The 72,089-nt window shown below is 36.1% G+C and overlaps 1 long non-coding RNA gene across 1 annotated transcript; it reads right to left on the bottom strand.

The window, feature by feature from the left end:
- Window positions 1-32,326: 32,326 nt before the first annotated feature.
- LOC106149152 lies at window positions 32,327-35,027 on the bottom strand. The gene is made up of 4 exons (XR_001235132.1): window positions 34,946-35,027; window positions 34,109-34,205; window positions 33,321-33,369; window positions 32,327-32,582 (listed from the first exon to the last, which is right to left on the bottom strand). It is a non-coding gene; the product is annotated as an uncharacterized LOC106149152 (long non-coding RNA).
- Window positions 35,028-72,089: the final 37,062 nt, after the last annotated feature.

Raw genomic sequence — 72,089 nt, 5'->3', positions numbered from 1 at the left:
CATAAACTATAATACTGATAAAGGAATGGTACTCAGAATATATTAAGAACTTGTGCCACTAAAACATAAAAAGACAAACAATACAATAAAAATATGGGCCAAGAATTTGAGTGGACATTGCTTCAAAAGTTATTAACACAAGAAAAGATACTGAATATAAGTAGCTATTTAGAAAATTTAAACAAAACCACAATAATATACCACTTCACTTAAGATTCCACCAGGAAAAGAAAGTTTAAAAAGACAAAATATATCAAGTACTGATAAGGATTAGAGAAATTAGAACCCTCATACATCATTGGTGAGAATGTACAAATGAAACAAACACTATAGAAAACTATTTTGCAGTTCTTCAAAAAGTTAAAAATCAAGTTGCTACACAATCCCACAATTGTACACACAGGCACTTATCTAAGAGATTGAAAACATGTTTGTACAAAACTTGTACTCCAGTATTCTGTATTAGTCATACTTCTGTTACTGGGGGAAAATATCAAGAAAATTGACCTCAGGAAAAGGTGTCAGAGGTATCAATCTATAATCACTTGGTCCTCCTGCTTTGGACCTCAGTATATCACAGAAGGAGTGTCTGGCAAAAGAATCTGCTCACAGCACGGCAGCCAGGAATCAAAAAGAGACAGAAAGGAATAGAAGGGCCTATGTTCATGCCTGTGATCAGGCCTTCAATGACCCAGTTCCTTTCATGAGGCTCCGCCCCCCAAATGTTCTACTATTTCCCAATATTGCCAACCTTAGGGATCAGAACTGCTAACACATAGTCTTATGGAGGACACACCAGGTCTAAACAATGTCCTATTCATAGCACCATTATATGTAATCACCAAAAGGAGAGATAATTAAAATATACCTAACCTGATGAATGGAAAAGCAAAAGTTGCTATATCTATACAAGGGGATAGTATTCAGCCATGAAAATACACGAAGTACAGTTATTTGCTACAATGTGGGTGGATCTTAAAACCATTATACTAAATCAAAGAAGCGAGTTACAAAAGCCCACTTACTGCATGATTACACTTGTATGAATTGCCCAGAATAAAAAATCTGAAGAGAAATAAAAAATGTTAGTAGTTCCCAGGAATTTGTGAAGTGAAGAAATGGGTGTTGAATGATAGTTTGGCAGAATGAAAAAATTCTGGAATTAGATTGGTATATTGGTTACAAAACCCAGACTAATAATTTAAAATGTACTGAACTATACCCTAAAAGTGGGAACTTTATGGTATGTTAATTATAAATCAACTAAAAATATTGGGGGCTATTCTGGCTTACACTCCTTAGCAGTATCTTACCAGTCCTCCTCAAAACTATGAAGATATTTAAAAATAAGGAAATACTGAAGTAGTACTGCAGCCAAGAGAAAACTAAGGAAGCATGGCAGTTAAATCTAACGTACAGCCTGATGAGATCCAGGAATATTAAAAAAGACAAGATTAAAAACTAAAGAAATCAGATTAAGGCGTGGGCTTTCATTTAATGCACCAATATTGGTTCATTAATTATGATGAATATACCACAGTCGTGGAAGATGTTAGTAACAGAAGAAACTGGATATGGGGTAAATGAGTTCTGAGCCTTCGTGCCAGCCTTTCCTGTAAATCTAAAACTCTTCTCAAATAAAAAGTTTATGAAAAGAAATTTAATTAGGAAGTACTGGTATTAGTTTCCATTATAAAAATAAATAAGTGACTGCAACAAAAGCACAAATAACTTGACTAAGATTGTGACTAATATGTGGTGAGGCTGGTATTTTAAAGTCAGCAGCCTGGCTTTAGATTTCGAGCTTTTGATCATTATGTAGACTGGTTTTTGATCCACTCTCTCCTATTCAACTTTTTCCATATTCCTGAAGGCTTACTTGTATATTTCCAATGCCCTGCTTCAGGATGCATTTAACTAACATGGAATACTAGCAACAGATTGGAGGGAGTGCAGACACACATCTTGTCAATTAGTCCTCTATGCTTCTTCACAAATTGTCCACATACCTGGCCCATCAACTCGTGATAACACTTCCGGTCTGGAGGGCTTTTCTTTGCAACTTTCCTCAGGTTTCAGTGACAGCCCATATGCCAGCCTTTTATAGCCTAAAAGTCTTTGTCATTTCCTTACATCTTACTATAATTACATCTTATCTATATCTTTGTAAACAGCCCACACACCAACCTTTTCACACAATGCAGCATTCAATTTGAGTAGATCATCTTTTTGTTACTGTATCAATTCCTGATATCACCACTAAATTAATTCTTAGCATGTTGTCTAGACTATCATATTGGTTAACATTATTAAGGGAACAATTTTTAGCTTCCTCTTCTTTGTTCATTCATTTCAAGTACACATGGAGATTTTTAAAAATTCACATAGTATGTGTTTATGTTCACAGTTCCATCTCAGCATTTGTGTTTAGGATATAAATGGAAGGTTTCGTGTTGTGATTGTGTGATATAGACATGTTTGAAGTAGCTCTTGTAATTCTAACTTCTCTGGCGAGTAAAGATTTAATCAGCAGCTTCAAATGTACACATGAAAAGCTAAGTTGTCAAATATACAAATATATATATATATCTAAAGTTAAAATCATTTCTTATTTAAAATTTAATGAGCATTTGAAATTAAGCAGTTTATTAAACATCTCTGTATAATCAGATTAAAATCTTCATACCTTTGTAGGTGCTGAGCAGGCCCTGCCAATTCTTTTCATATTTTTCAAAGGAAACAAAATTTATAGATTTTTAAAATTGAAAATAAAATCTAGTAGTAATCATGTCAAATGTCAAAAAAATCACATTATACTATACTTTTTATGGCACAGATTTCTTTTCTTTTTCTGACTGCAAAAGAATATTTGTTTAACTTTGCACTTTCCACAGTATCTAAAATATGTCAGAACTAAGGCTTAAAAAAGGGCACAGAAAAAGTTGTTTTCAATTATATCAATTTCCACAGCAGTTTGAAAAGGGCATTGTGCATATTTTGATGTAATCTGTCCTCAACAATATGGTAGACGAGTTTAAAGATTTCTTGGGATCATTCTGTTCTTCAAAACATGTAATTTCTTAGAATATTCATCTTATATGCTTTGCCAAAAAAATTATGACTTGCTCACTCAAAAATGAAAGATTTCCTTTTATTCTCACTTTTTAAACTGCTAAATACCAGGGCAACAACTTCTACCTATATATCCAAAATTAAGCTACAAATGAAATATTTAAATGTCTCCATCTAGCTGAGCTAATTAAGGCCTGTCAATAGCTTCCTTTATCCAGCAATAATATGGGGGAGCTACCTTCAGAACTTTCCAGTACTTATTTCTAATGTTCTTTCCATTTTAATCCAACAAAATAAACTGACAATTTAGTCAAACCAGCTCCATTTCCTTCAGAGAATATCTAATGTCCTCCTAAAGAGGTTGTTGACAATTTCCCTGACAGCATTTCTTTTTCTAACCATTAATTTCACCTGCAGAATATTTCAGTTGTCTGTTAGTATCCCTGACTAGCAGCAAACACTTGGGGAAAGGACTCCAGGTAAGTATGCTGTTGTGCAATCTGCTGTGCATTTTCTCCTCCCATTTGAGCCTGGGACAGGGCAGGGGCTGCTCAGCAGAAGGCCACTTTACCTGGTAGGTGGCACCATTAAGAAGATCTAAAGTAAATGGAAAACCACATTCTCCTGATGCAGCCTCAGCCAGCTTCTGGTTCACGGAAATTACAGAAGATTTTCTAAGGCAGGCTGAGCAAATTCATTTTTATGAAAATCTACCTTGAATACTCGATTGGTTCAGATGACCTCTAAAGTCTTTGGTCAACCTAAGATTCTGGAGTTCTGACACCCACCTAAAACTTTACTGTAGAAAATGAGAATATTAGAGTTGTGTGTCATATCTCCTGGTTAGGGATGACTGACAGCAGCAATAAGAAGAGAAGAACAAAGCCAGAATTTTGACATGAACCATCAGAAGGTCTTCCAGGTAGACACTCCTGGTTGCCTAGTCCTATCAATATCTCAAATGCATTTCCCTGGCCATCTTTCTGTTAAGGTTGGCCATTTGACATATATGCAAACAAAGATACAGGCTTGAGAGCTTTAATTCTGAATAAAACAGTGAGGTTTTCCTATGAGAAAATCCATTTCCTCTTTCCTACCTGAAATTTACACTAGATATCTAATGGTACATCTGGCATCTTGACATGATGTACAGAAGTGTTCCTAGATTACCCCAGGAAGACAGAAAAGCTAAGTCAATAATCACGCCTTTAAGCAGCCATTTTACTTTTTGAGTGGCTCCCTGTGGACATCTTGGCAAGTGAAGAAAAAGAACTTGCATGTCTTTTAAAGAACCGCTGTTATGTTTTCTGTCATGTTTTGCTGAACGCTTTGAAACTGATACAATCACCACATCATCACAGTATGTCAATGAAAGTACTTACCAAAACTCACTCATTTAGTGAATAGAAAAGAGATGACAAGTCTGTAAAACAGTTGAAATTAGTGACTTTGAAGATATCATCTGAGATTAGAGCAGAGTTTGAGGATAGAGAAATGAGGAGTTTCTGAATCGGTATCCATGAATGTGCCCAGTGTTCTACTTTTGAAAATGCATGCCACTGTCTCCACCTATTCGTTCTCACCAATATGCTTGGTTCTTTACATCTTAATGCCAAAGTCAGGGTAACCAGCACCTAATAATCTAGATTCTAGAATGAAGCTCTAATGACAGGGTGTCAAAATCCTAGATTCTGTCTCAAGGTCATGAATTCATTTCTTCAATCACGAAGAACATTTCTTTCAGGCTGGAAAGAGTGCAGCCAATTAAAAGTTATACTTTGTATTTCAGTTTGAGGAATGAAGAATGAGTCAAGAACTGAGATACAAATTTATAAAATCTATCATTAAATTTTCAATTTCCTTTACAGTAATAACCATTAAGAAGAGGTAATTATCTAATTCTCCATAAAATTAAGGTAATTATCTTACAAATTTTAAATTCTATTAGTTTTTGCCTTTTCTGATAAGAACAGCTTGTCGTGATAAAGTGTAATAAGAAGGATTCTTAGCCTAAAAAAAGAAAAAGGCCAGGTGTCAATCATGAATGTAACATTTACGAATTATTTTGCTTTGGATATAACTCCCATATCCTTAGTTTGTCTCTATGTGAAAGAAAACACTATGCATTTATCTATACAATTTCATTTGAGAATGAAATTATTTATTAGACAAATGTTTGTTTATCCTGAACTATGAATCAGACATTGTATTTGGCTCTGAGAACAGAGTTATACAAAATGAACAAAATTCCTCCACACAGAATCTCTCCTAAAATAAACACACAGCCATGCAACTAAACTTCAATGGTTTATGATGAGTGATTTGTGGACAACGCATTATGGCACAGAGGAAGCAACCTGATCTAAGAGCTGAGCAGGGCATGAAAGGGAAGTGACTTTTTTAAAGAGTAAAAATTCATTTAATCAAGTGGCATATTGTTCTGAGCTATTCTAATTGTTTTAACAATTATAATAAAAATCTACTGAGTATATATGTTTGCCAGTCTGGGTAGTGGTGTCTAATCCAGATGTCAGATGGATTTCCTACGCCAAATGAACTTATCTGAAATTCCTCTTCCACACCCAAATGTAAATTGGATCTCTCCAAAGTATCTGTGGTTTTTCTAGTAGGCTTACATTTTCACTGCCCTACTGTGACAAAGTGTTTGTTTTCAAAGGTGCCCTTTAATATAACAGATTTAGACATGAAACAGCTCTCTTCACCAAAAATGAAATATTCACATAACCACCCATGTGACTGGTAGAGATTATTGAGAATCCATGAAAGTTGGAGAGGTCACATTAACACCAAAGAGTAACTATTTTAAAAAGTGTGTTAAGTAGATGCATTGAATACTCAAAGTATTATAAACCTAGTCACTCACTGTTGAAGGTATTTGAGCCCTCTTACTTCCAGCCTTCTGAAGTTTCCTTAATTCTTCTCCTCTACATACCAGAATCTCACCTTCTACCCCCACACTTCTCATGATGTTTTCATAAGCAAGTTCATTCTCACAACAACACTCAGAAGTGTAATATTTTTCACCCAAAATTTCCTTGGAAACAAAATCTAGACTATATATCTAAAGTCATCTGCCCAAGGTCATGTAGTTAGTAAAAGGCAGGCCTGAAATTTAAACCTGGGTCTCCTAACATAAAAAATCTCCATGTCATTCTCTTTATCCCTAATCTACCCTGGCCGTCCTTTCTGTGTTTTATCCAGACTTTCTTTTTTGAAAGAAATTTGAATATACCCCAAAGTTTTGAGAAAATATTCCCTTCCCCAAGATGTAAAATGAGCTTTAATTAAGGCAGAATTGCACCAAATGAAATATTTTCCAATTATGCTGATATAATTGTTTCCACAGCATGATGTCTCCTGGTATCAGCTTTAGCAGGCAGTACAGACGCAGTGATATTGGGCTATTACCACTGCAGGCCTGCTCTTAAATTAGACATGGCATTTGGAAAGCAGGCTCTACTTCAACATTCTTAAACAAATATAGATGAAAACTTTTGTCTCTATTTAGGCTTCCCACAGAGCTTCATTAATTCATTGCTGTCTGGCCCTTTTGGTCCTCCCTGGAAAGCCATAGCTGTAACGATGAGATACAAACCCAACTGAATATTCAACTTCACAGCCTGGCAAGATGCCTGGAGCAAGGCAGTGACAGCTCCACATTCACGTTCCTATGTAAGTTTTGACACTTCCCAAGCCTGCCAGTAGATCATCTGATCATTGCTTCCAAGAGCAAGCCGAGGGAAGGCAGAGATTCTCATAGAGATAAGGCTTTTTGTTGGGGTGCAAAACAAGGTCAGGGAGCTACACTTGAGTCTTGGCCAAATCTACTAATGAAGAAAAAAGAAACCCTGTAATTCTCTTTAAAGGTTTTTGTTTGAATTATAATTTGAGGCTGCATTTTAAGCTGTCACTTCTTATTCTTTTCTTTTTATTCACTATTATCAAGAGCCAGGAGACAGTTATGCTAAAAGTTCCCTTTAATAAATTCTAAGGACCTCACATATATGACTAAAAGATAATACCAGTTTAGGCTTCTGTAGCTCTCACTGTTCTAAAGTTTGTAATTATATTAATTCTTTTGATACTATTTTAAAATAAATACTGCTCTTATTCCTGAAGTTCAGCGAGGATAAGTATCTTGCACATCAAATAACTAGAAATCATGTGTGTGTCTGTGCATATTATGTTTGTGTCAGGAAAGAAAAGAAGGAACTGTTAGCAATCTCCCATTTACTTCTAAGGAAGGTGGATCATCAAAACAAATGGGTTGCATCACTCTTGCCTCAAGGGAGTGGTTTTGGGAAATAGAGTGGGTAAGGACCACCACCATCATAAATTATTCATATATAAACATTATGGAAGTAATATGTAGAATGATTCAGAGGGAAGATATTTGGCTTCGTGACCCATAACATGGGAAAACAGAGAATCTATACTGAAAATGTCAATAGAGAACTCAAGACCTGGTGATTGAAAGTCAAACAAGATGTTAAGAAAACAATAAAAATTACAAGTAGAAATTTATGTTGATTTTTTTGCAGTGTAACATTCAATGAAAGCCCCTTCAATTTTATAAAAGAAATCTTCAGTGAAATACATATCTCTCATTGCATCACCAAAGACTCTGTATTTTTGTTTTGGTTTGTTTGTTTTTGTTCGTTTTTTGTTTTTTGTGCTGTTACCCTAGATGCTAGAACGTCTTAACCCAGAACAAGGTGTGAGCAACACAGACAACTTTATAAAGTCAATTTTGTTGAAGTGGAAAAATTAATAATATAGTAACAGAAGGCAATCAACTTCTCAACTAGTCTTATGGTATTCTTTCCTAGCAATTTATGGTAGACTTTTAACATCACTTTTGCCTCTGCATCCAGATGTCAGAGCATCAGGTTTGCTGTCAGACCACATGAAAGACCCAGAGCTGATCCTGAATTGGAGAAAAGTTTTGATTACTTCACTGCAACATATAAACCAAGACACTGGATTTCCTTTGTGATAGATAAGAATTCTTCAGTAATCTCCCAGAAACCAACACCATCAAAATACCTGTAGTACAAGCAGCAAACACTGCACATCCTGAGAAAAGGGCAGAGTAAATAAATAGGGCTCTGGTCATAGATGAGAAATGGAAAATGTGAAAAGCAGAGGAAAAGTGAGGAGGCAAAGAACTAAGATCTACAGTGGCTGAAACAAATAAGGAAGAAAAAAGAAGAATATAAAGTGAACCAAGCCAAAATGTTGTACAACCTTACATCTCCTGCAACAATGAAATGCACCCTCGCCTGGCCTTCCAGAAAGGTCTATGGTAATATTGTTGTAGTTGGAGTCTCTGTTATTGAAAAAAATCATCTGGACTTGTGGAAAGACAGTCATCTTAACAATGTTATAATATTTTAGCATTCATTAAGAAGCACAAGAAAAGATATTTATTTCAAACTCAGATTAGTAGTCCCTACCCCAGATATTCTGATTCTAGTGATTTAGACTGGGGTCCAAAATTTGCATATTTGATAAGGTAACCATGTGATTTATCTTAACAGAAAAGGAAACAGTAGCCTACAAATCTATAAAATATGAAATAAAAAATAAAAAAAAAACACAAGAAGCAGGCTAAAGATCTCAACAGATATCTTAGCACCTGCTTTGAAAGACACTGGAAGATTCCTACAAAAATGACACTATTATTATATACTACATCAGTCAGTCTTTGATGTTCATACAAAGGAGCTGAAAATTGTTTGTAAACACCTACACAACATGTCAATAGCAGCTTTATTCACAACTCTTCTATTTGGAAGCCACCATCAAGTTCTGCAGTGGATGAATGGGTACATATACTATGGTGCATTCAGATAGTGGCATATTTTTCAATATTAAAAATAGTTATAAGACCATGAAAAGAGCAAGAGGAAACTTTCATTGCATATAATTAATGAAAAAGACACATTGAACATGCTAACTATTGATAACTCCATCCATATGACATTTTGTAATAGACAAAATTATGGAGTTGGTGAAATGGTGCTTTGCAAGAGGTTAGGGAAGAGGTTGTGATGCGTAAGCAAATCATACAGGAATTTGGAGCAGAGAAAGTACTTGCATAATACAATATTTGTATAATACAATAATTGTGGATTACAGCATCATGCATTTATCCAAACCCACGGGTTGTAAAACTCCAAACAAAACTGTGAACATAAGCTATGGAGTTTTGATCATAACGACAGATGGAAATAAATCCTAACATGAAGAGTATCATAAAATTTCAAGATAGAAAATACAATGAGGTCTGCAACAGATTGGACTTCATGTTCTTTTGATAACATGGACACTGAGTTCATGGACACAGAACTGTGCCAATGCTTTGCCATAGAAGCCTTGTAGTCAAAACTGTGAAAATAAGATGAAAATCTCAGTTAATGGTCCAATTTGTACCTAGGTAATGCTTGAGTGAAATGTTAGGACATTATGGATTTGTGATGATAAATTACCTGGCAAATTATGCAGGCAACAACCTTAAAATGGATACCATCATGTCTGATATTTATTCTCTAGATTCTCAGCAACAATTAAAAAGTGAATTTATAGGATGAAGTTTTTTACCAATAATCTAAAGTTATTATTCTTTGTATGCAGGGTCTAGAGATGTCTTGTGACTGGTTGTTTCATAACTGAGATTTCTTCCTAAGAGTACCCAGATCCTTCTCGCAGAAGCCAAAGATGAAATCAAATTGGATGTGATCATAGCCCCTGTCAAGACAAAAAAGCATTTTCCACTTTACTCTTCAGGCCTTGCTAATAATACACTCCTTCTACCAAGCCTGCATTATTCTCTCTCAATGAAAGATAAATACAAATCCACTTAGAATAGAATTATACTGTTCTCTGCAGCTATGCCATTGAGGATCTTTGACAAGCTTTCTTATAGGTCTTTAAATGTGTTAGCTAGTCCCAAACCATACTGCAAAGTAAAGAAATTTAAAGAAAATTTTAAATATAACAGTGTGTGTATGCAAGTATTTATGTACATGTGTAGCAGCAAATACCCGCCCCCCAGGCAGTATACTTCACTGTCTATTAGTTGCCCAGGTAACAGTCCCTGCTGCAGTTCCTGTTACCGTCCCTCGTATTTCTGTTTCTTAGAAACGACTGGCCACTGTGATGCATAGCTGGTCACTGAGATGCATACTGTAAGAACCAATTAAAGACAGCCAAGGACACCGCCACTATAATTCCCTTTTGCAACTTCATAAAAATCTCCCTCTTTGGGCCTTTGAGGCCTGATATTTTGGGAAAGATCGTAATCAGTGCCCATCAGTGTAAAATAAATCTGCCTCCAATCCTGAGTGACATTTTTGATGTTTCTGTTTGCCATTGCACATGTATGTGTTTCTGTAAGCTATGTATGCATTGATATCTGTATTTAAATAATACATTAATATACATTCTTTTTGTATATAATTTGCAATTTTATATTACATTTTCCTGTGAATTGAAATACTTTTTAAGAGAAAACTTACTGGGCGATATATGAATTACAATGGAGAACATCATATTGGGTCTTTATTTTAAAAAGAAAAAATCTTCAATTTAGCTGCTATTTCTCTAAACACGCAGAACCATGAAATTACATAGCATTACCTTGCAAATTTTATATTAAATATAAAGATACAGAATATATGTCAAAAATGTGTTATGTTTCATATTTGGATATCCCTCCAAAATTTCCTGTGGTTATGAAGTATGGGCCATTCAAGGTGGCTGAATCTAGATTTTGTGACTGAGTCATGGTTTAATGCTGGAATTAAAGGTGTTGGGATTAAGGCTTGGTGATTGCTGGGTGAGTCCATTGATTGGATTGTCATTGTCCTAATCCCAGCAGTCTGGATAAGATGAAAGGGGAAAGAAAGGTTTGTTTCCTCTTTTTTGCTGTTGTTGACTTTGCTGTCTTCTTCCGCCCTGAATGCCCCTCTACCATGAGCCACCCTGCTTTGGAGCCAGCCGATTATGGACTGAAACTTTCATAAAATGTGAGATAAATAAACCTTCCCTCCTTTAACTTTTAGTGTTCGGTATTTTGTCTCAGCAACATGAGAAGAAACTAAGACAATATCTTTGAAATAAGATAGAGGCAAACCAAAATACTGACAAAAGACATAAAACATATTTCCAAGTGAAGTATAATTCTTAATAAAGCAAAGGATCTGATTTCAAATGAGAAATATAGTCTGTTTCCTTTCTACTTTTGAAAAAGAACTTGATCGTAACTCTGAATCTGGTCAGAGTATCTTGACAGGAACACTAATATGGCTCTTCACTGTAAAATTTTACTTGTTCCATTGGAACTCATGGGGCAAAGCAGCCTGTAGACAGTTGTGCATGCACAACTTCTGTAGTATCTTTCTGTGTTTAACAGGTGTTCACAGTGAAGTTTTATAGTGCTTTAGATTTACTACTTATTCCACAAATTCATTCTGAAGCTACCACAAAAGCATGACCCATATCAAATTGTGCCACACATACAGATACTCATTTATTAAACATACATGACCAGTTAAACACAAAAAGCAGCTTAGAAAAGCTACCTTGTCTACTAAGCATCTTCCAACCTTCCACTGGGCAAGCATAAAAGCCAGGACTGCAGATGTAGTACTACTAAGTGTCACTAGTACCAGGCTACTAGCACCCTGCAGAGTCAGCAGCTGAAGCCAGGACAGTTTGTAAAGTTGCTCCAAAATATTATCCCCGTAGATAAAAGGTAAAGCCCTTGCTAGATCATTATAACAACATCCTCAGGAAAATGAGAGAAAAGTCTTTAATATATGTTTAATCAGTCCCTAAATCTTGAATACATTTACTTTTTTGCATTTAGAGCCTATCACTATCATTCCTTAAGTTAACTAACAAGCAAGTCTCTTAATGAAAATTATTTTCTTACATATATCATGCATATAAAGGAAAAATTTATACTCCTGTGCCTGGATAATAATCTTTCTCCTATTACATTTATTATGATTTCAGGTGGAGGTATAGGGTCTAGGTTTCCAGAATTAAAGCTTCTTTTTTAAAAACAGAATAGCATGAGTCTAATATCTCAGTGTTAATATTGAAGTATTTTATAGTAAATTACATGTCTAACTATGACCTTGAAAAAGGTCTGACACATTGCTATCTCAATAGTAATATGTGGAAGATGTGAGGAAGAACTCTATAGCTCTGCCTCCCTAGGCTGCTGTTGAAGCTGCTTTGGAGCTCATCAGCAAGGCTAAGAGGACTCCACTGATTAAAGACCAAGGAAGACTGATGCTAACAGTGGAGCCTCCAAAGTGGAGGTGCTTCTGGGGTATGTGGCAAAGAGTTCCACATGTGATGTTAATATATCACAGAGGTTTTTCTTTCTTCCTTCCCTCACCCTTCTTATTCTGGGTCATCTTGGTACCAGTCTCCTGTGGTTCAACAGGACAGGGGAGAAGGTCTGGGAACCTTGTTCAGTCCCTACAAGTGGCTAAGAGATTGATATGGAGATGGGAAATAAGAGGAAGAAGCTGGGAGTCAGCTCCATTTTTGCTAACTGAGGAAGTGGGTGCGCCATTTATTCATTAAAAGTAGAATGCAAAAGAATGAAGTTAGACAAAATATTATTTGTAACATGTCAGTTCTGTGGTCCATAAATTCAGAATGACAGTTTGTATGTCACTTTTCCGACTCCCTTCTAAATCAGCATAATTTCCCTTTGATTTTATTACTTTAGATTGTCATCTCAGAGAATTAAGTAGAAAAGCAGACTAAGCTATTGGACTAATGCCTGCATATGGGTAACAGTGTATTTTTTATGTCTTTACTCCCAAGAAGCTCTTTCTATGATTTGCTTATTTAAAAGATAGACAAATTTCTGTCTAGAAATATCATTGCTTTTTAAGTTGGTTAGTTCTGGCTATTAGAACAAATTACTATAGACTATGTTGCTTAAATAAGAGAAGTTCATTTCTCAAAGTTCTAAAGGTTTGAAAGTCCAAGATCCGTGTGGTGGTAGACCTGGTGTCTGGGAGAGCTCTCTCCCGCCATTGCAGATTGCAGTCCTGCCAGCAGAGAGGAGGAAAGCTTTCCCCTGTCTCTTTTTTATCAGGGCACTGATCTCATCAGTAAGGGTCTATACTCATGACTTAATCTTTTCTGAAGGGCCTCATATCAAAATACTATCACATCGGGAATTAGAGTTTTAACGGTACAATTTTGAGAGGATACAGACACTCTGAGTACACCAATAGTATTAGAAGACACACATCCCAGATTTTAAGCTTTGACCCTAGCTTTCACTGATTTTGCTAACTTTCATCAACTACCTCAACCTCTGTGTGTAATAAGACTTTCATCTGCTATATCAGAAAATTAGCAAATATGCCTTCTTTGCAGAACTATGAACTTATGGAGTCAAAAGACAGTACACATTTAAGAACTATAATTTATCATATAAATTATATTATCATAATCATTATTAAAGTAAGTAACCATTGCTGTTTTCTAAAAACATAACTATTTCTAAGATCAAACACTGAAAGCTGCTGAACGATCTATTCAAAGTATTTTAAAATAAATGATCTGCAATCTACGGGCAATTTGTTGCTGTAGGAGGCCAGTACTCCAGTTGAGCAATGTATGTATGTGTCTATGTCTGTCTGTTGCACAGATATGCTGTATATTCTAGAATATTTAGAAACTGAAAAGGTCATTCTGACTTTGGCACTTTTACGATCTCATTAATACACCATTACAGGATATATTGATTATAGCATTCTTGATTCAAACATTTTGGAATAAATATCAAGTATCAGATAGCTTTTGGTAATGATATAAGTCAAGTCATCCAAAGGATACCTTTTACTAAAATATACTCTTTATCATTAGTGTCAGTGTGACCCTATACAATATTTCATCTACATTTCATTGCCTTAAGAACTGCTATCTACTTTAAGCATATATTTTGCTGTATTTTCTGAGAGGTAACCACTATACTAAAACATAGTTCATAGTTCTTTTGTATATCAATATTAGTATAAAATTTCACTTAATTGGGCCTAATTCTTATAAATCACAATCAGAAATCTTGCACCTCAGTAGGATAAACCAATTTCAGATCTCCAGGTTTTCCACTTTTTCTAAACCTTCCAGCTTCTCTACTTGTATCCACACTCGCTCATGTATAGTTAGTAGAAAACAAACATTAATTTAGCAATGCCAACTTTGTACTATTCATCTATGAAAGTCAAACGTTGAATAACACATACTTCTACAAACAATAACAGTCTTTTCCTTGTACAGTATAGGATGTAGTCAATCATTTGGCAATTTAATTTTGGCACAAAATAAACTATTTATTTATTAAATCGTGCACTCTGGGCTGCAAAACCTTAGGGGTTTCTTTCTTCTGGGAAATAGTAAGTCTGTAGAACCTAATGGTTATTTCTCAGTCAAACTGATACTATTGGATTGATAAATATTTAGTGGCAGTGAGATCAGTGGCATTGTCTTATACATTTCACTTAAACGATGTTTCATTATGACTTTAAATATATACTGTGATCCACTGAGGAAGAAAAGGAGGAGGAAAATCTTTCCAACCAGAGATGACATAGAAATCATTTTCAACTTAGAGCAAAGCGAGGAAGAAAAACAAGCAACCAAATCTTTTTTGAGGTCTCACCAGACTGTGGTTTAATGAAGTTTCCATTAACAGCAAAAAATAAAAATCTGGAAAACTCTATGAAAATCTTACAATTGTTTGAGCTGGAAGACTATAACAATGCCACAGCCTCAGAAACATTTTGAGAGAGAAAGATAGACAAATGACGATGTAAATTTTGACATCTTCATAGATTGCACTACCTTACCTGACTCAGTGAGAAACAGGGGGGTCAGAGTCGCAATGATATCTAATAAGAAATGATTTCTGGAACAGGAAAAGTGGAAAATTGGCTGAAAGATAAAGTGAAATAAAATGCAGTCTGTGAATGAAGAAGATACTGGTTGAAATTATAAAATGAGATTAAGCTTATCAATAAAAAATACATTACACAGCAAAAATCAAACAGATTTTGCTTTCACAGATGGCATTTTTAAGTTTAATATTGTAGTTTTCAAATTTTCATGTATATGAATCAATCGCTTGGATGTTAAAGAGTTTTTCAGAGCTACACATTATACACAGTTAATGAAGTATATTTGAGAAAGTGATTAAAATTATTTTAAATGTACTTATGCTGCAAAAAGTAACACAAAAAACTTTATCACAACAGTGTAGGAAAACAAAAGCTGTTAGATGTTAAAATCAGACAGGTTAAAGAATGGACTTGCCAGGTATCTGGATAATTTATAAAGGTCATTAAAATGCCACTGAAATTAGGACAGATAGTTTACTTATTAACTCTAGTTAACTCGTCTTCTTAAATCTCATTGAATTCTAAGTTCTATTTCTGCTTGCATTGAATAGAGTCATCAAATGTAAATTGTATCACCTCTTATCAAGGGTCCCAGGCTTGGCTTCTACTCTGTCTATATTGAACAATTCAAAAATATAAGCTGAGCCATGTACTAAATTCTAGACTTGTCTAGAAATAAAGAATCTTATGTCTCTAAGTGGAAGAGCACACATGCTTTGAATACAGTAATTTTTCAGGTTTGCAGTCTATATATTGCATGCATATTAATTATAATGCCCATTGCATTATAATTAATGAACCTGACCTACTCTTAATGAACCTGAAGTCCCCAGGGCAGAAATAACTGCATCAACCAAAAAGCTTTCATAGTTGCTATAACTTTCAATGTTTCAACCACACATCTTGGCCTTGATGTCATGACTCTCTTAAATTCTGTTTGTCACAGGCTTAGTCATACCCTAGTTTTCATACTTATATCCCCAACAACTCTGAATTGGCATTTTGCAATAAATCACCACTCTATGGGCTAGTCTGAGTGCAACTTGATTCTAATTTAAAGAGTCCTAACTACATGAATCTCTTTGGTCCTTCATATGAGCTACATGGAGCTACTTAACTAGTAGACAGACAGTACTGTTAGTCCTGTACTCACATGCAGTTGTGTAGACTGTGTTTAGGATAATGATTTGGATCTCATCATTGAATTGCCTCCAGGGATCACTGCTTGTCTTTAATACCAATTACATTTTGACCTAATTTGGCCTTTTGTCTGTCCTCAGAATCATGTGGATTCACTTTTACCTATCCCTGGTTCCTGAAAAGTGAAAGTAAACACCCTAAATTATTTCCACTTAAAAGTAGATATATTACTTTAAATGAAAGTGTTATATTTAATAGGACTATCACAAACATTTAAAAAGATAGCCTTCTGGTTTGGGAAATTCAGCAAATTATCAGTCTCTTCCTAAGGGCTCTCATCTTCTGGCTCTTGTTACATAGACTTTGATGGTCCAGGAAAAGCTATGTAGCTAAGGTAGCTGATGCTAATGATGGTGTGAAGATGATGAAACCTCAGAGATCAACATTCACTGGCTCCTCCATTTGCTCTGGCTATATTTTATAGTCCTTGGTAAGCAGGACTTTTGCCACAAACTGTTAGCTGGACCTTTCATAGGACAGTTGCAACGAGGTAAAATAAATTTTCTCCCAATCTCAAGAAAGTAGAATTAAGTGGATTTAATCATTCTAAATGTTTATTCATAGAAAAAAAGTTAATGACACCAAGAGGAAGACAAATTCGTACACATCCCAGGAATTTTAACATTCTCTCAGTAACTGAAATAAGGCCTAGAAAACAGAATGGATATAGAAGCAAAACTTGTACAGATTGGAATAACAACATCAACCAACCTGAACTATCTGATAATTCTAAAATGTTAAATCCAATAATTAATGAATAAAGTCCTTATTGAGTTACACATAGAACATTTACAAAGATCAGATGCTTCTGCCTTAAAGTCTCAATATACTTTAGAAGATTAAGTGTAATTAATATTAACAAATCAAATCCAGCAACACAGACATTTTATAATGACATAAAACTTATTTTACTTAATCTAATGTTTATGGGCACAATCGATATCATTCACCAAATTAATAGAGCAAGAAAAAAAGTCACAGGTTCAAGAAAAACATTTAATAAAACCCAGCAGCCATTCTCCATGACACAGTAATAGAAAAGAACTTCATCAAACAGAGAAAGGATATCTAAAACATTCCTCATCTATTAATGGTGGAAGACAAAGCTTGACCCATTAAATTCAGGAAAATAACAACATTCTCTGTCTCACTCTCGCTGTTGAGCATTAAAATGGAGTTCCTAGACAGTGTAACAGATGAGAAAAATGGGCAAACTAAAATGAAATTGGAAATGATAAATTTAAGATAATAAACAACATTTTTAAAGTTAAAGCCCTAAGGAAATTCCAAAACAGAGAATGAAAAACTGAACAATTAATAGGCTAATTTAACATGAAAATGTGGTGCATTATCATATTTAAAATTTAAATTCATTTCTCTATACTATCTAGAAACTCTGGAATAAAGAAATTTAAAAATCTATATAGAAAAAAACAAAATGTCTAGAAATATATTTGTCAAGATATTTAGAGCCTTGATATTGACAAATACACAATATTACATACAGAAATCAATATGAAAATTATATAGAGAATTTTTGTTTGTTTGTTTGTTTGTTTGTTTTTTCCCGGTACCGGGAATTGAACTCACAACTTGTGCTTGCCAGGCAGGCGCTGTGCTGCTGAGCTAAATCCCCAGCCCTATATAAAGAATTTTTGGATGGGAAGATTTAACATTTTTTAGACATGAATTCTTCCAAGTTAATTTATAAATTTTCTACATTTCTCAATTTCTGCAGAAACTGAGAGTAGTTTCTCAGTTGAAGATAGGGCTTTTGAGGGTGGCTGGTAATGCTGGAAGAAAATTGATCTCATAGCATCCACAGAAGCATGAAAGTGAATTATAATGCCTAGAGGGTAAGGTTTATTCATTCAAAGCTAGAAAGAAATTTATACAAAATGAAGATTTCCTATCTCTGAAATATACGTGTACTGTTCTAGGTGATTTACTTCTTCAGCCACAGATTAGATCTGCAAGAGATCCAAGCAAAGACCAATTTGCTCAGTTTAAAATTAGTTTCTCATTTAACTTAAAAATCAAAATCTACAATGCTAATATGACTTACTTGAAGTAATCAAATAATCTTCAACGGAGTTGGACTGAAAACTCAGATCTCTCACCTTCCTGTCCTCATTCTGTTTTACTACTTATCGGTGTTCTGGTAAAGTTGTACTTTGAATAACCATGGAATCTTTAAAGCCTTATACTTCATTTTCTCTGATGTTGTTTTTAAATGTTAAAAAGGATGAAATGAATTAGCTTGTAAAGTAGTGGCATATTCATACGACAGAATACTACTCAGTACTAAAACAGAATGACATTTCAAAATGTAGTGCTTAGAAACAAACATTTTACTATCTTTCCTGGCTCACTGCTTTGGGTGGTTGGCCTGTACTGCTCAGTGAATCTCTGGAATGCGGAGATAATTGAAGATCTTTTATTCTCCATGTGTTTTCAAAGCTCTTCCCCTCCATGATGCTTTAATGTGGTTTCTCCAACAGTATAGTGAAAATTTCGTGATTGCTTTTGCTGCTGGAAGATGATTCTTTGTGGGTTTTTAACATTCATGCTCATCTTGTGAGCAAAGATATTGCTTCATTTCTTCGTTAAAGCAATGAGCAACTAAAACACTGGTTTGGGAAACATCCTATTAGAAGAAAAATAATTGGGAAGCTGAGACGGGAAGATTGTTGCAGGTTCGAGGCCAGCCTGAACTTCATAGCAAGACCTTGCCTCAAAAAGATAAAAGGAGAAGGAGGAGGAGAAGGAAAAATAATTGAGAAGCTGAGACAGGAGTATTATTGCAGGTTCAAGGCCAGCCTGAACTTCATTGCAAGACCCCGCCTCAAAAAGATAAAAGGAGGAGGAGGAGGAGGAGGAGGAAGAGAAAACCAACTCAACCAGCTCAATTTAGCAAAGTTTACTTGGACAAGGTCAAAAGCTCTGGAATTTGGCAGCACCCGAGACCCAGAATGGCTCAGGATGCCCGACCACACCACTCATATAGGTTTTATTTTTAGCCAGAGAAAAGGAAGTGACATACAGAAACAATTTGGTTGGCAGTAGTTAGCACTTAACTTACATAGTTGTGTTTTGGCAGCTTTCAGCTAATCTCTGATTGGCTTAGAGGTTTAGTTGCTATGATTGGCTGAGACTCAGTTGCTTGGTAACAAAAATGTACCCACAGTTAGGTTACAATCTGTTTATACCACAAGCTGGTGTACAATTTACCAAAAATTGAGGCTACGTCAAACCAAAATTAATAGTCAAATATAAAGACTGCCTTAAATGAATTTTTTTCAGTCTAACCTTAATGAAAGGATTATTTTCCTGTACAATGTACAATCTGTAATTGTATGATTAATTAACTGAGATAACATATGTGAAATGCTTAGCATTGTACTGAGTCATTATATTTATATAATTATATCCTGATATTACAAAATCGTATATCATGTTTTCACTTTTAACTCAGTTTAGGTTTTGTTAAAACCATATTTTGTTATTTTTTTTTAAATCATGCTGCTTTGTGTAAAGCAATCACAAAGGGCTGTCAATGTCAAATTAGAATAGATTTTTATTCTAGCCACTGAACTGAAATGTTCAGCATTTTGTTTTTCTTGAATAAGATGGTCTCTGTATTTTAATTCATCAACTAAAAACTTTCCATGTAGGTTGAGATAAGTTTTTCTCAAGTATTAAGAGATAATGTTCCCATTATTTTTGTATTCTGATTATAACAATTTTTCCTTTCATAACTGCTAACTTGAGTTTTACACAATCATGATATTGTAAGCCAGGCACGTACCTTCATATCATGATATTGTGAGCCAGGCACATACTATAAATATCATGTTCTATTAAAATAAAGAAAACAAATTTTGCCAGGTGAGGTGGCATGCACACCTTTCATCCCACCTCTCTGGGAAACTGAGGCAGGGGTTTCTCAAGTTTGAGCCCAGCCTAGATAACTTAACAATTTACAGTGATCTTACCTCAAAATAAAAAAATGAATAAATGTCTGAGAATGCTCAGTATGAAGGTTCTGTGTCCAATCTCCAGTACAAACAAAGCAACCAACTAAACAAACCAAAGAATGTCTAAGGTTTTTAAGATGAATATTTCACTATTTCTTTTACCAACTTTGAGTTTGAAATTAAAAGAATTACAAGAATTAAAAGCAGTCTAGTATAAACATCACTTGTAGAACTGATCAGAAAAATTTCTGTAACATAGTACATTTTCAACAAATGTGTTGGATATCTGATAAAATAGTTGGTCATAGCACAAAGACCTCTCTGTGCATCCCTATCACTGCAGACTCACTACTCAAAGAGAAAAGCTGTCAGAATATTATCTCCAGCACCTAGTGAGTATGTGACTCCTCACAGGAGTACAACTGACTTGGGCTGCCAAAGCCACACGGTCCCTTCCAATAGCACTCATGGCTCACCAATCATTGGAGCACATGCAAGAGAAGAAATAAACCCTGTTTCTTCAGCAAGAGCCTAGTAAAGAATGTGTGCTGCCTTTAATCCACAATAGTCTGCCCTCTTCTCACAAATTATTTATTTTTCCTCATGAGCACAATGTAGTCATCTCATTTCAAAACCTTCAAGGTTTCAATTATACCACCAAGTCTGATGTCCATGATCACCCCTGTGGTGGACTGACTGTGGTCATCTTGTAACACCCAGCTGAACTGAATCAGCATGGTGCTGGGAGTGGAAGGCTCACCTGGGGACTGTTGCTATCAAAACAAAGAGGAGAAGCGAGAAGAAGATAAGGTGATATTAGGGGGCTGTTGGTTCTCTTGGAGGAGCTAGTCATGCTGGCTTTCCTGATAGGAACTCACTTGTTCTCATCATCAAAGGAGCACAGGACCTCGTTGTCACTGAGAATGGCTTCAGTTCACTTTGGGGGAGCTCTGGTCCTTACTTTGAGCACTGCTTCCTGGCTACGGAGGGGAAGGTTTAGTCTCCTGGACAAGCTTGTTAACACTGGTTTTCCCGACATGAACTCAGCTGTTCTCATCATCAGAGGAGAACAGGACCTTGTTGTCACTGAGGATGGCTGTGGTACTTTTCAGGGGAGCTCTGGTCTTACTTTGAGCGTCACTTCCGGGTTCCAGTGCAGATCCTTCAGCCTGCTAGCACAGATCCTTCTAGCTTCCACCACTGACTTTGATCCTTCCCAGCTGTGAAACAGGCCTGCATGAGACACTGATGTGGGCTCTAAGCCTCTTGTTGGACTTATGGAGGGTATTGTTATGAGCTCTAGATCTTCAGCTGGATTCATGCAGGATGTTGCCATGGAATCCAGGCCTTCAGCTGTATTCTTTTCATTATTTTAAAGTAAGAGAAAAAACAATAAAAACAATACAGAATTTCAAAACAAGATGATAGAAAATTAACAATAGTTATTATATTGCACATTGTTATCTTCAAAGTAGTTGCTCAGATTACCAGATACAGACATGCAAAATTGATCAAACAATAACTAACTGTTCTTTTCAGTGAACTAATGGAAATTAGTAGTACAATTATTTTAGCTATCGTGTGTATATATACATATCATTTTTTCCTTTCTTTCTTTTCTCTTTTCTCCCATCCTGGTTGCTCTTTCTTTTTAAGCAGTTTCTTTCCCTTTCACTATATCTATTGTACCTTTTGGATCTTATTTACTCTTTCAGTTCCTTACACTAGGGAGACAATATGATATTTACACATGCAGACCTGATTTATTTCACTTATGAGTATGGTCTCTAATTGCATCCATTTACCTATGAAAGCCTCAAGTTTATCTTTATTTAGCTTAGTAGCACTCCATTATATAAAAATACCACATCTTATATATCCATTCCCGGGTTGATGGACATTTGGGTTATTTCCGAGATTTAGTTATTACAAATTGTGCTGCTATAAACATGAGTGTACATATATTTCTGTCTTATGATGCTTTCATTTTTTCTGGGAAAACACCTAGAAAGCGAAGGGCTGAATTGAGTGGGACCTCCTAGATTTTGAGGAGTCTCCACACTGATTTCCACAGTGGTTGTGCCAGTTTATACTGCCCCAACAATGAAGGGTCCCTTTTTCCCCACAACCCCCCTCAGCATGTGTTATTGGTTGATTTCTTGATGACAGCTATTATTTCTGGGGTGAGATGGAATCTCAATGTTGTTTTAATTTGCATTTTTGAATTACCAATGATGTTGGACATTTTTTCATATACTTATTTACCATTTGTATTTCTTCATTTGAGAAGTGTGTATTCATCTCATATGCCTATTTTTGTATTGGGTCTTTGAGTTTTGGGGGCCAGATTTTTTGTTAATTCTGTATATGTTTTAGCTAGAAGTCCTTTGTCTGAGGGATAGTTGGTTAAAATTTTTTCCCAAAGCATGGGTTTTCTTTTCACTCTGCTGGTGATTTCAGCTGGATTCTTGTGGTCTTTAGTTTGTGGGCAGATTTCCTGTACTGCTTTGTACTTGACTCTTTGGGTAACTACTATAAAATAACACTATAAATTATCTGCCCTGCATTAAATTGTTTTCCTTGTAAACCCTGACTGTAACAACATCTCTAAGTCAAATTCAGGTGGAGATTAGACTTTTAAGAAAAAGTTTCTCTCAGTTCACAGACCTGTCACTAAAAAGTACAGGGCAAATTTTCTTCTCTGTCCTCTTTAACATGTATTTACCCCACCAGATATGTACAAAAAATGTAGAATAAACACCTCTATTCAAAAAAGGGAAGAAATGGAGGATGTATTGTAGTGATGAAAGTTCTGAAATAAAGATATTAGGTGTGATAAAAATATATGAGGAATATTTAAAATAAAAGCAATTATTATAATAAAAGACAGACTGTCATTAATCCTGTTTAAAATACTCCCTGTCACTTTGATCACCCTTATTACATTGTTCTTGCCACTTTATGAAGCAGTTTTGCAAGCCCTCTTTTGGGAGTGTCTTTACCAGGAGTGATCAAAAATATTAATCTGCTACAAGGTATGATCAAAAATAGTGAGTGCAGTGTCCAAATGCTAAGGAAAGGTAGGCCTCTAAACATATTAATGTCTCTCCTCAGCCACCCTCTTGTCTGGGTCTGGTATCTTCCTATTTCTGGCTCTTCTCTCAAATCAGCATGACTGTGAAGGCTAATTGTTTTGAATCAACCCAGGATACTGAGGCAGCCATGACAGCAAAACTAAAGACACCACTGAAAGAGAACATCCAGAATTGCTTTAGAAAGTGGAAAGAGTGATGTGGTGATATTAACAACTGTCAATAAAACTAATAATTTTAAAAAGTGTAAATGTTCACCATAGTTTTTGATTGTGCCTTGTAGACACTGGCAGTGAGTTATACACTGGGACCCAACCTACTTCCCATGACTGGTTCTGCAGTGTTCAAGTTTCTGACTCTGAGTCATGTTCCCTTTTCCATAAGAAATGGCCAAAGTTTCTAAAAAATGGTATTCCAAATGGAAGTTTGAGTGTCCAATGTCCTCTGTTCATTTTGGTTCAAGTTAAATGTGAATCCACAAGTAAAATCAAGAAGACACAAATCAAAAAATTGGGGTCAAAATTTTTTATTGGATCAAATCTTACTGAAATCTACTTCATTATATCCAAAACATACCCAGAATTCCATGCAACAAAGGGCCCTTGATACCTGAGTTGTCAAGAAGTGATAAAATGTCTGTAAGATTCTTGGCAGCATTTTTGTCTAGTTGAGAGAGTCTAAAAGACACTGTTTTGAAACTTTCTGTGATCTTACAAAGATCTTACCACCAAACAGGGTACGGTAGCAATCCTCTTCATCCTGACATTATTTTGTACTAACAGGAATCAGAGTTTTGTCTTTACCATGAGCTTCCAGTTTACTGAGCTTTTCTACAAAATTCCAGCCCTTACAATCACATGAACTAATTCTTTAAAAAGTAAATACTCCTATCTCCGTATATCTTCTCTCTCCTTTATATTGTATAACCAGGATAATGTCTTCCTATCTGCATGTTTACCTTAAAATAAGTCCTAAAGGTAAATAATCAGCTTTGAAAACTAGAGATCAAAAACGCTAGCCCTAGTTAGGCTATCCCTGTTTTATCTGCTTTACAGAGTAGCCACTGAGCATGAGAATAACTAGGGAAGATTAGGCCAGGGCAGACCAGTTGGGGCTGGCATTTTTATTTCTTGTCTTCAAGGCTGATTATTTTCCAGCCAGGTCCTATTTTTTGGGACAGAAGATATTGTATTTTATATATTAGTGTATAATTACATGGAAATATGTATGTAATATGAATATATTTTAGTGCTTCTGTTCTCTGGAAGAGACAGAGTGGGTACAGGAATTCTGTTACCTATCATTTAAGAGAACACAATTTAATTCGGAGACTACTTAAAAGTGGTTCAGCTTTGAGGGTCTAATTGCCTATGTTGCAAAAATTCTATTGTTCCGATGGATATTTTAGGATCTGTAACAATACAGCATTTAAAATTCTTTTGCACATTGATGTCAAGTGTACTTCAGATTTAGAAAATAAAAGCAGATGCCAAACTATTCATTAAAAAGAACAAATGAATATGGCATGATCTTTATAAAATCAAAGCATTAAAAGTCCCACCAAGGGGCTGGGGATTTAGCTCAGCGGCACAGCGCCTGCCTGGCAAGTGCAAGGTCGTGAGTTCGATTCCCGGTACCAGGAAAAAACAAAACAAAACAAAACAAAACAAAAAAAAGTCCCACCAAGTATCTAGCAAGCTGAGTAAACAGAAATGAAAGAGCAAAAACCATATGTATGTGAACTGGCATCAAGACATTCACATGTTTGTGTGCATACATAGAGAATCAGATCCAGCCTTTACAGCGTCCTCCTATCTGCATAAAGGTGCCTACATTGGTTTGCACCAATCTGGTCAAAAGCTTAACCTAATTAGGATGCAGATGTGTGTGGCTTTTTGGTAAAAACACAATGAAAGGGACAGAGGGGACTGGAAGAGCTCTGGGGCTTTTGCATTAAGCTCCAGCTGGGCCCAACAGACACTGTCCAAAAGATGACCTGCAAATAATTAAATGATTTCCATATGTGTGCTCATGTATAGCTTTCTAATTTGAGTTTTGCCATCTCCTCCCAAGTCCACTGCTTCTGACGGTTCTGGCTCAGGGCTTGGAGAGGCTCTCCATTGGAAATCATCAAATATTCTACAACTGAATGATTTAGAAAATATGAAGCTACGACAGTCATCCTTCTCATTTGGTCTGAAAATTGCAGCCCTTTTGAAGTATGAAACAGCTAGCCTGATTTTAGGTGAGAGAACATTCATTGGCTTTGGAAATAAAGAAAAAGCTATTTAAAAATAACACGTCATTAAAAACTAAGAAAGGGTAAAAGAAGCCCTGTATTTCTCAAAAAGAAAAACTTAAGAATCTATTGACTCTACTATAAAATATATTTTCTTCCAACAGCACAATCTATGTAAAATTTAAGACTCTTACTTTAAATTTTTTTCAGATAACTGAGCATGATTAAAATTTTTAAGCAGCATTATTCATTATGTGACTAGATAGATTTTTACAAAATATAATGAAGTTATTGGGATCTATGGTAAAATATCATATTAAATATGTTATAAAGCAGATTTTATATCAAATGTTTTATATTTAAACAACTTGAACATTATTATTGCAAAATCTATGCTCCCTTAATCACTATCTGTTACATGTATTCTTTTCCTTTTCAAAGTGTATTTACATCAGTTTAAGAAGTATAATCTGTCTCTTCCCTTTATATGAATAGCTGACAAACTCAGGTACAGGTAAATCTAGGCTTTTGACCAATTGTAAATGAAGTTTTCCTTTTTTAAAAATTGAAGCCCACAGTATTAGGCCTGCTTGTGCTCCTCAACCCAAATTAAGAGTTGCGACAGAGGCAGGATAGCCGGCAAGCCTAGACTACTTACTCTTTAGTTCTTTATGAAAAAACATTGCCAATCTCTACTAAATAAGTACAGTAATTAAAAATCACCTTTCTCGATTTACTTATTTATTTTATATATTTATTGAGCATCATTTCAAGCATGTTTTATAGAATATCTCTATAATGATTGAAAGCTACCTATACTGACTCTAAGGATCAAATAGTCCAAGCAGAGACTGTCATGGAGTGGAACAGTTACATGCAGGGCAGTGAACACTGACAAAAGCAGGTTTGAGGTTTACATGAAAGAAGAGAATAAAACAATGCACCGTGCAAGGAAGTGGTGCTGTTTGATCAATATGTGAATGTAAGAACATACACTCACGGAGTGGTATGTGAATGATACTGATGTAAAATGAACGCCTATCCCAAACCCCGGAAGACTGTAACATTACATGATGTAAAAGTGTGATTGAATGTAAGAGCTAGGGCTGTGGTCCCTGAGAGGATTATAGTCAGTCAGGCTGGAGAGGCAGGTAGGTGGTCAGGGCTTCTTGAATCAAAACCAAAGCATTCAGTAAACACTTATAAAAAGTCGCTGAAGCATTTTAGAAAGGAAGGAAACATGTTCATATTTTCATTTCAGAATAACTTGCACAAAGATTTGAGAACTGATAGGAGTGGCAATGAGATAAGAGACAGAGAGTCTAAACCAAAGCAAGATATTAGTCCATATTATTTTAGTAAGATGTTATAAAAACCCAACAAAATAGACTTGTATATACCTATATGAATATAATTGTATGCAGTTTTAAATCAGGCTTCTTCTTAGAAGCCACCCATAGACCCAGATCTGTAATCCTCCAGCCCACTATTCTCTATAAAGAATACTTTTATCGCAATAGGTTTAAACAAATTACCCGCACACATGCCCTCCCTAAATCAACCCTTATGCACTGATCTTAAAGAGAGAAAAACATCCTTTTCTTACAGGTGAGCTTAAAGTGATGACCACTAACCTACATGAACTCAAAATTTATCAGGTATTATTTTAGGCCAGCATTCCCTGGCTATTCATTGGTTGAACATACTTGATGTTAGTTGGTGGCAGGCCTTGAGTGGATGGGAAGGCAGTATTGGCGAAACTGTCAAGGGCCGTTTCATATACTAGGTGAGAGCAAAACCCAGTTGGCAAAGAGGGTGGCAAGCTCAGCAATTTGCACACACACACACACACACACACACACACACACACACGCACCTGCCCCCGCGCACACACACACACACACACACACACACACAATTGAGTGACACTGGGATTGTCCAGAAGGTTTCCCAAAAGGAGAATTGTCCTACTTGAAGATTGAAGGAAAGTAGAATTCAACCTTAGCAGGAAAAGAAGTCCACTGCAGATCAACAAAGCTGAAATATGTAAGCCCATGGGAACAGCTCTGCTAAAAGAGGAGAAATTGCATGACAAGTGACAGAGTTCCAGTTGTATGTTGGAGTCAGACCAGAGAAGATAGAGACTCCATGGTAACAAACCTGATCTTCATTTTGAAGGAAATTGGGATCTTCAGTAATTTTAAATGAGAGAGTGTCATGGTCACTTTTGCTCCTTAGAACAAACACTCTGAAGGGTATATCGAAATTGGTTAATGTCTGCTAGTGTCTCTAACTTTAAGTGACTAGTGTCTATATATTGAGGTATAATTTTTTAAAATTTGAATCCATCAATAGATGGATGCAGAGCAGGTACAATGCAGATCTTCACCCATTTGGTTGCTATATAACCATTTTGAACTTGTGCAGTTTTACTCTTTACAAGTAGATTGACATCTCCTACTTCATGGTGCTGAAATGGAAACAAGTGAGACAAAGCTTTACAAAACTCTGTAATAAAGGAAAACACTTAAGAATTGCTCAAAAAATTTCCACGACTTTAATATCATTATTATGATGAGCAATTTTTAAAGAATGTTCCTAGCCACTTTATCACATGAAGTTACGTAGACATTGAGATTGCATGTGGGAGAGGAAGCTGGAATGAGAAAGGGAGCGAAAGAAAAAATGAGATTGAGAGAGACGCTTATCTGCTTCAGACAACGGGGGGTTTTATGTAAGCAGATATGAAGAACTGTACAAACTATCATAAATAAATATTATTTTACAACTAGCAAAATACAGCAACCTCTGGGGTAATATGAAGCAGCTGCTTAGCAGAGCACAGTCTCTCTGCAGGGGAAAGGAGTACTTTAGTCAACCAAAACCACAGGTACTGGTGTTAATCAAAACATGCTTCAGGTAAAGATCATAATGTGTGTTTTCACAGCATTAATTAAGAAACCAAACTATTATCTGGAGGCAAATTAAAATGAGAAAGCTGCGCGATTAAAACTTCTATGGAGCAACCATTATCCATAACTAGTCTCACAGAATCGTGAAGAAAATAAGGATAAGAAAAAGGCAAATCATATACCCCCACAGGGATGTAAGTTTGCATAGATTTATGGTTTTCACTAGTGAGAGAATAGCTTCTTGGATTTACAGAGCAAACCAATGTAGCATATTGATAATTTGAGTTGTTTCCTACTTCCCAAAGAATCTGAGGTACGATTGAAATATACAGTGTTTAAATTTAAAAATTCCAGGAAAAGATGCATTGCCATGTATTCCTCTCAAGACATTCTCCCTCACTTAGAACACACTTCCTTTGTCACTTTGCCACTTTCTGAAGCAGTTCTGAAATTTTTTTTTTCTGAGCATCTTTACTGTGCTGCCTAAATTTCCTGAATTGATTCAAAACATTTATTTTTATGGCCATTTTGACACTTGGGAAGAGCCGGGACTTCCATCGTGCCAGATTTGCTGAGTAAGGTGAGTGAGGGCACATCCTCGTGTTTTTACAAGCCTGTCATTCCATTACATAGCACATGTCAGAGCAGTCACTATACTTTCTATTGTATCCAGCAGCAAAACAGAAGAAGTGTTCCAGAACTGCTTCAGAAAGCGGCAAAAATGGTTGGACAGGTGTAGTCAAATTGAAGGGATAGACGAGGAGGAGGATCCATGGCAAGATATCTTTTATTGTTATAACTTTTATTTTAAACATTCACCACAGTGTTAAGCACCCTTGTATCATTTAGGTATAACAAGCTTTCTTCAAAAGAGAAGTGGGTGGTTTAAGATGTTATGGAAATCTCTTCTTTTTTTATCGAGCTATTTGTTTTTCTTTCCTGGCGTGAAGATTGAACCCTGGCCTGTGTTCTTACACTGAGCCACTCTCCACACCTCCCAGTCCATTTCCCTAATCTCTGTATGTCTGCACCGCAGTTAGGAGCTATGCCTGTAGACAGGTAATGAGATTCATTCTCCTTTTAGTACCATGCTGCTCAGAGATCAACATAGATCCTGGCTGCCCTCACCATAAAGAGAAAAATGATACATGGAAAAATTAAAAACTATGTCCGGAAAACTCCAAATATGCTGACCAACAACACACTTGAAATTCCCTCTTTGGTGGGTTGTATATGGCTATCCATGTATTCTTTTATTCTTTCTAATGAAATGCTATTATTTGTGAGAGAAAAAGACAATAATAAACCCCATATCGTGCATGATTGATTATATCTCTTTCTTTTACTACAAAGGAAGACTGAAGCTAGTTATGGGGGGAAAGGCAAAAGCAGAATTTATAATAAAGTGATGGCGTAGAGAGAGGAAAAAAGGACGCACTCTCTTCTACCCTGTAGGAGAGATGCCTGATAAGACTTTTGTGAAAACTTGACTGAGGAAGAAGGATTAGAGCAGGCAACACACAGCCTGGCTTTTGCCTGTGGATGTTAAAGGGTTTTATCCAAGCAACTGGAAAGAAGACTTGGGAGCAAAGTTTTAAATTCAGATGTCCCGGAGGGACGCTCAGGCCATTCATTAATACCCAATTTACTCATTCTTTCTGATCTCTGGTCTTGCAAAAGAAATTTGTCTTTGCTCTTTTCATATTATTCTTGACCCCTCCAAGAAACTCTTAAATTATCATTAATGCCCATAATATTTTTACTAACTCCCACACATTTCTTCTTAACTTTCATTTTTCTCTTTTTTAATGCATTTTGATTGATGTTTTCTCCAGAGGTCACAACAGAATAAAAGTCAGAAGTGACTGTTGTCCCAACATGGAAGAATTTAATACTGTAGTCTATCTTTTTAAACAGATACCATCAGTTGAGTCCTTTGCAAACTGCTTCCCACCATCCTCCAGTTTCATAAAGCATACACATATAAATTAAACAATAAAAAAGCAGCGTAGGAACACTGTTTAGCCCCACTTGGTGATTTTCAGCTGGTCAGAGAAAAACAGAGGGGCTTGTCTCATCTGATATACATACCTCCATGAATACACCATTCCAAGGAAAACAAGAAGATCAGTCAGTGAGGCTCAATTTCCCTCTCCGCATTTTGACAGTTGGGCTGGGCAAGGTTCCACCTGCACCGCCATGTGTCTGTACATCACAAAACTGGTCAGCTCTTCCCCTTGACCTCTGGGATTCCAACATCAGATGGACTGAGCTGAAGGAAACAGCTGGCCTGCAGATGTGCACAACTTACCCACATTTAAACAGCCGGGGCAGATGCAAAGGCATTTTTGAATATGTACCCAATTCCGTGTGGTCAATCAACAGCCTTTGGTCTGTTTTGATGACTCTGACAAGTACAACTGTGCCCTGCTTAGAGGCAATGGAAACAGACTGAGGAATATTAGATGTGGTGGATATAAAATGAGGGTTTGAGGCTAGGTGTATATATGCCATCAAATTGGAAGGATAATGAAAGGTGTGATCGTCCTGGAATATAAACTGAGTGTAAGTTTTGCAAATGCATGCTTAAAAAGGAGTAATCTTGGTGAAAGAAATGAGTCAAGATCAGGCAGATGTGTCTGGAAACTGCTATCCATCAAGACTCATATAATGTAGGAGGTGAAGTTATCTACCTAGTCGTCATCAAGGAATGAAACATCTTGTTAGTGCATGCACGCATCTATCTCAGTCCATGTGATCTCTTTTCTCCTTTTCTTTTTGTGTGTATGTGTTTTTGAGATAGGGTCTTGCTGTGCAGTTCAGGCTGTTCTTGAGCTCACTTTGTAGCGCAGGCTGCTCTCAAAATTGCAGCGATCCTCCTGCCTCAGGCTCCCGAGTACTGGGATTACAGGCGTCTGCCACCACGTCTGGCTTCCTTTTTAATTTTACGAAAAAGATGAAACAAAATTTTCCAACAAAAATGATAAGAGAATAACAATATGATTTTACAGTACATAAAGAAACAAACACCAGCCCGCCAATATAAAAACTATTTACCTTGCCTGGAATCATATCACCTGATCTAGACATGGAAATAGTCAATACACTGAAAACTGAAAAGGAATATTAGAAACAGGCCAATTTCATTTTACAGGCACTTTAGTATTTGCACTCAAGATACCAGAAAGTAATGGTTTTCACCTTTTTCAAACTAATTAAAGTAGAACATATTCAGAAGAGACTTCTAGCACGTGTAAAGAACAGTGTTGGATAGTGATTTATTTCAGAATCTACTATCTCTGTTTTGTTCTAATCTCAGATAAGCCATTGCCAGCCACATCATCCCTTTGTTACAAGGGATTTGGTCAACCTCACAGATACTTAGTGAGACTGGTATAATACTCCATGGTCATAGCAAAGGATGGCTCTGAGTTGCTGTCTAATTGTGAAACTCATTAGTTACACAGCCTTCATTGCTGACATAGCATTCTTACCTTAATTCTTTGAGATTAAAGCTAGGAACTCTATGTTACGATAACAAATTATTTTAACTTCCTCTCTTAAATCATGTAAACACTTTCTAAAATTAACCTAGAGAAAAATTACAAACTAGGTGTAGCTTATTACTTAAGAAAAATCATAAGTATAGATTCTATTTGAAATTTCCTATATATATTAATTAATAAGTAATATACTTATACCTCAAAATATAAATGGCAGTTATGCACAAATAAAACAGAAAAACCTCTTAGGTAGTAAGGTATAACATTAGAGGCAAATATAAATATTTGGGAAAATACTACAGTATCTAAGGCTGTATCTATACTAAGAAATTATGAATGCCAAAGAAATAAAATATATTGCACAGAAATATTTACAATTAAATCTGATAATGGCATCGATGAGGCATCCTTATACATTCTAGATCTATAGTAATTCATTTTTGTCTAATTAATATCTGCAGGTCCTTGAAAAATCCATGAAAATAAATGTCTCCTTTTATTTAACCTTCATTTCCACTCTCCTCCGGTGTCCTTGTCCACACCTCGGGTTATACAAAGCATCTTGAAAACAAGGCAAACAGAAATGGAATCTCACAGCATGATGTTACCTTCCTTCTGCATGACTGGCTCCTACAAGAATCGAGGAAAAGAATCCATAGCATCGTAAGAATGCATGCACAGCTTTTGGTTTGATCCATGAATTATAGATGTACTTCTAAGGGGCCATTTCCCTTATGGTTTCTCATGCAAAAACAGTCTGTAAATATCTAACATTCTTGACCCAATATGTTAATCAGGCAGCAAGGTAGACATCAGTGGCCTCTCTATGCTAAGCTTAATTAATGACATGTATAACTATATGGCCCCATCAACTCCCTTTAAATATACATAATGGGATACATTTTCCCACAAGGGCCCAAAAGTTTGTGTTTTCTAGTCATGAAGTTTTGCTCACTGTTGTGAGGTCAGCCCATTCATTTCTTAGCATTCTTGGTTCCCAACTGCTATTTAAGCTGTTAGTTCATTGAGTTCATCTGTCATGGGTCTGCTTTAACATGCTTGCCAAAGGCTCTGAGAACTGTTCCCGCTTTGCTATTTCTTTGTGCTAATGAATCACTTTGAACTAGTCAGATATATCGTCACCACTGAATGTAATTCCTTATGTGGGTTCGATGTAATAAAATCAAGCTGAATACTTGCACCTGCTAACTTGGCTACATTGCCTATTCATTTGGGCTTTGTCATGGGTATCTGCAAGTCTAGGGAAGAAGTCCTCTTGCTTTGTGAATACACAGTGAGATAAGGCACAAGCCCTGCATTTCAAAGGACCAAGACACAGCCACCAAGCGAACAGTGAAGCAAACTGACCTATTTAAAGCTCTTCAGAGCTCTCCATGGACACAGCCAAACTTAGCTTCTGAAACAAAATACATAAAATAAACGACATGGTCATAGTTCTGATCACTATGATTATGATTCACTTAGCATTAGGTTTCTCTGGGGTTTTTACTAAAATGGGGATAACTGGCTCAAAAAATATCTGCCATCTCCATAAACATCTCATTTAGAAACAAAAAGAATTCCTGTTTGTTTGCTACTTTCTTTATTAACAAGCACCTTACTGCCATGTTTTTGTAATTTATTTTCACTTAAAGCCCTAACTTAAAATGATCATTCCTAGAAAAAGTGATTTGTAGGTCTCTACAGTGTCTATAAAATATGCTTGAGTCATGTATAAAATATATCATTTATAGCTGGAAAATATTCAACTTGGGGAGATACCATTAAAGCCAAAACCACAATTTTGTTTATCTCTTTGGAAAGACATGAAATTTCCTAATAAGCATTGAACAATAAGTCCCAGTTGCTTTGGCTTAAAGATTCTGAATGTCTTTATATATTCTAATTTCAAGTAAAATATGTTCTTTTGACTATTAGAATTAAGACCTGGCACAGAGTTTATATCTGTCTATTTCCACAGGACCTTACTCTTTTGTGGTTTCCTTTATGAAAATCTCTCCAGGGAGAGAAGAAATCAAGGAATGAGCCTGAGATGGCTTACATGCTATCTAGATAGGTGTTGGGTGTTCTTACTAAAACCACCTGTCTAAATCCGACAAATCCTGCCAGTGCTGACCGCTGTGGTGATAACACACCTGTGAGCTCCACGAAGTACATGACTAGCACATGGTCACCACGAAAGTGTATGCCTTCTTTCCTCAGATATTTTTAGCCCCTACTCTGCATCAGGTGCTGCAGAAAGACAGGAAACACAGTGATGAATTAGACCGGCCCAGTCTTCAAGTGGCCCTAATCCACCCAGCACTCATTCACTCAAACCAAAGGAAGATGGCATTTGCTTCTGCCAGTTTCACACGGTGTGCATCATGTAACTTTTCTATTCATCACAGAAAGGTTAAGAACTGGCGATTTCAACCAAAAGACATCTACTCTATATTGCTTATAAGCAAGGCGGTGTGTTAGGCGCTTTATGAGATGCAAAAATAACTGAAACTGTTTGGCTGGGATAACACAATAGTAGTTACTCTAACGAATGTTTCATTAGACTTTAAAACTTATCTCCATGATTCAAAGTCCTTCTGAACGAACATCTACTCAATTTAGCCATCTCTGACTGCTGAGCTAGTGTTGTCACATTTCTTTCTGGCAATGTATACGAACCCATTTTCTCTCTGAAAAAACCAGATGCATATAGTTACATATATTTAATATTTTCTTCCAGATGTTGGCGTATTTGTGGAACTCTTCTGTCCTATTCACATCCCATACTGCTTAGAAAGGCACTTAATAAGAATTGAATATTTTTTGCTATGACCGGACAACGTGTCATTTAGCTGTAAAAGTCACTTTCAAATTGTAACTTACATTCTTCAGACTCTTAAGAAAATCTCTTGCTACCTAGTGATTATTCACTACTCTTATGTACATATGCAAACATTTGAAAGGAGAAAAGGTGCTGACAGAAGCTTTACTTGTAGGAATGTGACTCAGGATCATCCCTAGTATGAACCGAGACTCTGTTCTGAATGACAGACATTTCCCGAGTTTCTTGCTCCAGTAAGTAACGTGCTCATCCTCTTATTCTTCGGAAGATCTGAAATAAGAGCAGCATAGTTGTAGAAAAGTTCCTCATGAAAGAAAAATAAATGAACTCGCTGGTGAATCTTTTGTTTGTTTCTGTAAGATAAGTGTGTAAAATTTTAAGTGTAAAGCTACTGCTTACCATTCTTAATTATTCCAACTTTACAATGCATATTTTAATAATAACACCAACAGATCACCCAAACTATCAAAGATGCTGTGAATTTTAGAGAAACATTAAATATTTCTTAATGATAGCTGTTCTTACTGGGGTGAGATGGAATCTCAATGTTTTAATTTTCCTTTCATGAATAACTAATGATGCTGAACATTTTCTCATGTATTTATTTGCCATTTGTGTTTCTTTATCTGAGAAATGTGTGTTCATCTCACATGCCCATTTTTGTATTGGTCTTTGAATTTTGGGGGGCTGATTTTTTTAATTCTTTGTGTGTTCTAGATAGGAGTCCTTTGTCCAAGGGATAGTCAGCTAGAATTTTTTTCCCAATTTGTGAGTTTTCTTTGTTTATCTGAGTATCCAAATTGAAGATATCAATATGTAATACAACAACCATTATTAATTTCCTATCACCTTGTCTGAGATTCTGTATTGTTTGTATTGTTTTTGTGTTATTTTCTAAATGTATGTGTTTGTTAAGATGTTTTTATTCATTTGTCTTTAAAATAAAAAAATGAAAAAATAAATATTACCATTAGAGTGCATAGAAACTGTCCTTGATATTTGTTACAGCAGAAAAAAATATGGATTTTTCTCTTAACCATCAAAAGGCTATTGCAAATTAGCATTTGAAAACATTAAAATAATTATTCAGTAGTTTGAATTTAGGGGGAACCCAAACCTTCTTTATTCCTTAGTAGATTGACAGTACATTACAAATTCCAACGATTTATATTTGAAGACCCCAGCTTCCCAAGCCAGCCCGCCATGTCACATCCTTGAGGAATTATGGCCGTTTAATCAGGACGGAGCATTTCCATGTGCAACCCTTAAGCAGCGGTGCTATGCCCATGTTTTCTCCGGTGATAGATGAATCCACTTACTCCACTGCTTTCCGCCTGACAGTGCTTCAGACGCCCTGGAAAAGTTCACGTTTCCCAATATATCAAAATTTAGCAGCACAATGACCTTCTAATATTTGTTTTCAACTCTTTATGACAAACAGTTCATTACTTTCCCAAAACGCAGAGGAAGGAAGTCCAGCGATGCTCACTGGAGCACATCAGGAGCTGCAGTACATTCTAGAGCTGGAAATTGATGGCAGGGAAACCTATAAAGACAAGTGTAAGGGAGCTTCCTAAACCCCTGATGCTATGAGAGGTAAAGAGTTAGAATTACAGCTGTCTTACCTGCCATTTAGTGTATTGTTAAAGAGATGTATAACTCTCTTCTACAGCATTCTGTTTGAAATTGTCACTCAGGTCACACCCAGCCAATCTAAAACCCTCTAGGACAATCCCAAGGTCTCAATAGGCAATGCGGATTCTTGGATTCATACTCTAATCGCCTGTGTACTTTCATATTTTAATAGAAGGCATTGAGATAGTGTGTGACTTCAGATTGTACTTTTGATTGACACTGGGGCTGAAACTAGAAAAAGAATACCATGTGTTTTGGCTTTGTTTATTATTATTTATCTCCACACTTGATTAACCCTTCAGTGCTTCAAGCTTTTCATGGAGAAAAGAAGCACACACAGATCTGTCCTCATGAATCAATACTTTCTAATATTCATGTGTCAAACGCTAGGCATTATTTTATGTAATCCACTCAACAACCTATGAAGGAGGTAGTTAGCATTACTCCCTTCATTTCACAGATGATGAGGGTGAAGATGCAGCAGCTGAGCTCATCCATCCCCACTGCCAGGAAGACACAGAGCAAGGTTGTGACTCAGCAGCTTGGTGTCCGGTGTCAGAAGCTACCACCTGAACACTGCTCTCACCTGAGTATTTATCACTGGATGAACAGTCTTCTAAACTTCCCACAAAACTCTGCCCTGCCCCAGGGTCAACTCAGAACTTGATAGCCTCCCAGTATTTCAGCTTTTCTCCCTAGGAAATATGATCCCCCAAACCGGATCCCACACCCATCTTCTATCATCAGGCACATGAAAGCAGAAAGAGAGCAAGAACATTCAAGAATCCCTCAAAGGATGCTTTGTGTAAGAGAACTGGTTTTTCTTCTATTTATTTCTTTTAAGGAGACAATAATTAATTACTTTCTCCTAATAGGGCATGAGGGTTTCATCACCTTTCCAAGTGAATGGAAGTGGTTACATGAAGGGATATGGCCAAACAAATTGTGAGACAGTGTCAGAGCTTTGCAGGAAAGGCTGGTAACCTGTGAATAATGACTACAGTGGGTGCTGAAGGTAGGAAAGGAGGCACAAATGCCAATTGTTTGCCCCCTCTACCATAAAATGGTTACTGTAATTGGAACGTCTCCGTGGGAGTTGAGGGAAGAGGAAAGGTCTTAACTCTACCTTTGTATATCTTGTCTTTTTCACCCCCTTTCATCCCTATGCTATTCCTTTTCCTTTTCTGATATCTACTCCCCATTTAATTAAATGTGTGGGTGTAGAGGTAGAAAGGAAACTAGTAGCAGTATCTCCAGACCTCACCAAGTCTCTCAATTAATGATAGGCAAACTTTCCCAGTGACATTCTCTCCTTCCCCAACTCATTGGTTTTAAACTGTGAGTGGGTGTAAAGTTGACCAAAGGAGATGGTCTCAAATGTAAACTCTGAATTTCATCCTCAGAAAATCTGGATTAGAAACACAAGGCAAATAACCATAGATCTGCCTTTCATAGGCATTCTAATAGTTTCTGAGATAAACAGCTTTGGACCACAGTTTAAGCAACACCATCCTAAACCCAGGTAAGTGTCCCTATTACACAGGAGACCTGACAGAACTTAATGTCTTCAATACATTCTGTTCTTCCTTCCTGTTTCCAGAAAATTTATTCCTCCTAAAAATAAATCCAATGTGACATGGCTCAGGGGCAGCATCACAGCCTTGTGTTTCAAGATGAAACTGCAAGTGTGTGTTCTTCAGCTCAGTGAACCAACTTCTTCTCTCCACTTGTTCCTATTCCTTGCTTTATTCTCTTCATTATTTATGTATGTGACATTTCCCTTCTCCTCACTGCTACAGAAGCATACATCATTTTGAGGGTGGAATTGTATCAGACATTCACTTTACATTCCTTACCGTGAGCACACATCATAAGCATTCAAAAACTTTTTTGAGGAGAATTAAAAAAAAAAAAAAAAGCCCAAGAGCAACTGATTTAAAAAGACCTCTTGAGCATGTCTATCCACAACTCTAGAGCTCTAGATGTCTCTTATGGTTCTCCAAGATCACTAACCACCATGCAGTGAGGGCTCTGACCAGGTGCCACCCCTAGTGTTGTGCTGAGGGGGCTTCATTTCATTTAGTTCTCAAACATCCTAGTGAGATCAAAGGAGGCAGATGGAGGAAAGAGCACAAAGCTTTACTACTCAAGGCGGCTTCGCATTGTTTGCAAAACAATGGCCGCTGAATCCACACCCAATCAAACCAAGTCTGCAGGAGCTGTTGAGTATAAAGACATGGCCCTGGACATCAATCATCCCCACACATGAATGAGGAGCTTGTGTGGAATGGTAGTTATATTTATAAGCCTGCACAACCTTGACTCCTCCTCCCCCACACATGCTCACAAGCTCCATTCTGTTCAAGACACAAGGGTGTCTTTCAATTTATCCTTTTTTTTTCTTTTGACCTGCGTGGATATAAGGATTACAGGTTTCCTGCCTGTCTAGGAAGAGTGATGGCTTTGCTCTCTAAGAACTTAACTCCCAGGCTTAATTATTATGCGAGTGGACCAGTATATTAAGCTTGTAGGCTGAAAGCAATTTAAAGTCTATGCTGCATTGACTTTCAAATTATTTCATTTCTAATTCAGATGCATGCGTTGTTAAGGCATTTATCACTTTTTCATAATCGGCCAGATTGTCCCATGACTAGAGTTTCTCAAAACTTCTAACCCCCACATTTGTGTTAATAAATGACACTCCATACCCTCCCACATTGAGAGGGCTTTCAGGCTCCTCCCTGATTGTCTCACTCTATCTTTTAGCATGGCTTCTATGTACAGAAAATTTATCAAGTACTGTAGACCTTGTCAGCAAGGTTGCTTGCTCTCCATTCTCATGTCACTGTGGTGCTTTTAGAAAACTGAGAGCACTGTTTCCCAGCCACACCCAGAATTCCTTGAGAACCAGTCAAATGACTTCTTTGGTCTTTAAATTAGATCCGATTTTTTTTTTTTTTTTTTTTTTTGCTGGAGTACTTCACCCCAAAGCCTGAGGAATTAGATCACCAAGGGACATTGAGGGAGAGCTCCTGTTGAGAACTTACACCTTATTAATATAAATCTAGGGCTGTCTATACCACCAGTGTGTAGAGGACCAACAGTCCATTAGCACGCAGTCCCCTTTGCCACAGTGATAACTGCTCCTATGAGGCATGGCAGGTGTAATAAATCTTTGTCTGGGCAGAGGAAGACATTTCTGGGACACTAGAAAAGAAGATATTTTTAGTCCTTCTTAACTTTGTTGTTTGTAGTTAATTGTTGTTTACATATTCTACAATTTTGGAGCTAGAAAATGAAGTCAGAGATGAAGAAGGGGAAATATTTGAAGATAAGTAAAATAAGGAGGCATCCCATTGGAGAACGTTGTAGGTTTGTGACAAAAAACAAATGTATTGGTGGTATTTACGAAAATAGGCTGATCTCTTACTATTAGTGATAAGACAGTAATCCCTGAATATCAAGGTTTTCTTAAGGCTCAACAGTAATAGCATATGTAAAAATATCTGCTAAAACTATAAAGTAACATTGTCATTATTGTGGATAACATTTTAAAATGTTTAACGCTGCAATTTGATCTCCAAAATTTTTAATCTGGAATGATAAGATCTTCTAATCAAAATTAATTTATATGAAACACCATTTTGGCTTGAGGGAGATTTTTTATGTACACATGAAATATATATAAGTATGTATATGAAGTATATTTTATATTCATTCTAGATTTCATTCATTTTACTAAAGAGACTGTCTTGTTCTTTTACTAACTGAAGGGAGAACTGCTATTCTAAATGCTCCATGGTGTCACACTTCTCATAGTCTCTCTCATCCCTGCACAAGGGAACCAGGCAGTCACAATCTGAACATGAATTTTAAAAATACAGATATTTTTGTTCTAATTTAGGATGAACCTCATCTTTCTGATATTTGAAAAACCTTCCCTCTTGGTGCTGTCAGGTAAACTCAGGTCCCTTCTGTCACGGCATTACAGTCAGGTAGAGAAATTAATCATAAGCATCCTCAAGCTTAAGCCAAGCATTGAAAAATTAAAGAAAGAAAAACGCACTGTAGTGAAAAAAAAATATGATGTAGGTCCAAAATAAATAACAATGGACAGAGGTTTATGTGTTGCTAATGGAAGTTTGGCCAGTTCCTACCTGCTAGTGAATAATCTTTTGGGAAGCTGCAAGCTAAATATTTGGGAGAAAATTGAGAGACTCCAGAAATCCTGAAAGTGAGAAACCTGAAAATATTTGGATAGATTTGGGGGAATGAGGCTGAAAGTAAAATGCCTTCACGACCTAGTGAGGGTGTAGTTTCCTATGAAGCATCTGATTGGGACTGTGTCCAAGAAGGACATACAGGTTACTAAGGGTGAGCCCTACACGGGAGAAATTTGTATTTTTGCATATTTTCAGCTTCTGATTTTTAAACTGATCTATTCATATGAAGGATACTTGAGTGCATCAAGCTGATGTTAGAAAAAAATGAAAGTGATTTTCAAGAGCTTGGGAGGGAATGAAATGATTGGGAGGGGTATACCATTTCTGGCTCCTCTGATACTGCAAGCAGAAAAAGAATCTCATGCGCCTTAATAGCACCTGAAGTGTGGTGTGTGGAAGATGAGGAGGTTCAAGCTCTGAGATTTGGGTTTTTTGTTTGTTTGTTTCATGTGAAACCAATCACTGACCAAAAAGCAGAAAGCTCTCTTGGCATCTATTCTACCACTACAGTGGCAGAAGGGAAGAGGATTTATACAGCCAAACCCGCGTGAACAGCAATGAAAAGTAAGCGAGTAAATCCCGTGCGCATGAGGAACAAACCCTGCTCTTTGTGTGGGGTAATTAAGAGCTCAAGCGTGCGCCCAGTTGTTCACACACTGCGCAGGGCTCGTGGTGAAAGCCCCTTCATCGTGGCCTTCCAGGCGCTTTCTTTACTTTCAATGGTTGGAGCCAAGCAGTTGTTAACCATCTCTCGCCCTAGTTTTCCCTATAAAGGACTGAAAGGGATGATGTATTGGAAATGACATTATTTGACACTAGTGACAGAGGGGCTTTCAAGGAGGAAACATAGGAAAAGAAGGGGAGAAATGCAAAGGGAATCTAAAATTAAGCAGAATAGTAAGTGGTTCAGAGAAATTAAACCTACATTGAGAATGTCCTTGCCAGCATCCTCCTTCCTGGAACGGCTGCAGAAAGAAGAACCCGATGTAACCGAGAATACCGTACACCAACAAGATCCACGTCTGAAGTTCAAAGCCATGGAAATAAGAAGGAAATGAATGCTTCAGGGATTTTAGGAGAAGAACAAAAGGTGAGAGCTGTTATGTCATCCCTTCTCTACTACTCAGACCAACCATGGAAGTATAGTTACACATACATCCTCCATTCCAGAAATAATATGAGGCAATAAACATATTTGTCTTTTCCTAGGGCACATTCCAACCTTAAAACCAACCCTTGAAATTAATGGATTAAATCCCTGTGAGGAAGCAACATGATAAAATTTTGAGGTTTCTTATTCATTTATTTCACTGATGTGGCACAGGGAAACCCTGGCTGAAGAACAGGTGAGGAAGATGTGTTAATTCAGCTACAAGCTCAATCAGCATTCAGAGAGTATCTGCGCTTGATCACCCTACTCCCTGCTTATAGCCTACCATCCAGTATAAGCTCAGCCTAATGACTGATGGGCTGAATAGATAAATGGGGACTTAAGATGAGCTAATTCAAAACTGAACTGCCTCCTTATCTTGAGAGGAATCAGTCTGTTCAATGCTTCTTCGTCCTTTGCAGACTATTATTTTTCTTTTGAAGAAAATTTCAGAGAATTATTGGTAAAGAATGGAGCTGGGAAGATGAGATGTCTATGAATAGTGATATATAAAATTCAATTGCAGACATTTTTTTTCTATAGCAGAACATACTTGAAACAAACAAAACAGCGTCTTTTGCATATTAAAGGGCTCCATAGAGAATAAAACCTTTTCTGTAGATGTGGCACTTTCTTAATTAGAATGGAGCTTCAATTGCTCTCACACAAAGATTCAGAATAAAAGCATATAAACTAAGCCACTCAAAGTTGATATGACAACTTTATATCATTTCTTTGATGGGGGAGGGAATCCAGGATCTTTCTACCTTGCCCTCTCATATTTTCATCCTTCACGAAATATATCTCAATTTGTTATCCATAATGGCCACTCCAGCTCCTCCCTTCACCTCTGCACTCCAGTCAGCAAACAGAAGAAAAATAGGGAATCAAGACAATACACCTTTTTTCTTCAAGACCAGAACTTTCTTTGTTATTTTCTAGAGGCTGAGACAAAATACACAACACCCACAAGTTAAGAGAGCAAAAGTGCCCTTAGCTCACAGTTTGTAAAAGTTTAAGTCCATAATTGGCTGGTTCCAAGGCAGGATGGTGCAGCAGACAGGCATCACAGAGAAGAAATGGTTCATGGTGGGCAGAAGACAGGAAAAGCAAGCAAGCAGAGGACCTTCACAGCATTCTTCTGTTCCTTTTATTTTGTACAGTCTACTCATACATTTAATCCTAGTGTCCTTGATTCTAGCATTGCACCATGAATCATTTCCAGCACCACACACTCTAAATCCAGCCACCTCTGAGAAAGGTCCATTTATGACCATGTGACACTTTGGGGAACATCTAGACAAAAGCCCTAACAAGGACCTAGCTGTTTAAGTATTTCCATTCATATTCGCTGGCCAAACTTTTGTTACATATTTCTATTTGATTGTGAAGGAGCATGAGGAAATGTAAATTTAAGTTTTTATTATTATAGGAAAAGAAGAGATTAAATAATAGAAGACACTGGCTATTTTGTTCACAGTAACCTATATAGAGCATAGACATTAGCTGGAAGCTTGTGGAAATTTCAGGTCGATCACTTAACATCTCTATCTTGATACTTTTAAGAAAGAATTTTTAGCAATTGAACATAGTATGTTAAGTGTTATAAAATACACTACTATATATATATATAAAACACATAAAATGTCATATATACATAATGTTCACAAAAACATTGTGGAAATAATGAAATGCACATTGATTATTCACCCAATTGAAGAATGATAAATAAAATTTGGTATATCCATAAAAGGAAGGGTTGTTTGGCAATAAAAATGGGTAACACACTGCTAAATCCTGAAATACAATGAATCTGTAAAAATTATGCTAAAAACCCAGTCAAAAAACACCACGTATTTTATGACTTCATTTAAATGAAGTGTTCCCAGTAGATAACTCTATAGAAATGGAAAACTGATGATTATTTGTTTTGGGATACAAAAGAGTTAGGGTAAACTGTGTGAATGAAAATGTTTTGAAACAATTTATGGTGATAGTTTATAACTTTGTGAATATATTAAAACTATGTAATTGTACATTTCTCAATGGCTGGATATGCGGTATGTTCAATAAAGCTGCTTCAAAAAGTAAAAGAAAATGCTCAGATTCTACAACTTCTTTCTTAAGCACATTTTCTGATACTACAGGAGCTGTACCTAAGTCCAGCATGCAATCCAATCAAACAAAATAAATGCTTTTAATTACTAAGCATAAATTTATGAACCACTACTTAAAACAAATAAGGATTTGGCCTAAACATATAAAATCTTAGTTTTCTTGTGACAGAGTAACCATGCAATGAAAAGTGTGTGTGCGTGTGTGTGTGTGTGTGTGTGCACCTGTGTGCAGAGGGGTGTATATGCATGAAATACAAGTGAATGTGTATGAAAAGGAAAAGAGATATATACCAAAAAGTGTACTGTATTCAACTTTCATTTCTTCTTCTATTTAATGACAAAATTTTTTTGAGCTTATGTCTCAAGCATTATTCTAAGATGTCAAATAAATTATCTCATTTAAAATTATAGATATCTCATGAAATTACAAATGTAATGATTAAAAAAGTTGTGTATCTTGCACAAGGCTACTTAGGTTGTAGGTTACATATCATATCCTATGAGTTCAAAATAACAAATATCACCTCACGCAAATGTCATCAATAGGATAGGCAATGAGTGGTCAAGAAATAGGTAAAGAAACTGCTCAAAGGGAAGGAACAACTGGGATGAGAGAGGAGAAAAGAAAGAAGGAAGGGATAAAATATATGTACATACAAGGATAGCTGATGCTGAGATAATTGAACTGCTGATGTCTATTTGTTTATTGAAAGGACCAGTTAATGCTTAAATCTTTTTTTTACCAATTTTGCATGCTTATATCTGATAATCTGAAAAACTAATTTGAAGACAACAATATGCAATATAACAACCATTGTTGAATTCCTATCATCTTGACTAGTGAAACTCTGTATTGTTTCTAATGTTTTTTAAAAATATTTTTATTCTCTCTAATTGTTTCATCAGTCTTGCATTCTTTCACCTGGTAATCTGAGCAACTTCACTGAAGATAACAATATGTAATATAACAACCATTATTAATTTCCTACCATCTTGTTTTGAAATTCTGTATCATTTTTATTGTTGTGGTATTGTTTTGTTTTTTCTGTTGTTCTTTTTTTTTAGTTTATTTAAAAGAGTAAAAGAAGGATAACATAGTAACAGGGGGATTTACCAAATTACAGACAAAGTGGTAGGACAATATTAATGGTTGTTATTTTACCTATTGGTATCTTCAAGATAGTTTCTCAGGAAAACAAATAGACAAATAATAGTGAGTTACAGACAAAAATGGTAGGAAATTATCAATGGTTGTTGTACTATGCTTTGGTTTCTTCAAAGTGGTTTCTAGGGAAAACAAATAGAGCTATACATGTGTGATCAAGTAAACAATCATTGACTATTCTTAATGGTTTTTGTTGAAAACACCTAGTAATAAACATACATCCATTTACGAAATAGCACAGGACCAATAGAAACATTACAGAGTTATGGACAGATTGGTAGGAAATTATCGATGGCTGCTCTAATACATGTTGGTATCTTCAAAGTGGTTTCTCAGGAAAACAAAGATATGCAAGAAAGATCTAACAAGAGTTACAGCCTAAGGGATGTGAAAAATAGCAGATTACCTCGTCTTCAGTGACTCCTTTCACTGAGGTGTGACAGCTAGAAGGAAGGCCAGGACTGAAAAGAAGTGCTGAGAGACTAGCACCAGCATCCAGCAGTAGGTTGTTTACTTTTTCCTCTATAGTCATGACTGTGCGGGGCTCCTCCTTGAAGATAATGGTCTGGCCAGAGGGAGAAGGCAGAGTATGGGCCCCTTCATTCCTGTTGGACCAGCTGGTAGGAGGGGTCTGAGCTCTGGGGCCTTCGCTTCAGAGGGCAGTCTGACCTCTAGTGGTCACCTTTACAGTCAGGGCATGGCCCAGGAGGCTTTTTAGGGCAGTCCCTTTTGAGGTGGCCTGGCTTTTGACAGGGGTAGCAGATGAATGTAGTCAATAAGTTCTTCTTAGGGCCCCAAGAATCAGACTTGGGGTCTGTTTCTCTTAGTGCTGCAACAAAGGCAGCTGTTTTTCCTGAGTCTCTTTGTTTTCTCTCCTTGGCCTCCTCTTCCTCACGGCTATAAAATACTGAGGAGGCATTCCTACTAACATCTCAAGTGAGCTATCTGGGGCAAAAGCCATTTTTGTAGCTTTTTTTCTACTATCTGAGGCAGACTGAGTAATAAACTTATCTTTAAGAATAGTTTGTCCCTCTACTAACCTGGGATCCAGGGAAGTATGCTTTATCAGTGCCTCTTGTCTAAGAAAGCAAAGGGGTGTTCTCTCCAGCCTCCCAGCACACTGGGACCCTGCCACTACTTAGTGTCCTCTCCCCAGCTGTCAACACAGGCTGCAGAAACATGTGGATGAAGTCCTCGGCCCGCTAATCAGTCTCAGCACCATCAGGTGCAAAGTGTCCCAGGCAGGTAATCTAGATGAGTACCTTCTCCACAAAGGCGATTCTACAGAATCTGAGTCCTGGGCATCCATGTAGTCCATGAAGCTTCAGTTCAGACCTCTCTGGAGCTCCACTTGCTCCTCCACCACAGTCTGCACAGTCAGGGGAAGAATGGCCTCCAGGGGGTCTCCCCAAGATATTGCACAAGGTCCTCCTGGTTTCCAGCTCCCGAATGGCTCTCACTTCCCCAGTCAGCTCGACCTCTGAGTCGTGGGGCATCCTTACTCTCATGTTCTCTGAGTCCTTATTCATCAGCTGCTCCTCTGCTGACTCCGGATCTTTCCGGCTCTCAAGGGCAGGGCCAAGAGCGACCCGCCATGTGGCATGTTTTCCCAGAGGTTTCTCCATGTCGGGATGGTTCATGCACATCTCCGCCAAGCCTACTGTGTCATTGCTTCTCTCTAGCACCGCGTTTCTTGACTGGGCTGCGGCGCCGGCCCAAAAGCCAGCGTAAGTCTCCATGCAGCTTCCTGAGAGCCTTCTGCTTGCTTCTCCAGGCGCTTGCACTGCTGGGAGAGCCGGGCCAGAGAGGCCCATGCTCCCCGGCCGCGTGGCCTCCCGGAGTGGATGCCTGCGGCCTGCCTGCCTCCCTGAGCTCCTGTGCGGCCGGGTGCACTGGGCCTCCTCTGCGTTGTTATTTTGTTTTCTTTTCTTTTTCAAATAAAAAAATAAAAATGGTACATTTTCAAAAAAAAAAAAACAAAACAAAAAAGAAATCATGTTTATGCATAATATGTGCCACTTCAACAAATATGGATTTTAGGATGGTGGAAATGTGCTGGAATGAATCACTGACCTCTTTTATCAGCGTATGCTTTAATTTAATTTTAATTAATACACCATTTTTAAAACAATACTACAATCAAAAGAGCAAAAGTGAAAAAAATGCAGAGAATTCTCACACATATCATCACAACTAATACACTGAGATTCTTACAGCATGTTCAGCTTTCCCAGCATAGAACAATTATTATGATTCATGAACTAATATTGACACATTACTATCAGTCAAAGTCTATCATTTGCACAGGGTTCATTCTTTGTGTTATATCCTGCAAGTACTGATAAACATATTGGACCATGAATATATCGTAGTATTATACAAAATATTTTTGTAAATGTCTTTATTTCTACCTGTTCATGTATCACTCAAATCTTTGCAACCACTGACCTTTTTAGCTTTTTTACACAACTTTACAGTTAAAAAATATAATTCTCAGTCTTTTTAGATTTATTTCTTTCAGTAAGTAAAGTTCATTGAAGGATGCTCCTGTATTATTGTGGTGTAACGTGTCACTTCCTTTGATCCATAGCACTAAATTATATAGATATTTCAGAGTGTACTCATTTACTGAACTTGTTTATTTCCATGTTTTGACAATATAAATAAAGCTTGGGTAAACATATATGCTGGTTTTGGTGAGGATATACATTATCCACTCATTTGAATAAGTGGCACAAAACATGATTTGTAGATTTTAGGGTAAGAGTACCATTAGTTTTGTATGAAATAATCGAACTGTACTGCAAGTTGGTTTACCAGTCTGCCTCCTTACCAGCATTCAGAATTTCTGTTCTCTCAAGTCTTTGCCAGCATTTGTAGTTTCCCTCAATCTGGATTTTTGCCGTTCTGTTAGGTATTTAGCAACTTCTCATTGTTGTTTTGAGATTTCTTAATGGCTTACAATCTTGTGCACTTCTTCACATGCTTATTTCCCATGTGTTTATGTTTTAGTGAGTTGTTCATTCAGGACTTTTGCTCATTTTCTGTTTGGGTTTTTGGTTTTCCCTCATGATTTTTTTTATGTTAAAAAAATGATCTGGTAGATTCTCCCTTCATCTGTCAGAACTTACAGATTCTATAAATTATTAGAATAATTGAATAAATTATTAGAATAAATTATTAGAATATTGATATCTTTTAAAAAATAATGTCATTGGGAAATTTTATAGAAATTATATTGCTTACATGGATTGGCAAGACACTATAGAAAGAATAAAATAACAACATTTTTTGCAGTGAGAAGTGCACCAAACTCAATGGTATAAAAGATTTTTATGCTTAAGTGGTCTAACAGGCTTAATCATCATAATTCTATCTTATCCAAATAACATAGCATTGCATTTAAGCTGTGTCTACCAAGAACACATGATATCACTGGAATTTCAGTAATAAGCAGGGTTGTTTGCTACTCTCAAGAAGAGTTTTTAAGAGTTCAATGAAAATCTCTTTTCTATGGCCACAAAACTGTATTCAAGAGCCAGTGAAAGTATCAATTCTACTCCCACAGTTTTCTTTAGAACTTCTGTGTCTGCAGTCATCCTGAATACTCATTGTAATCAGCTGGAAGCATCCCATGTTGCCTGATTTGGATTTCATAGACAAACTTCAGGAAATTCTTAGCAGCAACACTGGCCCAGAAACTCTTCGCAGTATCTTTTCATTTGTAATTATTTCTGCTCCAAAGTTCTGCTATACCGGGAGAAACTCAACTCAGAATCTCCCCAGCTTAGGGCCTTATGACATTAATACCTCCACTGGGTCTACCAGTTTTTTGTTTCTAATTAAGAATAGGCCAACAATGAATCTAAGTCAGACGCAGTGCTGTGTTATTAACTTCTGAGAGTCTACTTTTAAAGAATTAATTGGCTTTTTATGAAACTCCTAAACCAGCAGTTGAACCAGTCCTAGTAACATCTACATCAAGTCAGAGCTTAATTATGGTCTATCCTAAAGCACTCATCACCTTTAGAATAGTTCTGACACTTAAAATATGAGTTGTTGTGCTTTGGATCACAAAGGTTTTCCCAAAGTTCATGTACTTGAGGTCTGGTTCCCAGAGCAGCTGTGTCCAGAGGTAGGGCTGTCAGGAGGTGATTGGATCACGAGGGGCCTGACCTCATGAATTAATTAATACCTCTATTAATTCATTTCTGGATCCATAAATTAGTAGGCTCCTGTGATGTAGTAGAAATTTTAGGAGGTAGCAGCTAGTTAGAGGAAGTAGATCTCTGGGGGCATGTGTTTGGAGTGCTTAATTTGTCCCCCAAACACATCTCTCTCTCCCTTTCTCTCTCTCTCTCTCTCTCTCTCTCTCTCTCTCTCTCTCTCTCTCTCTCTCTGTGTCTCTTTTTTTTCTCTCTCTCCCTCTCACTTCCTGCCTACTAAAACCTGAAGAGTTTCCTCCACCACATTCTTCTGTCATGATGCATTGCCTCACTACAGACCTAAAAGTCAAATAACTATGGATTTAAACTTTTAAAATCACGAGCCAAAATTAACATTTTCTTCTTTTGAATTCATTATCTCCCATCTTTTCTTACAGTGAAGGGAAGCTAACACACAAGTATTATCATTGAGTTGGTGAAAACATTAAGAAATGCACGCTAGGCATATAATTAGTATATTTACAAAAATGCATCTGCCAGCTCCACAAAGACACTCTTTATATCCTACAGAAAATTTAAACTTTTTAATAACTAAAAAGCTAGACTCTTTCCTCCTGGCCATTATGGCTTTGACCTATACAGTACTAAGGTGTGACTCAGTCAACCATGAAAACACTTCGGCCCATCCCACTGGTATGGTGTCAAGTCCCCACACAAGAACCTTCTTCCATGACAATGCTGGTGATGACCCAAGCTTGAATCATTAGACATGGCTCCACTTCTCACTTGCAATCTTACTACTCAGACCTCATAAAGTTAGACTTTTTTAAAACTTGGATATCCAAAATTTCAGGACTCTTGTTTCTAATGCAAAGCAAAAATGGGTCAAATGTAAGACAACAAAACTTACTTTTATCCTCTTCTGATTCAAGTGACTCTGGTATGGGAATGTGTAGGTAATCTCTTTTACTATTGTTCTAAGTTTTCTTTGTTATTCCCTACTTTTCTTTTGTTTTCTTTCTTTCTTTTTTTTTAAGTAGCCCCTCCAGCCTTTACAAACTGGTTGAAAATTTTAATATTTTTACCATAGGTACATTTTCTCTACCACTTCCATCTCTGATAAAAAAATGCATAATATAAAAGAAGTATATTCAAAGTTCAACATCTTGCAACAAGTGAGAAGCTTGAATTCCATGTCACTACTTCTAGGAGAGTTTGCTGTGTTATCTTTAGGACTTCAGATATTTCACAATCAGCTGCTCTCCTAAAACTGAATACCTTTCCTGCACTTTCTCTACATCTGTTCTGTGTGACTTGTTTTCACAGTGGTTTTTCATCCATTCTGCAGACATAAAATTCTGTTGTTAATTATTGGAGCAAATATTAAATATGATCATGGATCTTGCTGATCCTATCGTCATTAAGAGAGCCTTTGGCCCACTTCCCTCATCTTGATTTCACTCACATTTCAACAGAGATTAATTTGTGTCTGCTCTACCAGCTCATTTGAAGTCTATTTCTTGAATCAATATCAATCATTTAAATGTAGTATGGTCCTGTGAGATTCAAATTAGTCCAGATGATAATTGAGCTGCTCTATTCCCAGAATTTTGAACCCACAGTTTGTCTCTCCTCATCAGAAGAAAGACATAGCAAAATCAGTAATAAAGAGCAATGACTATTCTTGCAGGCAGTTACAGGCCAGTGGTGGTAAAGTGATACTATATTTTCTCAAACGTTTTCCAATAACTGCTTGCTGGCTTGTCAAGTTAGGCAATAATTACTGGTAACAGGAAACATGCTTGTATTCAAGCCTTTAATAAATAAGAATTTGTTTTCCCTTTTCCCTTTATACCTAAACAAATTATCCTACTTATATCTACTTAAACTTTTCCTTTGGCCCTATTTGCCTTATAGGGATAAATGACCATTTATCACACACACACACACACACACACACACACACACACTTACACACACACTCACACACACAGACCAGCAATTCTTTTTTTATAAACTGCCTGAAAAAAATTTCACATTGAAAACACAAACCATGCTGGTTGATAAGAAAAAAACATATTTTCTCAAATATCATTGTGTGCATATAAATTATTGTATCATGAGTGTTTAGCAATTTTGAGTCACTCCATTTATGGAAATGGAAAAAAAACTACATAGATTATTACTTTGTGTTTTTGTAGTTAATACCTCTATTCTCTCAAGGACCACAGTAACAATCATCTCTTGAAGTTACAGTGGTGACAGACATTATATGTTGTCCCATAGCAGGATCTAGTGAACATATTTCCAGAAACTAGCATTTTCCCACAATCTGTGTTTGTTGAAGCTGTGACATTTAATGGGCTAGTGCCCAATCTTTCGCAGCAATATTCTAATTAACTCACATTCCCTCAGTGATTCTATTATTACAGATAGAAGTCATACTTCATGTACTAATATGCAACTCTCTAGCCAGAAGTTAGGAAATCTAGGCTATATATCAAAGTTTCATTGCAATATTCATGCACCATTAATATGACAAGGCAGGTGATGAAAAGACTCCAAATTCTTTGCCTGGTCAGCTACCAGTATTTTCTGTTGGAAGGTATTCTCTTGTTCCACTGGGAAATAAACACAGTGATGCAAATAAATTGGATCTCTGCAGCTAGAAAAGACTTCAGAAAGAACAAAAATAATTTAGATGAAACTTCTCATTAAGAAGCAATCTTGCTTAGTACACATTGGTAAGATTAAATGAGATAGTATATTTCAAGTGTTTCTAGCAATGAGGGTCCGGTGGTCATTCTCTGGAAAGATTAGTAGTTTCATAGATGAAGAAATGAACATGGAAATGTCAGTGTTTTTAAATTAGTTTTTAAAACCATCAAAACTAGATCTCAGACTTCACATGATCTGGTTTAATGTTTCTCTTTTATTGTTCAACAGACATAAAAATCCTCCACTTAGTTTCATCTACAGCAACAAAAAATTTCTTAAAAGTCTATTGCTATAGACTCATTGGAATTTTATTAGTTGAAGACATTTAGGACAAGTCCAATTAATTTGATAAGTCATTTGATCTTTCTTTTTACCAGTTTTCATTTTGTTGTTCAGACTCATCTCCAACTCTAGAACTCAAGGGAACTTCCTACCTTAGCTTTCCAAGTAGATGGAACTACAGGCAGATTAGGTACCTGCCACCACACCTGGCTTAAGCGATTTGGTCTGGTAGAATGAAAGTCAAATCATAGAAACTCTTTGAATTTATGATCATACTTACCTACCCCCTCTATCTTTTTTTAAGAAATGGGATCATTATTCTAAATTAAATATCATTCCACTGATTATAATTGTTTAAAAGATTAACATATATTTAAATTATGTGGTCATCCCACACTTCAGAATCCTAATGCACACTTATTAATCCTCCTCTACATATTTATTGAGTAACTACTGTGTTTTCTAATGGAAACACGAGCCAGCATATAAACTAAGAGTTCTCCTTAAATAAGCAGAGTTTGGTATTTAATGAATAGAGCAGCAACTGGATAAAATGGTAAGGTATAAAATATTTATAGCCATTTGCTGTTAGAATCAAAGGTCTAGTTTTGGACATTTCCATAATCATGTGGAAGGTTTATGTAAATGATTCACTCAGTGTCCTTTACTTTAAAGATGATATGATATGAGTGGATTATTTTTTATAGTAAAAGCCCAGTTCTGCACAAATGTGAGATCATTTCTCAGCCACTGGAAGAAAATATTGTATTTCCTATAGCGTTTCATTTATCATTTATATGGTACTTTTAACACAAGAAACAAAGCTCTACATCTGTCATTTAGATATTCAACTGGCTGATTGTCTTGACACACAATTAACTATTAGTATTCTCATCAGGAAATTAAAATACAGATGGAATTACCTCAGGAATCACCCCAAAAGATCCTGCTCAATATAAAATACTCAGCCTCATATTCAAAATATGTAAGCTACTTGTTAGTAGCCAAGTTTTGAACCGACATTCACCATGGTCTGGCCCCATTTTTCTCAGATCTCAAAGCCACATAACACCTCTCACACTTTTCCAGCACGTAGCCCTCCTTGTGCACACTTTCCATTTGCTTATGGTTGAAATTTTGTCTTCAAAATATACATACACATCTAAAGATCTTTGATTAAATATCAACCTGACAGTGAAATGTGTCCTGGCTAGACTTTCTCTAATTGTGCCATCACAAATACTGCATTAGCTTGTGTTGGCTTTATTTAGAGCACTAACCAGGAGATAATATATTCCACATTGCACTTATTTATTTGATTGATTGATTCAGTTGTTTATTTTATCCACCAGGAACTCAACACCAGAAGGTAAAGATATTACTTCTTGTGTCATCATTAATGCTTTGGAAAGCATATGGCACATACTAAGCATTCAGTAAATACTTAAACGGCAGTGCATGTCCATCCCTCCGGACTTCTCCTTTGGCCGTACTCTCTCCACACGTGAGATTCAGGACCAGAGATAGCAATTTTTGTTGACTTTGCTTCACAAGTAAACATCTATTATCATTAAAATATGCTTAGATTAACAAAAACTCAGGAGATGTTACCATTCACGGACTATTTTTTCACTGACTTTGTTTTCTTAACTTCAAAAATGTAATTAGGAAATATTTCATAGAGATTAAAATCTATTATGCATTAGAAGAGGACTCATAAAATCATGTGTTCATAGATTGTAAACATTTAGAATAATGAACAATAAAATTAGTATAAATTAAGGTTTTTTCAAAATGATTATAAGAATGATATATTTTGTCTGCAAGATACATATTATTGTCTTCTTTTTTCTCTTTTTACACTTTAGGGTTTTTATTTGGCATTATTGATCTGAGCAATAACGAGTTGAACAAAACCATATTCTGACAGCCACTGAGAAATTAGCATTGACACTCAGTTATGACATCTCTTCTCGCCTGGTGGCACTATTTATAGTATACTATGGTGGTAGTGGAAACAGAACAAAGCAGATTTCATTTTCCTGCTTTGTGGGATTTAGATCACTTTTACTTGCTTTTCCATACTTAGGTGTTAAAAATTATGAATCAGAGACAAAAGCTGAAGGTAAGATTTTCAAAGAATCTGTGATACCTCAAATAAACATTCATTTAAATGATTGACTCAAGAAATTTAAAGCACTCTGTGATACCCAAAATTAGCAAAAGAAGTTTCCATGTCCCTTCTCCACCCCTGCACCTAAATCCACACACTAAGAAAAAGATCATATGACATAAGAAATATAGCTTGTTTTGTTTAACACTGATGTTCATGAGAAGACCGTCTATGATGTCCTGTATTTAAAAGGCATAGAATTAACTTATAACAGCATAGTCACTCAAAAATCTAGAAAGAGATATGAGTAGAGGTAAAGATTCTGTGGCCAGAGATAACATTATGTCATTACTTCTCTGTATTAATTTTATCCTCTAAAACATTGACTTTTTTCTAAATATAGTGTATAATTTCCTTCTTGTGATTTTGCTCATGCTATTCTGCTATCCTGAGGAACTTGTAGCTTAACCACATGTTATCTGATGACAGTTTTCATGTGCTTTCTGATTAGCCCTCAGCATGAATTTTTTTTTTACATCCTCATTGAACACTAGAGTATTTTCATTGCTAAAACAAGTAGCATTTATGTGATTTGGTTCTTTAAAAAAAAATAGGGCTAATGATATTAAAGGAAACTGATGTCTCATTCATTAACTGACCTGAAAGAATTTGCAGTCTTCCGCTGAGATCTGATGAGTGTATGTTTGTAATCATTGAACTGGTATTCTTTGACATATTTGAACTAATATTCATTACAATAGTTTAATTGCCTAACTGATAGCCTCCAAAAAGCACAGTCTGTGGGTAAAGTGACTCACACAGCAAAGAGGAGCAAGGTGGTGGCTCCTTCCAGCAAAGTGGAGTCTCAGTTTCTTCTTGACAATATGCCAGAAATCATTTCTGGAAAACTAATTATGTTCTGAATCTCCCGTTTGAATTTTCTGCACTTCTTTAGACATTGTCAAAATTGCCCAAATGAAAAATTATAACTTCCTAGGCTACCTAAATGGAGTATTTCTCTCCAGAACTGATTCTCCTCTGACAGTCTATGCATTGCTGGTTTTTACTTCCATAAGAAAAGAAAAAGAGGGGATTTCAGACTGTCCCACCCTCAGAAATATTTATATGGCATAACTCTAGCTAACAACAGACCATATTCTTGGATGCCTCTGGTAATAAAATATAAGATAGAAGGGTCCAAGAGACAGAATGAATGTATCCATTCTTGTTTCAACCTTGATTGACACAACTAACTACAGTATGTGTAAAATAAATGGAAATGTTTAAACTCATAAGTTTCCTATTTTGGTAAAGTACAAATACTTAATCCATCCCTCATTATTTTCAATAATTGTGCATATGATATAGAATTTTTTCATGAAACATAAATCCATATCACAAGATAGAAAGATGAAAAACTTATGCACTAAAAGGTATGGTGTGCACACGGGAATATTTGTATACGTGGAAGATTAATACTGCTTCTAGAATTTTTATTGGCTTTGATTTTGTGCTGTGATTCTCCACTTGCTAGCTTATAATTTTTTGGTGCACAAGGCCATGTTTTAAGCTCCTTTGATTTCTCCACTGAACTTAGCAGAGTGCTTCAGAGATAGAAAATATTTTAGTAAATAGATGCTTGGTAAATGATCAAGTTAAACAACCACATGAATAAAGTAAAGGTACAAAGAAAAAAATTTTTGAACTTGAAGTCCATAACAATGTTTCTTGTAGCTTTGTGCTGTATTCAGGAGGGGTCAGTGAATGATTTTCAAACTATACTTTTCCATTTCAATTTAAAGCCTTATTTTTCATTGAAATTAGAGACATATTGCTTTCTCAATGAGCATTATGATGAAAGAATAAGTATAACATACATCTAAGGAGAAAAAATTCAGAGAAAATAAAATTTGGTTCACATAATTTGCAGAGTATAGCAATTACTTTGACATACCAACATTTTTCAAGTTCAGTGCAAGGGTTTTCAGGCTGTTGATCATACAATGAAATCCTCTACCCAAGCAGAGCACTACGATGTTGTACACATATGTAATACTCTCAAAGGGCTTTAGCCAAGTGACATGTGTAATTTAAGCCATGGGCTACACCTAGCAATGTGTGTGCAATTTCTTTGTGTCCAGAACCTCAGGAAAATGAAGTGACTTAACATTTTGTGACCATAGAAATCTTATTAGTTATGCTTTTTGCTAATATCCTATTCCATTTTTTAATCAAATATAATTCAAGGCTGAACTAATGTGGCCAGTTATTCAGGACTTGGAAGATTTTTAGAAACCTTTAGGAAAGAAATGAATCCAAAAAATGTGAGACCATTCTGTTCTATTAATAGGGATCTTCAACTTTCTCCTTTGAATGTAGTATTTCCTGTCATAAAAAATATTGCTGTGAAACACCAAATGCAAACCAAGGAAAGAGAGGAGTTCTAAAGACATCAAACTGAATGAGCTTCAATGTAACAGCAATTCTTGAAGATTTTCATATGCAAATATATATAGCACTGTGGTGAGTTTGGGAATATTTCAAATGCATCTATGAGTATTTGATGCAGTAGTATCTTCTAAATGACAGAATCGCATCTAAAGGTCAATTGCTTTTATAGCATGCTCTTAAAATTATAAAGGTACAGACCATTTATCTCTGATTCACAATTTCAGTTTCACAAAAGACTGAAGATAGAAATGCTACAATACCTAGTAAGAATAAAATCATTTTCTGAGTTTATTTTTGCATTAGCTGAAAACAGAGTTCAGTTTTATTTAAAACTTTCAATGCTATCCTAGACTCTTACTGAGAGTGCCTTTATGTGTATGGTAAGCGATAGAGAGTTAAAATTTCAAAATAATGAAAGACTGGCTGTACTGAAGAAACACTGCCTATTTTAAATAAAATGCTAAAAATAAGCACCATGAGCGATAAAAAGCAAATTGGATTATTTGATCTTATTCAGTTTTGAGAAATCTAGAGTCTGTTCTTGGCACAATGAAAAGAGTAAACATCATTTCTAGCCCAGCAATCTTCTAAAGTCATGGAATACAAATATTTGTTTCTAACTCTACTTTTAAAAGAATGGCAAAACAAGCAGACAAGTAGAACAAAATAATGAGTTGTGGTTTTTTGCTGTTTGGAAATTAAAATTTTTTATCACACAGGAGTATATTTAAGATTTACTCTTTTTACATGTATGCTTGTAACATACATAGAAGACATTAACACTTATCTAACTGGGAAAGACATGGACCTAGAAATATGTGATATCATTCTAGTGTATTTCAAGAGGCAAAGCAATATTTACATACATATTGTTTCAATTGGTTTTGGTCACTGTGTGTGACATGGTTTATGAGCTAAGTATTTAAGTAGGGACAACCATTGAGATTTACAGTAATAAAATATATTACCCAAAATGTAGTCAATTTATAGTTACATGCATCAAAATGATATGCAGTTTATTAAAGTCTTAGTTTTCTTTTCCTTTAACCTGTCCAGATGATGCTTTTAATATAAATTTAAACAAAGAAGTGTTATTAGGTAATAATTTATTTTAAAATCAAATACAAGAAAATAATTTTATAATGAGTAGTAAAAAATTAAGATGATTCCTGCTGCTACTTCTCTTCATTAGCATAAACTATTGGAAGTTGAATGTACTGTGTTGTTGTAGAGATGTAAAAATTTTTCACTGTATTTTCTATTTTATTTTATTTATTTATTTTTTGTTTTGTTTTTTTCTGGTACTGGTAATCAAACTCACAACCTTGTGCTCACCAGGCAGGCGCTATGCCACTGAGCTAAACCCCCAGCCCTGTATTTTCTAAAATGTTCTTAGCCAATTAGCCGTCTGTGTGCTCATACTATCTTTGATGTTTATACAAAATTCCCTTGAGTCCTTTATCTGACATCCTTACAATAACCCCATGTTCTCTACCAAACACATAACTCACTGATTTGTTACTTTTTCCTTCACTGTGCTCCATATGAATCCATATGTGTTTTTAGCCCTGCCCTGTAGTTTTCTTCAAAAGCCAGACAGATCTGTGTTAAAGAATAGTGTTTAAAGTTGATGGCCACACCAAGATTTGAAATCACAAAAATCCAAACTAATGGAAATTAAACAACACCTATCATGATTTTCAAATGTTTTTGCTCATCTATTCAAATGGTTTAACCTCTTTGGGGAAGGCTTCTGCACCTCCCAGCTGCCCTTTCTTTGCTATCTATGGCTGCTTAGATTGCTATGGCTCAAGCATGGGAGTCTATGTTTACTTTTGCAACATGATTATAATAAAACTCACTTTTAAAAAATCCTTGGAGTGGGGATGCACCTAAGAGCCAGGGATGTAGCTCAGCAGCTAAGGACTGCCTGGCGAGCACAAAGCCCTGAGTTCGATTCCTAGTACCAAAACATTTTTTTTTTGTAAATAAATAAAAATCTTGAAAATTTAACAGTACTAAAGAATTAGTAGATAGATATTTTAGTTTTTCATTTCCACTATCCACCCACCTCTGTACAGAATAATATAAAATGGTTTTTCAGCTAACAATACTTTGCTCTCTTCAAAGACAGAAAAATCATATGCAATTTTAAATACGAAGTAATTTTATTCTGACACATATTTATACATATATATACATATATACTCAAAAATGTTTGAATGATATTTAGAATTTATAGGATTAATTACTGACAGCTGAAAGAGCATGAGAAAATATCTTGAAGTATGCCCATCCTTCCCATTGATAAACTCATCATTTTACCTCTAATTTCTATATGTGATGAAGCATTCTTCTATGTTAATCAGCTTCCACATATCTTAAATGCCTTTCAGACATTAAAATTCAGAGTAGCTGTCACTCTTATAAGGAAGCATTCTATGTTCTTAAGATTAAGCTCACCATCAACCCTCCGTACTTCCATTTTTATGCCTGAATTTTCTCTTGGTGCTTGGCACAACCTGCTTTACTTGCCTTATTTGTTTGTCTCTCTTCTCCCTTAAATGCAAATGCACTCTGGGGCTGGGGATTTAGCTCAGTGGCAAAAGCGCCTGCCTGGCAAGCTCAAGGTCGTGAGTTCGGTTCCCGGTACCGGAGAAAAAAAAAAAAAAAAAAAAAAAAAAAAGCAGATGCACTCTGGAACACAATACCAGCCAACATATTCACTGCAGAACAGGTAAAGAAATAAAAGTAGAGGGCTAGAGTGTATGAATGACACAGTAAGACAGATAATTTATAAAATAACCAGTATCAAAACTCACATTCACCGTGTTCGTTATCTGTCACAAGACTTTGAGTCTTGGCTATTTCCTTAGTTTGCTTTGTCCTTCTGTCTCTGAATAAACATGTCACTCCACTTTTCCAAGTCCTTCAACAGTTGATTAAAAAGTACACAGAGAAGGGGGCATCTAACTGCCCTAACTAGCATATCCACATCAAGTAATTTTACCCAGCTTCATCCCTACTAATATCTTTGTACATTAAATAGCCAGTAGTTTTGCACATCTTGATAATAAGGTCTATCACAAGGCTATTAAATTGCTGTACAAGGATATTTTTAAAGCAGCTTTTAGAAGAATATTCATTTACAGAAACTTAATGGTCAAGACCATCTGAAATATGTCCAAAAAACACACAAAAAAACTATATAATTGAGAAAAACATCGCAATGATGTATTAATGTCTGCCAAGTTTCCCATTATAGCACCAGGTGAAATGCTCCCTGGGGCATCACTTGGCATGAAAGAAATCAAACCAGAAGGGAAGCTGAACATTCAGATTGGTTCATGGTTTTATGTGTTAGAGAATGAAATTAAAGGGAAAAATATGGAAAATTGTAATTTTTCTTGTTTCAGTCAAACTCCTTTATTTCAAGAAGTTTATTTTGATATAAGACACGAATCCATCCTCTTTTCTGACATGAGACTGTGCACCGTCCAACATGTTGGATGAAAATAAATTAAGAAACTGGAAAGATCTGAATTTTGACACCACTGAGACTTAACTGCAAAAGCAAGATGGAGAATCAACAAAAACTCTTCAAAATATTTATGTGACTGAATTAAAGTTTGGAAAAGCAATAACATAAAAGACACCTCACACTACAATTGCACATGTTTTGGTGACATAATTTAGGGAGTACATATTTGAAACTAAATGGAGGAGTAAATGTAAATTGGAGAATTGTTTGAAGACTATCTCAGTTTAGTTTGAAAATCTTAATTTTAGCTGTCAGCAAATGTTACATTCATGCTCTGGCAATACTGCCATCTATCCAGTTTATTGAAAATGTGCAACATTGACATCTGTTCTCCTGAGATTATTTCTGTGACTTAGATTCTCAACATTTAAATAAAATATTTTCACTTATTCTACTTTTCAGTCTTCAAAGCAGTCTATTAAAGGCATAATCTCCTCTTCCATGCTGTGGCGGTATCTTCCTTAAAATATTGAAGGCACTTGACTGCTTTGCCTTGATAGTAGGCATTTCTTTAATTGTTCCCAATTTATAGCACTTTTAATTTCTTTCTCCATGATTTCTGAAGCAGCCATATTAGGGAAATGATAGTGGCAGTAAGTATTGGGTATATATGTGTCCCTCTCAAGCATATTCATAAATTTTTCCAACTCGTACATTAAAATTGTGCATATTAATACCCTACTAAGTATCAAGAGACTAGGTAATTAAACCTGAAAGTAGTTTCACAGCTGGATCTATTACTAAATCTTTCTTAAGTAATATGGGATGGATGCCCTTATAGCTGTGCCTCAATGTCCTACCTACAAACTACATTAATTTGAGAGGCCAATTGGCCCAATTCTACACTCCTGGCTTTATAGCAAGAGAGAAAGCAGCCTCCCCGTGTGGGTCTCTGGGTATCTGGTCCCATGAGGACAGCTGCAAGGTAAAGACCAAGGTTTTTCCCACTCCTTAGTTTCACCTGAATTCTGTCTTCAAGGCATGATACAAAATATCTGCTAGTCAAAGATTTGGGAATTCTTTGTTGTGAAACATAACAAACTCTGTACTTATCAAATACTAATAATATACATTCTTTTTCAAACTATAGAGAATGTAGAAGTCATTTTCTTCTTTCCAGAATATGCTTCGCCTCTTAGTACCTGTCTTTTCTTCAAGTTTTAGCTACCACAGTGGACAAGAGGAAAGTAGATCCCAGATGCGGAGATCTAAAGAGATTGACTTTTCCAGGTTGTTTTACTAATGTTGTGTAGACTCAAAAAGTAAAGACACGAATAAATACAATTTTAAAAATAAAAGTACATCTCAACAAGAATTCTGAGAATTCTGAGCTTGTTACTAAAATTAGTGCCAGATTGAGTGTGATAAGGAATGACACTACCTCATCACTGGAAATTATCTATGATTTTATACATAGATTGACTGAATCTATACTTTTTCTTTTTGGTATCAGGAATCAAACTCAGGACCTCATACTTGTCAGGCAGGTGCTGTGCCACTGAGCTATATTCCCAGCCCCGCTATACTTAATTTTTTAAAAATTTTTTAAAATCTGATTTTAAAGAGAAAAATAAAGAAACACAATTTCAAAACAAGATAATAAAAGGGTAACAGTGATTAATGCATAGTGTATTGTTATCTTTTAATTAGTTACTCGGTATACAAGACATTGGTATTTAATTGTCCAAATAATATTAGCACAAACATTTCTTTTCAATGAACTAAGAGAAATTAGTAGTATAACTTTCATATGTATATATATTATTCTTCTTTTTGCTTTTCCCTTCCTCCTTCTCTCCATTCCCCCATCCCAATTGTTCTTTCTTTTTGAAATTTCTCCCCATTTTGCAGTACAGTTGTATTGGGGATGTCAATACCTCACTGTCACAAAAAGACATATGAGCTTTAAAATAAATAAAGACAGATCAACTAGACAAGAAGTCAACAATGAAATATTAGAACTGAGCCAAACTTTTGAACAAATGGACTTAGATGTCTACAGAATGTTCCAGCTGCCAACATCAGAATACACATTCTTCTCAGCTGCACATGGGACATTCTCCAAAACGGATCACATATTAGTTCACAGAATATGCTTAAGTAAATGCAAAGGAATTGAAAATATCTGATGCATATTATCAAGCCACAGTGCAATGATATTGGAAATCAATGGCAACAGAAAACACAAGAACTTCTTAAATGCATGGAAATTAAATAGTACCCTCCTGAGCAACCAATGGGTCACAGACAAAATTAAAGAAGAAATTAGACAGTTTCTATAATTAAATGATAGTGACAATGCAACATATCAGAACTTATAGGACACAATGAAAGTAGTCCTAAGAAGGAAATTTATAGCAGTGAATATCCTTATCAGGAAAACAAAGCAAGCACAAGCAAACAACTTAATGGTCAATCTCAAACTTCTGGAAAAAGAAGAGCAGGCTAAGCCAAAGCTCATATGAGGGAGGAAACGATAAAGATCAGAGCAGAAATTAATGCACTGGAGTCTAAAAGATAAATATACAGAGAATCAATGAATCAAAGAGTTGGTTGTTAAAATCAGTAAACTCTTATCCAACCCTATAAAAAAAAGGAAAAAAAAAAAAGACTCAAATCCACACAATTAGGAATGAAGGGTAAAATCTATAACCTGATTTATAAATTTATAAGTTATAAAAAATTATAACTCATGAAGTAAACCCTAGGTTAAACATTTCAACACTTACACTATGTCACACAAGCAGTGTCAAAGCAAGGCTAGGATATTGGGCATTTTTCTGATTAAAAGTCTCTTGTTTACTAAAGTTGTTCACATTTCCATGTATCCCATACAGGTTTTATGACAGTATTGCACTTTTATTCATCATAAACTTCTTTTATTCTAGGGGAGTGCTGGGGACCAAACAGATCCTTGTGCATGCTAGGTAAGCACTCTGTCTCAGCTACACCCTCCATCCCCCATGCATCATTAATTTTTAAAGTATGCATTTAATGCATGCATTGAACAATGTTCTCCCAGATATGTGAATAAAAAAAAAGCCTTACCCTCAAAGACCTTATATTCCACTGGGAAATAAAGTAACTGAAAGCATTAAACATTAAATGATCCTGTATGTCATTTCCCCACAAATTTTGGTATCTCTGAAAATGGCTTCTTTAGGTTATGGTGAGCCACTGGCAGCAATCATTGCCTTGGCGTGCGCTAACTTGGCTGCTTTTCCTGATAGTATGAGAGGACAACTTTAGCCCACTAAAATTTCAACCCATCAACCATTTCTAAATCCTTTAAAGAATAAATATGAATAATATGCATCCTACTTAGTAACTTACTCTTGATATCCTCTAGTAAGATTTCAAAGAGCTGTCATCAAAATCTTTGGAATGCAAGCAGGACCTGCAACAATCCCAGCAATGAAGGTGGGATTGACTATCTTCAAAAGAAATTTCAGATCCTCAATTTTCTCGTGTCACAAGATGATATTTTTGATAAGAGTTAAGCATATGCTTGCTTTGCTTACAAAATTTAGTCGAACAATTAAACACCAAGCACTAAAAATCTTTAAATGGTAAGATAGTTTTATTTAATTGGTATTTTCAGTGCATAGAAACAATGAAATGTCTTATTCTAGAAGATATTGAGTGTTTTGTGCAGTATTAATACAATTTCTGTTCTTTGTAACTGAAATGGTGATAGAATAAGGCCACTTGGATGATGGCAGAGGAAGCTGTGATTAAACAAACGAGGAATTATTCCAGTGAGGTACATCACAGTAGCAAGGTTTGTACTTACAGTTTTTGGAAAAGTATCCCTAAAATGCCAGGGACTCATCATGAACCAGAATAATATAAAAGCTACAACCTGCCAGCAATTATACATGTGTTGCATTTGATACTTGAGTCTCTGTGACTTTTCAGCTTCTCGTATTTCACATCCATTCTTGGATTTGCAAGTGTTTAAACCCTTGTATTTGCTCAATAGGTAATGAGTGCTGTGTTTTTACTAGAAAAAAAAGTAAGAGTTGCTCATGAAGAACTAGTTGAGAATAAATTAATTCCAGATTTGTCCTTGTAGAAATCACACCTAATCTTAGAGAAAAATGAAACCAAAAGACCAAGAGTTCTCTTATCAAAGTACTCCAGTACATTTTGGATTTGTCTTTTTTCCTTCATATAAACTTGGAGATACGATGTCTTATGTCTGCAATTTTTTTGCACTATTGACTTCTTGAAAAACAACATTTTTCAATATAATATAAGCTCCCTATGGTCTTCTCCAGATATGATTACTTTTGTAATTATTACTTATAGATTTTTAAGGGGTTCCTCTTCCATTACTTTAGGAATAAAAAGTGTTTTAACTCTTTTTGTCAAGCTAGTTTTTACCCAAGTTTTGTTTCTTTCAATATCAGTTCTGGCATTTAGAAAAAGTACTGTGATACTGGAAAAAAAAATCACAGGTTTCTGTTCAAGCTCTAGCTTTTAGTAGTATAAACTGCAAATCATGATGAGCAAAGAGGACAGAGCAAGTATGAAAGTGACAAATACCAGGCAGGGACCAGATTCAGTAGTAAAATGTATGGGTGTGATTGAAAAACATAGCAAATCTTTAAATTTAAAAAAATTATAGTAAAAAGCACATCGCCATTAATCTCCCTCAAAATACTATCTCTCACTTCCAACACATTTATCCTATCCTTTGTGCAACCTTCTAAAGCAATTCAAAAAGTTTTCTTTTATGAGTATCTTTTGTTGTGCTGTCCTATCTGCCCTGATGTCTGAATCAAATCAAATGTTTACCTTTCTTGATTGTAATAATTTGGAGAAGTTAGAAGTTACAGGGTGCCAGATCCACTGAACCAAGTACATGGGCACACACTGCAGAGTCTTTAAGAACCTACCTTTGCATAGGATAACACCTCACAGCTACATTCACTGTATTTTTTATTGTATCATCTCATAAGATGACCTTTCAGAACTGCTTTAGAAAGTGGTAAGAACAATGACATAAATGTGTTTGAAGCAAGAGGGAGTATTTTAAGGAGTATTAATGTCAATGTGTCTTTTACTATAAGAAATTATTTTTACATTTAAACATTCCCTGCACAGTTTGAACATCCCTTGCAGAAGCAGTTAGGATTAGGTACTAGAAAACCTTAATGATTTTAACGAAACAGAGTCAAACATGGAGGTCTTTATACTTTCAAAATGTTCAGACAGGATTTCTTTTGCTTATTAGAGTCAAAATGTTGATGGTAGAGACTATGGTATTCTACTCACTTAAAAAGGAGAAATAAGGTTCAGAGAGGGGAGGTGAGAGCTGAGAGGCAAGTTTCAATCAAGTGGCAGAGGAAAGACTCCTACTGTACTTTCCCCTCAGAAGTTCCCACTGAGTGCTCTGTCCATTCCATAAATCCATTTAAAGGGTCCACACACAATGTGAAAACAATTTTATAATAATGTCAATGTCATTTTCCACTCTCCCTGTGTTGACTCTTGTACAAATTACTGGCCCCTTAACACAACTTGAAGCAGCAGCATCTAACTACATTAGAAACCATCTCATTCTCCACCCATAAACAAATAAGATAATTTTAAGCGTAAACGTCAATTTAACAATTTAGTAAAACTCAATAAATTTTAGACCCTTGTGTCATGTATTTTCAATATTCCATGTGACAAGTGAGAGTATTAAATCTCTTGTAGCATCCACCCACATGACAAGGTCATATAAAGACAGAAGAGTGTTGTCATTGTTTGAATTGCCAGCTGAACTAGCACCTGAAAAACCAGGGGACATTATTTTTACCTGAAAAATGATGGACACATCATACTAACCCACATGTACTTGGCAGATATTTTCTCCAAAATGAAAGAACTTCACCTGTCATTTCAAGGGAAGCAATTGACAGGATTTGTTGCCAATGACAAAATTGGAGCTTTAAATGAAAATTATTATAAGTTTTGGAAACTTGTTATCAGTCACTGTGAGCTTGACAGCTTCTGATAGATGTGAGATGATATTAATAAATATTATTTTTGTCTTACTGAACCATGAAATGTGTCAAAATTTATAATATTGCATAATTCACAGAGCCAGAGTTTTCTAATGAATAAAGTATTGTGTTACAAAATCATGCATGGTCAAAGATCTATTGAAAGTGCAAAGCAGAACAATGGGTTGAAATTCCACAAAGTAAAAATGTTCCTTAATATATCAAGTTGCATAGGATAATTAACTTGCAATAGATTATCACTTATTGAATTTTAGTATGAGACTTTCCACAATTTTTTAAACAGGCTACTGAAATACTCCGATTTGTCCCAATACTTATTTTTTCCATGGAAGATCTTTTTTCAAGTACCACATTCAAAACAGCATATCCCAGCAGATCAAGTGGGGAAGTAGATTAGAGAATCCAGCAGTCTTCTAATAAAGTAAATATTAAAATTTTTTTTGCAAATGTGCAAAATAAAACCACTTTTCTCATTATCAAAAAGTAATTATTTTTCATGAAATATATTATTAACATGAGATAGATTGTCTCTTTCTATTTTCAAGTATGTTCTCATGACTATGAAGACAGGTTAGAGATAGGGGGTCCTGAACCTTGAATGGATTTAGGTATTGTGCTGCCATCTTTGTGGAGTTCTTAATTTTACACTTGTCTTAGTTACTTTTCTCATTGTTGAGACAAAACTGATACTCACATGCTAGTGAGAAAGGCTTATTTCAGCTCACACTTTGTAGAGGTTTCAGTTCATAATCAGCTGGCTCCAAGGCAGGGCAGCGTGGGAAATAGGCTTCACAGATGAGAAATAGTCCATGGTACGGCAGGCAGAAGGCAGTACGCAGCAAGCAGCAGCCAGCCTTCCTTCCCTCTCTCCCATTCTACTCCATCCAGGCTATCATCTTATTGCTTGTTGTCCCTGTACACATGGGGTGAAGGAGAGGGGAGCATCCATTATCCACAACCAGAACAATGCTAGACCCATTCAGTTACCACACACCCTAATACCAGTATCAATCAACCTAGATCCAACCACCTGGAAAAGGCTCCATGGCAGACACCTAGATACAAGCCATAACAATAGTTTAACATCTATTCTATAAAGGAAGTTTCATAGCTTTTGTGCTCAAGCAGAGGAACAGAGGAGATATGTGCAACATGCTTGTCTATTCCTTATCATTCCATTGCTTTAAACCATGCACAATGCTCCACAAGCACAATGCATGGGGATATTCAAAGCAAATCCAAGAGAAGCACGTTATATCTGAGACTGACCCTAAAGTAAGCTGATACTCCTAACAGGACAACTCTTCTCTTTGAACCAGAATTTTATTTAAATGCAGAAAACAGGTAGCAACACTGTAAGAAACACTAACAGTCAAAGAAGCCCCATATATACTTTTTGGTCTGTGTCACTTCTGTGGGTTAACCAAACATTGCACTGAAATGACACACAGGAATGCAAAGACAGGGAGAAGCCCAGGGTTCTATTGTCTTTCCATCCTACTGTATAAATCAGTAAGAAGGACAGTTGATAGAATGTGTGCACCTCAAGAGGTGAAATAAAAACATCTGTGTTAGTTCTGTGCTGCTTCCTCTGTCAGCCAGAAGGAAAAGCATGTGCATATGTGAGCCATGGAACATGCATGCATTGCACAAAGGAGTCAAATATTCTTATATTTGTATTTAAAAAGAACATCAAATAACTTAAAGATGTACACCAAAATCTATGAAAATAGTTTAAATGTTTAATTTCTTCTTAACCCCTAGTGACATTAAATGACAATTTTAAAACTGGGAGAACCACAAAGGAAAGAAAAAAGGATTTTATTTTAGTGGTTTCATCAATATTTTTCACGGTCTTTGAACAAAGTCCCCATTTTTTTTTCATTTTATACAAAGCTTTCCAAATTATATAATTGGCTCTGGTTTTCTGTAACAAATGAATAAATAAACAACTATTTTTAAATTGCTTGCTTTTAACCTGTAAAAGCGATAGTTATGCGATGGTGCTGACTTGCACTGACTTGCTAAAAATCTCAAAGCTTCACCACTTTCAGTACACTGACTTTCAGTGGGTGGTTGAAATCAGTCCTCATGGTATATTTGAGCCCATCTAGAAATCAGCAGATTCAAATAGTTCTTTTTTTTTTTTTTTTTTTTTCCTGGAGAGTCCACTGGTAAATATTTACCAGTTTACCACTGGATATAACAAACACAAAATCTCTTCAAGTTCCTCAGTAATGTTTAAGAATGCAAAACATTCTGAGGCTAACAAATTTGAGAACCACAAATACATTTATAAAAAACTGTAATAGCAACTTAATGAGCCACCTTCAGATTCTCAGACAGGTGAACTTTTAGTGTCAAATGGGAAAATTGCTGGTTTTTTATTCAAGATGTAATGTTCAGTGTATGCTTTGTGATATTCCCCAGCACACAGACATGCACACACACGCACATTCAAAGGCATACACAGGTATTGCATACTTGGCTTTCTAAAAATACCTGTACCATGCTAGAGGTCAGCCCACCCTTACCAGAAGAGAGAAAGATGAGGTGGGAGAAAATTGGCCTTTTAGGAGGCAAAAGTTTCCTTTCAAAATGACACTCATTTAAATAGTGATGCACAGCTTTTCAACTTTCCACACCTGAGGCATTCAGATGAAATAACTCCAAGGTGAATAGCATATCATAAACTGCCTACAATTCCAACTCTATGCAAGAACCATTTTGTCAAAGGTTTACAATAAGCATCTAAACATAATTACTTCCTTTGCTGCTCACTCTAATAATATTAATCACATGGATTCTTTTCATATTTACAGCTTTGCTTTGAAATTAATTGCCAAAGTCAGTGCCATTTCTGAGCACAAACAGAGGCCATACTTGTTTTCTTAAATAGACTTAAACCATGGGATGATGTCAGAGCCTCAGAAAAGCTCGTCTCCATATACATCTGTAAAATGTAAAAATCTGTGTAATCTGTATACTTTTTAAAAAAATGAAAATTGGGAGAAATGTACCATGGTTTTCAATTGCTTTCAATTACCATTAAACCTTTCGGAGAGTGATTTGCATAATGTTTCATAAACATGTAGGCATATTAACCTTTTTTAGTTAATTTATTCATTAGCAGTAAAAATTCAAAGCATCTCTTATGAGAAAATAATGTCGTGCTGTTAAATTACATGGAAACAAAGCAATTGGGACCTAGTTGCCTAAGTTTACACTGTGTCAGAGCACAAAAAAAAAGTGAAAAGGAAAAAAAACTTTGCCCTGTTAGGAGAGTGTTGATTAAATTGCCAGTTCGTGAGCAATTAGTGGTATTACTAGAAGATTAGGTGAAGTATTAATTAGAGTTAGGCCAAATGACTCCTGAGGAGGAGAGATACCTTCTCCAACTGTGCTGAAGGCGATGCACAAAGACCTGAGAGCCTGGGGCCTGTCCTTTGGGGGCCTCCCTCCTACAGCTATTAAGGGGTGTGGGACCCATTCACTCAGGGCTACAGGCAGAGCATACATGTACACTTATTCAAAAGATTTTTCATTATTATACCTCACCATGCATACAAATATTTCAAACATTTTGACTAATTAAAACTCAGGGCTCAGCCTTAAATAGGATCAGCTTTGAATCTACAGTGTGCAAGCATGCATATATTTCGCAGAAACTGCAGGCTCAGTTCTCATGAACATCGTGAGTCTCTTCCTCCTTTTATTTCCCTCACGATCCTGTTTATTTCTCCCACTTGCCTCTTTCTGTCCCGAGCAGAGACCATTGTTCCACAGTGTGACGGGTCTGAACAACAAGAACCATTTGTCTGAACTTCTGTACCTTCATTCTCATAGAAATCATAGTCGTTTTTTCACATACAATTCCCAATGTCAGACAGTTTTGGGAATTCAATCATTACTCAATCTGCCATTTGTATTTCATTCAAAGAATGTTCTACTGCCATATATTTCACCACGATAAACTCACTGACAAGATTTCAAGTGCTTGTAAGATTGAATTCCTGTTTTTTTTTAAAAAAATATGTACCTTTATGCATCTATTGGGGTATTTTGCACAATTATTCATAAAATCTGCCTGTGTTTAACACGTTGTTAAAATAATTATTACAGAAGCTAATGAGCTCCACATTGTTTAACATATCTGTTGAAAAAGGAAAATTCATTTTGGCCATAAAAAGGTTGTGTGTAGTAAAGCTCTCACTATGTCCAGCTGAAGAATAGAAATAATAAAAGCACTTGGTTGATATAGTTGTTTCTTCAGGAATTTTTTGACCTATTACTTTTTGGAGTATGCTAAAAATTTGGTGACTGTATATAGATGTACCCTTGCTGCAAAGACACAGATACTCCAGAATGTAATATTGGAAGAGCTATGTAAAAAGATCTCTATGTCATCTATATCTCTATATATGTATACATCTGTGTATCTATCTAGATCTTAATTCACTAACTTGATTCTTCCAGTATCTTGATTCTTTACACAATTCTTGTCACAAAGTTGTACAAGAACCAGATCAAACTCACTGGTTAGGTTCCGTGTTGGCCTTATGGGGAAATTTGATTCAGTTTTTATCTAGTTCAATTTGCAACCAGAATCATTGAGATAATTGAGTTTGTGAACCAAGTTATATCTATCTCTATCTATCATCTGTATGTAGGACTGGGGATTTAGCTCAGTGGCAAAAGCGCCTGTCTGGCAAGCACAAGGTCATGAGTTCGGTTCCCGGTACCAGAGAAAAACCAAAAAAAAAGAAAAAAAAAGAAGGTTAAGTATCATCTGTATGTATATACCTTGGTCATCTGCTCCAAGAACCAGCAGCAGGTGAGATTTCCTCCCTTATGCATTGGTCTTTTTCTCCTCCCTTTGCCTACCCAAAGTGTGATCTCTGTCCTTTCTCAAACCCAGTCTAAAATGACAAAGGCCACCACCTTCTCTGGCAGGTATCTATTAGACAATACACCTCTACTGCCACCACCCAAATTTACCACTACTATATTACTTCTAGCCTAATTCCTTATCTGCTGCATTGATCCCAAGATTATGCATAAATTAAGATGGTCACGTCCTTTCAACATCTTTAGTAGTTTTCATTTAACAGTACAAAAATAAAATGTAGGTTTTAGATCTGCTTCGAAGCCTGTCCACATTCATTCCTCAACCCTTCCCACCAGCCTTACCCTCGTACAGCCATGTTTCTTGGGCCATTTCCTCAGAATCGAGCAATCGGTACACGCAGCACACACGCGCAGCACTACATTAAGTCCATTCTTACAGGATGTAAATGGATTTTCAATAATTTATACAAACAAGTGGGCTATGCTCAATCACTGCCATTTTAAGCCACTGTACACAGGAATGAAAAGGTTATAGAAAAGTGCCAGAGCAATAGTGTTAAGAAAGGAGGAAAAGAAGAGTCTTTAAAAATGGGTAAAATCAGATCAAGGATTTAAGAAGGAAGTGGAACACATGGGAAATGAAAACTGTTTCTCGGCAAAAATCTCCCTCCTCCCCAACCACACTCACCGGAAGACACTGGTGGTAATGTATGTGAGAAAACAGCCGAGACTCAGTGATGGCTGTCAGAACCCGAAGGCGGACTCCCAGCCTTACCAGGCACTTAAGTATTCATCCAAGGGTCAGCCCAGTAGTGGCGATCGCAGACATCATCAGATGTGAGATGCCACAGATCCTTCACCACCAA

The sequence above is a fragment of the Chinchilla lanigera genome, unplaced genomic scaffold, assembly GCF_000276665.1.
Source record: "Chinchilla lanigera isolate Chin_1 unplaced genomic scaffold, ChiLan1.0 scaffold00037, whole genome shotgun sequence".
Taxonomy (NCBI): domain Eukaryota; kingdom Metazoa; phylum Chordata; class Mammalia; order Rodentia; family Chinchillidae; genus Chinchilla; species Chinchilla lanigera.
This window is presented reverse-complemented; position numbering and strand designations above follow the sequence as displayed.